Source organism: Nerophis lumbriciformis, linkage group LG03 (genome assembly GCF_033978685.3).
Source record: "Nerophis lumbriciformis linkage group LG03, RoL_Nlum_v2.1, whole genome shotgun sequence".
In the NCBI taxonomy this organism is placed as follows: Eukaryota; Metazoa; Chordata; class Actinopteri; order Syngnathiformes; family Syngnathidae; genus Nerophis; species Nerophis lumbriciformis.
In genome coordinates this window covers 68,087,664-68,151,703 of record NC_084550.2, presented here as the reverse complement: position 1 = coordinate 68,151,703, position 64,040 = coordinate 68,087,664, and the positions used below count along the sequence as shown (strand labels likewise).

Below are 64,040 nucleotides of genomic sequence, written 5' to 3'. Positions count from 1 at the left end.
ATTTGAAAATCCAAGAAAATATTTTAAAGACTTGGTCTTCACTTCTTTAAATAAATTCATTTATTTTTTTTACTTTGCTTCTTATAACTTTCAGAAAGACAATTTTAGAGAAAAAATACAACTTTAAAAATGATTTTAGGATTTTTAAACACATATACCTTTTTTCCTTTTAAATTCCTTCCTCTTCTTTCCTGACAATTTAAATCAATGTTCAAGTAAATTATTTGTTTTCATTGTAAAGAATAATAAATACATTTTAATTTAATTCTTCATTTTAGTTTCTGTTTTTTCCACAAGGAATATTTATGAAATATTTCTTCAAACTTATTATGATTAAAATTAAAAAAATATATTCTGGCAAATCTAGAAAATCTGTAGAATCAAATGTAAATCTTATTTCAAAGTCTTTTGAATTTCTTTTAAAATTTTTGTTCTGGAAAATCTAGAAGAAATAATGATTTGTCTTTGTTAGAAATATAGCTTGGTCCAATTTGTTATATATTCTGACAAAGTGCAGATTGGATTTTAACATATTTAAAACATGTCATCAAAATTCTAAAATTAATCTTAATCAGGAAAAATTACTAATGATGTTCCATAAATTATTTTTTTAATGTGCACTTAGAGAAAATATAAAAATAAAGTGTTGCATATTGATATTTATCTGTTTCTATATATATTTATTGTGAGAAATCATTAAGATGATCAGTGTTTCCACAAAGATGAATATCATTAATTATTAATAATAACATAGAGTTAAAGGTAAATTGAGCAAATTGGCTATTTCTGGCAATTTATTTAATAGTGTATCAAACTGGTAGCCCTTCGCATTAATCAGTACCCAAGAAGTAGCTTTTGGTTTCAAAAAGGTTGGTGACCCCTGGTCTAGATAGTGTGTCATGAGATATAAATTGAATTAAGAGGACTTAAAGGAAACTAAATGAGCTCAAATATAGCTACAAATGAGGCATAATGATGCAATATGTACATATAGCTAGCCTAAATAGCATGTTAGCATCGATTAGCTGGCAGTCACGCAGTGACCAAATATGTCTGATTAGCACTCCACACAAGTCAATAACATCAACAAAACTCACCTTTGTGCATTCATGCACAATGTTAAGTTTGGTGGACAAAATGAGACAGAAAAATAAGTGGCATAAAACACGTCCTAGAAAGTCGGAGAAAGTTGTACATGTAAACAAACTAGGGTGAGTTCAAGGACCGCCAAAATGAGTAGGACAAAACGGCGCTCGCCAAATACTCGAATCAGTGAAGCATGTTTAATATAAACATTGTACTTTATAACAATTAGAGACGTTCGTGTCATGTTTGTCCTCCTACAGAAACCATATTAACACAAAAAATATATTTCCCCCTCATCTTTTTCCATTTTCCATACATTTTTGAAAAAGCTCCAGAGAGCCACGAGGGCGGCGCTAAAGTGCCACGGGTTGCCGACCCCCGAACTAGGTGAATAATAGATAGACTTAATAAAACACCATTTTATTACGTGGGGTTTGGCAGGTTGCGAGCACGCGCATCAGCTGACGACATTCATTTTTAAGGAAACCTATCCCCCCATTTTTACAATTAGCCCATTGAGTCAGGCTGCCGAGAAATACGACGAACATCAAGTCTTTATATCAGCTAAAACCACCAATCTGTTTCACTGGATTCAGAATAAAACCAAATTCTGTTTTACCCAACAATGTTAGTATTCGAATATTGTTACTTGAAGACTTATCCCTGGTTACAATTATACTGTTAAGAAAGTATTGTCTTATACTTTGCCTAAAATGAGAATGCATCATAATCAGTGGCGGTTGGTGAAGTTTGTTTTAGGTGGGGCTGGAAGTTTGTAAACCAAACCCCTGCAGGGGGGTCGTCCTCCCCAATAAGTTTTCTTTATGATTTTCACATACAATAATTGAAGATCTTTGCTCCTTCTCAACTCTGTGGTAATATTAATTTCACAAAATACAACCAATAGTACGTTAATGTTAAATCTTACTTGTGAAAAGTAATTGAGCAGGAAAACGCTGAACACCATCTTTGTTTTCTAACTGTCAACTGTCAGTTTAGGCTGCTCGCCGGCTCATCACCACTTCAAGATGGCGGCCCAATTTCTCGTGTCACAGCAGCCCATGCTGCATCAACTTATAAGATGTCTATGATGCTGCCCCCTACTGCCTTGGCGCGTGTACTACAACTGTATGTGTGGAAAAGACACCAAAATTGAACTCTGATTGAAACGTAATTGAAATATTATTTATAAAAATTAATAAAAATGTATTAGACTTTAGTTCAGTGGTCCCCAACCACCGGGCCGCACAAGAGGGAATTTTTTTTGTTTTTTTGTTGTTGATTTAATTAAAAAATTAAAAAATATATTTTTTTTTATGTTGATTTAATTAAAAAAATAATAATAATAATTTTTAATTTAAATTAAATCAACATAAAAACACAATATATACACTATATATCAATGTATATCAATACAGTCTGCAGGGATACAGTCCGTAAGCACACCGCGGGACACATTTTCAAGCGTTGACCGGTCCGCAGCTACAAAAAGTTTGGGGACCACTGCTTTAGTTCACTTGTTGCACTCTATTGGGGTTTTGGGGGCCATTCAGGAGTGTAGTTGTCTGTGGATTTATGTTAATAATGTACAGTATCGCCCGCCATTCGAACCCCTCGCAAAAAGAGGTCAAAAAGTCGAGACAATTTACTTTATTGACGCTGTCGTTTATTAAAAAAGTATAATTTACTTGTTACTAAAACTTTCCTCTTATTGCCCATTTTCATAGTTTAACTCCACATATTGGAATACAAAAGCTTCTTCGTGTTGTGCATTCTGAATTTTAGGATTAACATTCTTAATCTTTAACCCCCTTCTCCTTTTTTATTATTACTTATCTTCAGAGGTGGGTAGAGTAGCCAGAAATTGTACTCAAGTAAGAGTACTGTTACTTTAGAGATTTATTACTCAAGTAAAAGTAAGGAGTAGTCACCCAAATATTTACTTGAGTAAAAGTAAAAAGTATGTTGTGAAAAAACTACTCAAGTACTGAGTAACTGATGAGTAACATATACACACACACACACATATATATATATATATACACACACACACACACACACATATATATATACATACATTGATATATACAGTGTATAAGTTATATTTATTTATTTTGCCGTTTTTGTTTACATGTTAAAGGTGTTTTAATGAATATACATGCATGTTTAACATATAGATTCCTTTCTTTCATGAAAACAAGAATATAAGTTGGTGTATTACCTGATTCTGATGACTTGCATTGATTGTAATCAGACAGTAGTGATGATAACGTCCACGTTTTCAAATGGAGGAGAAAAAAAGTTCCTCCTTTCTGTCTAATACCACATAAAAGTGGTTGGTTTTTGGCTTCTTATTCGTCCAGCTTCCATATTCGTTTTTATACACTTTACAAGAAATACATTGGCGGCAAACTCCGTAGCTTTCTAGCTTGCTAGCTTGTTTGCGCTGGCTTTCGGAGACTCTTATTTTGAAAGCGCAGGCGCGATGGAGCGGCACTTTTACTGTGAAGACAGGAACTGTGCAGTCAGTCTTTAGGCTTTTGACTGGATGTACGGTTGAAATAAAAAAGGGTATTTTTTCCTTCACACTTTTGATTGATTGATTGGAACTTTTATTAGTAGATTGCACAGTACAGTACATATCCCGTACAATTGACCACTAAATGGTAACACCCCAATAAGTTTTTCAACTTGTTTAAGTCAGGTCATGTGACCACCTGGCTCTGTTTGATTGGTCCAACGTCACCAGTGACTGCATCTGATTGGTGGAACGGAGTGAACGTCACCAGTGACTGTATTTGTTGAAACGCAGGCACTATGAAGGTCTGTCTGACAGACCAAAACAAACAAAGCGTGCATTAACAGATCGATAAAAATTAGTAGCGAGCTGAATGTAGATAAAAGTAGCGTTTCTTCTCTATAAATATACTCAAGTAAAAGTAAAAGTATGTTGCATTAAAACTACTCTTGGAAGTACAATTTATCCCAAAAGTTACTCAAGTAGATGTAACGGAGTAAATGTAGCGCGTTACTACCCACCTCTGCTTATCTTGAAGTCTGTCTTTTGAATGAGGACACAAAATAAGAGATAACAGTTTGAATATTATGCAGACATGCTCGGTCACATTTAATCATTAAGTCGATTGCACAATCAGTATTCTATCCCTGAGATTTCAATTACTGTTTTTTTTTTTTTTGCGGTGCAAAAGTCGCAAAAGTGAATCAAACGTGTCTAAAAGTCATTGAAACACCATAACAAATAAACAGTTTGGCTGGAATGATGGTGCTAGAATGCAAATAGAGTAGTTCTACAAACTTGATGTTTTTGTCCACTGGGTTCCTGATGGGTGCTGGTTAGCGCCTTGCATGGCAGCTCCCTCCATCAGTGTGTGAATGTGTGTGTGAATGGGTAAATGTGGAAGTAGTGTCAAAGCGCTTTGAGTACCTTGAAGGTAGAAAAGCGCTATACAAGTACAACCCATTTATCATTTATCATTTATGTTAGTGTCTATGGATGTTCTCATTCATCCAGGTCATTGTAGTCTCAGGGCATTCGATCATCACAACTACCGTATTTTCCGCACTATTACCCGCACCTAAAAACCACAAATTTACTCAAAAGCTGACAGTGCGGCTTATAACCCGGTGCGCTTTATATATGGATTAATATTAAGATTCATTTTCATAAAGTTTCGGTCTCGCAACTACGGTAAACAGCCGCCATCTTTTTTCCCCGTAGAAGAGGAAGTGCTTCTTCTTCTACGCAAGCAACCGCCAAGGTAAGCACCCGCCCCCATAGAACAGGAAGCGCTTCTTCTTCTACTGTAAGCAACCACCCGCCCGCGTAGAAGAAGAAGAAGCGCGCGGATATTGCGTTTCATTTCCTTTGTGTGTTTACATCTGTAAAGACCACAAAATGGCTCCTACTAAGCGACAGGTTTCCGGTTCGTGAAAAGACGCAATCTCTCCATCCGCACACGGACTACTATTTCACAGCAACTGCCTAAAGACTTTCAAGAAAAGCTGGCTACTTTCCGTGCATATTGTAAAAACAAGATAGCTGAAAAAAAGATCCGGCCAGAGAACATTATCAACATGGACGAGGTTCTACTGACTTTTGATATTCCTGTGAACCGCACTGTGGATACAACGGGAGCACGTACGGTGAATATTCGCACCACAGGGAATGAGAAGTCATCCTTCACTGTGGTTCTAGCTTGCCATGCTAATGGCCAGAAACTTCCACCCATGGTGATATTCAAAAGGAAGACCTTGCCAAAAGAGACCTTTCCAGCCGGCGTCATCATAAAAGCTAACTCGAAGGGATGGATGGATGAAGAAAAGATGAGCGAGTGGTTAAGGTAAGTTTACGCGAAGAGGCCGGGTGGCTTTTTTCACGCAGCTCCGTCCATGTTGATATACGACTCCATGCGCGCCCACATCACGCTGGTTTTTAATATATTATTAAAGTTTGACTGACCTATCCGACTGTTTTTTTGACATTCCTTTAGCGCAGTTAGATGCGGCTTATAACACGGGGCGGCTTATAGGTGGACAAAGTTTTGAAATATGCCGTTCATTGAAGGCACGGCTTATAACCCAGGGCGGCTTATGGTGCGGAAAATACGGTAGACTGTTTGGTTTGTCTTAGAAGATGTTTAGGAATGACCAGGATTTGTCTCAGGGTGCTTCCTGGTTTGAAATGTACTGGGATGTTGTGTCGGTTCAAGTTCTTCTGAGTTTCTCACATAGACCTGATACATAAAGAAAAACTATACTTTTGTGTCTCCTCATCCACTCTGTTCTTGTTATTTCTGGAACTGGATGCACTTTTCATAAACTACCAGCTGGGGTGACCACAGGTTTTGAGGGCTTCCCTCAAATGCCTATGCTTTCTCTTTGGCCTGTGGGCTGGTAGGAACATTATCAGCTCTGTGTTGTAGGGTTCTAATAACGCCCAGTCTGTGTTCCAGTGGGTGGTGTGAGTCAAAAAGTAAGTATTGATAAGTATGTCTGGGTTTTCAGTAAATCCCGACATGGAGGCCCCTGTTCTCTCCAATATGGACGTCACAGTCCAAAAAAGACGTGTGAACTTGATGTTTTTGTCCACTGGGTTAATGTGCTGGGTGAAGGCTTCTGATTTCCACCCAAGACTAGATCTGACCAATCTAAGTTTAAGGCTAGATCTGACCAATCTAAGTCTAAGACCAGATCTGACCAATCTAAATTTAAAGCTAGATCTGACCAATCTAAGTCTAAGACGAGATCTGACCATTCTAAGACTAGATATGAGCAATCTAAATTTAAAGCTAGATCTGACCAATCTAAGTCTAAGGTAGTTCTGACCAATCTAAGTCATCCACATATTTGTACCAATGACTCGGTGCTGTTCCCTTAAAGGAGCTCAGAGGTTGCTTTGCCATGTCCTCCATGTAAATGTTTGCTACTATTGGGGATCCAGGTGATCCCAAGGCACAACCGTGTTTTTGTCAGTAAAACATTCTCATGAATTGAAAGTATGTTGTATTAAGACAAAGTTACAGCAAAAGGCAAATCTCTTCTGGTTCTTTGTCTTGCCAGATCTGATCAATCTAAGTCTAAGACGAGATCTGACCAATCTAAGTCCAAGACGAGATCTGACCATTCTAAGACTAGATCTGACCATTCTAAGACTAGATCTGACCAATCTAAGTTTAAGGCTAGATCTGACCAATCTATGTCTATGACTAGATCTGACCAATCTAAGTCTAAGACTAGATTTGACCGATCTAAGTCTAAGACTAGATCTGACCAATCTGAGTCTAAGACTAGATCTGACCAAATCTGAGTCGAAAACTAGATCTGACCAATCCAAGCCTAAGACTAGATCTGACCAGTCTAAGACTAGATTTGACCAATCTAAGTCTAAAACTAGATCTGACCAATCTAAGTCTAAGACTAGATCTGACCAATCTAAGTCTAAGACCAGATCTGACCAATCTAAATTTAAAGCTAGATCTGACCAATCTAAGTCTAAGACTAGATCTAACCAATCTAAGTCTAAGACTAGATCTGACCAATCTAAGTTTAAGACTAGATCTGACCAATCTAAGTCTAAGACTAGATCTGACCAATCTAAATTTAAAGCTAGATCTGACCAATCTGAGTCGAAGACTCGATCTGACCAATCTAAGTTTAAGACTAGATCTCACCAATCTAAGTCTAAGACTAGATCTGACCAATCTAAGTTTAAGGCTAGATTTGACCAATCTGAGTCGAAGACTAGATCTGACCAATCTAAGTTTAAGACTAGATCTGACCAATCTAAGTTTAAGACTAGATCTGACCAATCTAAGTTTAAGACTAGATCTGACCAATCTAAATCTAAGGCTAGATTTGACCAATCTAAGTCTAAGACTAGATTTGACCAATCTAAGTCTAAGACTAGATCTGACCAATCTAAGTCTAAGAATAGATTTGACCAATCTAAGTCTAAGACTAGATTTGACCAATCTAAGTCTAAAACTAGATTTGACCAATCTAAGTCTAAAACTAGATTTGACCAATCTAAGTCTAAGACTAGATTTGACCAATCTAAATCTAGGACTAGATTTGACCAATCCAAGCCTAAGACTAGATCTGACCAATCTAAGTCTAAGACTAGATTTGACCAATCTAAGTCTAAAACTAGATCTGACCAATCTAAGTCTAAGACTAGATATGACCAATCTAAGTCTAAGACCAGATCTGACCAATTTAAATTTAAAGCTAGATCTGACCAATCTAAGTTTAAGAGTAGATCTGACCAATCTAAGTCTAAGACTAGTTCTGACCAATCTAAGTCTAAGACTAGATCTGACCAATCTAAGTCGAAAACTAGATCTGACCAATCTAAATTTCAAGCTAGATCTGACCAATCTGAGTCTAAGACTAGATCTGACCAATCTGAGTCGAAGACTAGATCTGACCAATCTAAGTCTAAGACTAGATCTGACCAATCTAAGTTTAAGACTAGATCTGACCAATCTAAGTCTAAGACTAGATCTGACCAATCTAAATTTCAAGCTAGATCTGACCAATCTGAGTCTAAGACTAGATCTGACCAATCTGAGTCGAAGACTAGATCTGACCAATCTGAGTCGAAGACTAGATCTGACCAATCTAAGTCTAAGACTAGATCTGACCAATCTAAGTCTCAGACTATATCTGACCAATCTAAGTCTAAGGCTAGATCTGACCAATCTAAGTCTAAGACTAGATTTGACCAATCTAAGTCTAAGACTAGATCTGACCAATCTGAGTCTAAGACTAGATCTGACCAAATCTGAGTCGAAAACTAGATCTGACCAATCCAAGCCTAAGACTAGATCTGACCAGTCTAAGACTAGATTTGACCAATCTAAGTCTAAAACTAGATCTGACCAATCTAAGTCTAAGACTAGATCTGACCAATCTAAGTCTAAGACCAGATCTGACCAATCTAAATTTAAAGCTAGATCTGACCAATCTAAGTCTAAGACTAGATCTAACCAATCTAAGTCTAAGACTAGATCTGACCAATCTAAGTTTAAGACTAGATCTGACCAATCTAAGTCTAAGACTAGATCTGACCAATCTAAATTTAAAGCTAGATCTGACCAATCTGAGTCGAAGACTCGATCTGACCAATCTAAGTTTAAGACTAGATCTGACCAATCTAAGTCTAAGACTAGATCTGACCAATCTAAGTTTAAGGCTAGATCTGACCAATCTGAGTCGAAGACTAGATCTGACCAATCTAAGTTTAAGACTATATCTGACCAATCTAAGTTTAAGACTAGATCTGACCAATCTAAGTTTAAGACTAGATCTGACCAATCTAAATCTAAGGCTAGATTTGACCAATCTAAGTCTAAGACTAGATTTGACCAATCTAAGTCTAAGACTAGATCTGACCAATCTAAGTCTAAGAATAGATTTGACCAATCTAAGTCTAAGACTAGATTTGACCAATCTAAGTCTAAAACTAGATTTGACCAATCTAAGTCTAAGACTAGATTTGACAAATCTAAATCTAGGACTAGATCTGACCAATCCAAGCCTAAGACTAGACCAGACCAATCTAAGTCTAAGACTAGATCTGACCAATCTGAGTCTAAGACTAGTCTGACCAATCTGAATCGAAGACTAGATCTGACCAATCTGAGTCTAAGACTAGTCTGACCAATCTGAGTCGAAAACTAGATCTGACCAATCTAAGTTTAAGGCTAGGTCTGACCAATCTAAGTCTAAGACTAAGATTTAACCAATCTAAGTCTAAGACTAGATTTGACCAATCCAAGTCTAAGACTAGATTTGACCAATCCAAGTCTAAGACTAGATCTGACCAATCTAAGTCTAAGACTAGATTTGACCAATCTAAACCTTGGACTAGATCTGACCAATCCAAGCCTAAAACTAGATCTGACCAATCTAAGTCGAAGACTAAATTTGACCAATACAAGTCTAAGACTAGATCTGACCAATCTAAGTCTAAGACTAGATCTGACCAATCTAAGTCTAAGACTAGATCTGACCAATCTGAGTCTAAAACTAGTCTGACCAATCTGAGTCGAAGACTAGATCTGACCAATCTGAGTCTAAGACTAGTCTGACCAATCTGAGTCGAAGACTAGATCTGACCAATCTAAGTTTAAGGCTAGGTCTGACCAATCTAAGTCTAAGACTAAGATTTAACCAATCTAAGTCTAAGACTAGTGTAGATTCCTAATTAAGCCTTTAGCTTGACGCTCCTCTACTTTCTCCTGCTCCGCTTGCTGCGGCGACAAAAAACAAAACTCCAGACGCTCCTCTTCGTTTTGTATCGTTTACTTAATAATTCAAAAACGTAAAACAATAACGATGTGGGAACAAATGAATGGCAAAATAAAGAGAGTTTGTTACAGTAGGTGTTAGAAAAAGCAAGACTAAGAAAAAGTAAGAGTGAGTTCAAAAAACTGTGTGGCTCAATTCCCCCGCACCTGACTGCCATTACCCATAATGCACTGTGTCCAAAAACCAACCTACCACATAGATCCTTCCGCCATATATGCAATTTACACAGTCACGTCATCAAACTGTTAAGACAAATGTAATAATTATTCTAAGCATGCAAATATATACATTTTCGTATTATGCAAATAAATAGTCCCATTTTGGCTGAATAAACATAAAGCACCTTCCATAAAAATGTAAATTAACTTAAACAGCCTTTAGGCTCCTACAACTAGATTTGACCAATCCAAGTCTAAGACTAGATTTGACCAATCCAAGTCTAAGACTAGATCTGACCAATCTAAGTTTAAGACTAGATTTGACCAATCTAAGTCTAAGACTAGATTTGACCAATCTAAGTCTAAAACTAGATTTGACCAATCTAAGTCTAAGACTAGATTTGACAAATCTAAATCTAGGACTAGATCTGACCAATCCAAGCCTAAGACTAGATCTGACCAATCTAAGTCCAAGACTAGATTTGACAATCCAAGTCTAAGACTAGATCTGACCAATCTAAGTCTAAGACTAGATTTGACCAAACTAAGTCTAAGACTAGACCAGACCAATCTAAGTCTAAGACTAGATCTGACCAATCTGAGTCTAAGACTAGTCTGACCAATCTGAATCGAAGACTAGATCTGACCAATCTGAGTCTAAGACTAGTCTGACCAATCTGAGTCGAAAACTAGATCTGACCAATCCAAGCCTAAAACTAGATCTGACCAATATAAGTCGAAGACTAAATTTGACCAATTTTACAAGTCTAAGACTAGATCTGACCAATCTAAGTCGAAGACTAGATGTGACCAATCCAAGTCTAAGACTAGATCTGACCAATCTAAGTCTAAGACTAGATTTGACCAATCTAAACCTTGGACTAGATCTGACCAATCCAAGCCTAAAACTAGATCTGACCAATCTAAGTCGAAGACTAAATTTGACCAATACAAGTCTAAGACGAGATCTGACCAATCTAAGTCTAAGACTAGATCTGACCAATCTAAGTTTAAGGCTCGGTCTGACCAATCTAAGTCTAAGACTTAACCAATCTAAGTCTAAGACTAGGTTTGACCAATCCAAGTCTAAGACTAGATTTAACCAATCTAAGTCTAAGACTAGATTTGACCAATCCAAGTCTAAGACTAGATTTGACCAATCCAAGTCTAAGACTAGATCTGACCAATCTAAGTCTAAGACTAGATTTGACCAATCTAAACCTTGGACTAGATCTGACCAATCCAAGCCTAAAACTAGATCTGACCAATCTAAGTCGAAGACTAAATTTGACCAATACAAGTCTAAGACCAGATCTGACCAATCTAAGTCGAAGACTAAATTTGACCAATACAAGTCTAAGACTAGATCTGACCAATCTAAGTCTATGAGCATGAACTAAAGTCGCCTACTCGGATGAGAGGCAAAAAGTCTTCTAAGACAAACCAAACAGTCCAGTTGCGATGGATTGAATTCCCTGAGTATACACGATGCTGTACTATCAATAACATTAACAAATGTTACTTCTTTTTTTTTAAATAGACACCATGACTTCCGGTCTGTGCCAGTGCATTGGAATTAACTTGCCCAGTTTGGTACAAAATATGACACACAAACCAGAATCCACGCTTGATATCATCCCTATCGCAGCACTCAAAGATCAGTTAGAATTAGTACCCTAACATAATTGGATATTAGGACCATAACCGACGTTAATCTCATTCAAGTCTAAAATCATGACGCTATTAATAATTACCCAGGAATAAAGCGAGTACAGTGGTGGAGTTGGTCAGTGTGGATGTGTGTGTGTGCAATGCTGCTCCTCTGTGTGGTCAACCACCTCCAGGAGCGTCAGCATCTCCTGCACCACAGCTTGAAGTGCTCTGCCCAGCTCCTGGCTGCTGTAGGGTTTCCCCAGTGGAGGCACGTGGATGAAGGCAGAGCGTCCATTACTCAGGAACAGAGAGGAGTAGTAGGTGTAGTCGCACAGATATCTGTCAGAGGGGCAATATGTTTACTTTCTCACGTACAAAACATCGATATTTGCCAATAAACCTGTGCGAGCTACAGCAAGAGTCCTGGTATTATGCAGATGAATTCAATACCATACCTGCCAACTTTTGAAATCAGAAAAACCTAGTAGCCAGGGTCCAGGGGCCGCAGGCCCCGGTAGGTCCAGGACAAAGTCCTGGTGGGGGGTTCAGGCTTCGCCCCCCGACGCAAAATGATTGATTGCATTCAGACAGGTTAAAATGTTGCTAAAACCATCACTTTTCTATCAGTCACAGTGACTTTTCAAAACAAAAATATTACAGCAAAAATCATATGGGTTGATTGACATGTTTATTCTGTAAGCTAACTTCAATAGTTTGAAATTATTTTGACAGTTAATGCCAGTTATCCTGTCAACCTTTCACAAGACTTCAATTTGTTAATTGAAAGTATAAACAGTATAAACACTTTTTACAGTAAACAAATGGTAAAACAGTACTAAACAATTCCATTAAAAAAAATTGGTGTCATTATTAACTTTCTGTCCAAGCTTGTATAATCTACTGCCTTGTTCAATTGTAAAAAATATTCTGTGCCTAAAATTCACATTTCTATCACAATTATCATACTGTAAACATGGTAAGCTAACTTCATTAAAATTAATAGTCCTGTCAATAGCATGGAATTACAATTCAAATGTAGTTTTTTTGTAAGCCTTTCAAAAGAATTCAAAATATGAAAAATTAATGAAAATTAATTGAAGCCATCAGACACTTGAAAAGTGGCACATCTCATCTCTAATGTAATCATTTGAACTTTTCAACAGAAATAGCACTGCAAAAATATTAAGGACATACTTCTGTATTTTGGTAGTTATGCTGTCAACATTTAACAAGATTTCTTCAACTTGGACTTGAAAGCATAAATAGTATCAACACTTTTAACAGTATAACAGTACTAAACAATTCCAATAGATAACATTGGTGTCATTACCTTTTTGTGGCTAAAATCCGAAAAACGTTGAAAGTTTTCCACTTGTATCGCTAGCAACGACATTAGACTTGTGTTTTTTTGTCCCAACGTGGTCTTTTACATCGCTAATTCCTCCGTGTCCGATCGAAAAATCTTGTCTGCACAAGGTGCAATTCGCGTAGTTTTCACCCTTTTTGGAACGGATAATTATTCCTGGATAGGCTTTTGAATATTCTTCACGGAATGACTGCAGTTTTCTTTTCGGTTTAAGACTCGTTTGCGATTTTTCTCCGCTGATTCGATGATCGTTCGCTCGTTTGGAAACAATGGGCAACAGGTGCCTCGTGCTTGGCAGCGGTGCTATAAATAGCCTCGCGCATTTAAAAAAAATTTTTTTTTTTTAATTAATGAAAAACCGTATTTTTTATCACTGCAACCGTAACCCGGAATAGGTTGATGAAAACCGTACTAATTACGGGAAAACCGGAGTAGTTGGCAGGTATGTAATACTGTATAAGCCGTGTTTGGCAAAGTAATTATAGTGTATTGTAGGGCTGGGCAATGTCTGAAAACTGTATCACAATAGTAGTTTTTTTTAAATTGGTCAATATCGATAATTGACTTTTTTGACAAATACAAAAAAATGGACCGGTAGAAAAATAAATGAAATGTTAACATTAGGGATGTCCCGATCCAGGTTTTTGCACTTCCGATCCGATACCGATATTGTTTTTGCATTTCCGATCCGATACCGATACTGACCGATAGTGGCCTATCCGAGCATGTATTAAAGTTTAAAGTTATTTAGCCTACTTAGTTGTCAGAATCATGTTGAAAAGGGTTTTAGTACTCTTGATAACAACTAGCCAGCTGAATTAGGGGAGTTTGAATAATACACAATGGTTGGTAACAAGAAACTGACCTGTTTATTCAAGGATAAACACAAAATAGACAAAATTATACATGACAAACAGAAATGGCATCATTGAACTAGGGCTGGGCGATATGGCCTTTTTTTAATATTGCGATATTTTAAGGCCATATTGCGATACACGATATATATCTCGATATTTTGCCTTAGCCTTGAATGAACACTTGATGCATATAATCACAGCAGTATGATGATTCTATGTGTTTTGATTGATTGATTGAGACTTTTATTAGTAGGTTGCACAGTGAAGTACATATTCCGTACAATTGACCACTAAATGGTAACACCCCAATAAGTTTTTCAACTTGTTTAAGTCGGGGTCCACTTAAATTGATTCATGATACAGATATATACTATCAGATATATACTATCATCATAATACAGTCATCACACAAGATAATCACATTGAATTATTTACATTATTCATAATCCAGGGTGTGGAGGGGTGCGCCGGATGTAAGTGTCAAAAAGACAGCCAGAAGAGTTTGATATGAGAATAAATCTAAAGTTAAAATATAGGGTAGAAATGCACCCATTTGCAGGAAATGTAGTATTGATTTTCAAAATTTTCTTTCAAGGCTTGCATGTCTACATTAAAACATTCTTCTTCATACTGCATTAATATATGCTACTTTTAAACTTTCATGCAGAGAAGGAAATCACAACTAAAAAAAATCACAAATTTTTTCATACGGTGTTGATGTGGACATTTTTGCCTCAGCATTTTGATGGTGTGGATGTGTGGCACCGAATGGAGATAAGCGTCTCGACAGACGTCACAATATTTGAACAATGATGACGAAAACTGTTTTCTCTGTCGTGTCGGTGTGTTGAAAATTGTTATGCGCTTATTTTTTTATTAGATTTTGTGCGTGGCATAGATTTGCTATGCGCAGAGGACGCTTAAACAGTGCGCAATTGCACAGGCGAGCACCTTAGAGGGAGCGTTGCTCGCACGGCTGCGCTAGCATCACAGCTAACGTTAGCCATGCTGCTACCTCTCTGCTCGGGGAGGACGTATACGTATGTGACGTATGACGTGACAGTATGTGACGTGTGTCGTAACAGTATGTGACGTGTGTAAGAAGGTGCGCTTGCTGTCTGTGAGAGGGAGACACAGAAAAGAATGTAGTGCAATGCCAGCAGCTAAAAGCAACGGCGTGAGACTCCACAGACCAGTGGATGTGTTGAAGGTGTGCTGGAAAATGCGGAACGGAAATTACGGAGCAGCAGAAAAGTGGAATGTATTATTTAAATCGGTGCGTTGGAAAACACGGACCGGAGTTTTTTTTTAAACTGGATCTGGATCGGCATTTTCCCATGCCTTGCCGATACGCAATTTTTGGCAAATATCGGCAGCCGATCCGATCCAAATATCGGATCGGGACATCCCTAGTTGACAGTAAAAAAATAACTGAAGTGAACTTGAATTGTTTGCACTTTAAAACGTTTTTTTGTTTTTTTAATTGGATTTATTTAGGTTATTTTTCAGGGTCTTCTAATTTATTTTTAATTTATTCTATTCAATTGTATAATTATGTTGGTATTAGTGGTTATTTTGCACTTTAAATATAACATTTTGTTTTTATTGGATTTGTTGAGGTAATACTCTTATGTTGAAGGTTAAAATGTATGCAACCAATTGGTTAATAATAAATGGGTCAGTTTTTCCTATACCTACTCTTGCTGACTATTGTTTCCTGTTTTAACACTACAACATCAGTAACAGTAACATCACTTTATCAAGCCTTTTCTAACATTCCGCACAACAAAATAAGGAATAAATATATGTATGATTCGTGCCTATATCGTATCGTATTGATATCGGCCAATACTCAAGGCTACAATATCGGTATCGTATCGGAAGTGAAAAAGTTGTATCGGGACTTCCCTATTAATAACCGCTTTAAATGAAGGCACAAAATAAGGAATATGTAATAAATGCTTAATAAAGTGTGACAGAATAGTGCATACCTGCCAACTTTTGAAATCAGAAAAACCTAGTGGCCAGGGTCCAAGGGCCGCAGGCCCCGGTAGATCCAGGACAAAGTCCTGGTGGAGGGTTCAGGGCTTCGTCCCCCGACGCAAAATGATTATTAGCATTCAGACAGGTTAAAATGTTGCTAAAACCATCACTTTTCTATCAGTCACAGTGACTTTTCAAAACAAAAATATTACAGCAAAAATCATATGGGTTGATTGACATGTTTATTCTGTAAGCTAACTTCAATAGTTTGAAATTATTTTGACAGTTAATGCCAGTTATCCTGTCAACCTTTCACAAGACTTCAATTTGTTAATTGAAAGTATAAACAGTATAAACACTTTTTACAGTAAACAAATGGTAAAACAGTACTAAACAATTCCATTAAAAAAAAAATTGGTGTCATTATTAACTTTCTGTCCAAGCTTGTATAATCTACTGCCTTGTTCAATTGTAAAAAATATTCTGTGCCTAAAATTCACATTTCTATCACAATTATCATACTGTAAACATGGTAAGCTAACTTCATTAAAATTAATAGTCCTGTCAATAGCATGGAATTACAATTCAAATGTAGTTTTTTTGTAAGCCTTTCAAAAGAATTCAAAATATGAAAAATTTATGAAAATTAATTTAAGCCATCAGACACTTGAAAAGTGGCACATCACATCTCTAATGTAATCATTTGAACTTTTCAACAGAAATAGCACTGCAAAAATATTAAGGACATACTTCTGTATTTTGGTAGTTATGCTGTCAACATTTAACACGATTTCTTCAACTTGGACTTGAAAGCATAAATAGTATAAACACTTTTAACAGTATAACAGCACTAAACAATTCCAATAGATAACATTGGTGTCATTACCTTTTTGTGGCTAAAATCCAAATTTATTCTATCAGATTGATCATACTTCAAAAACGATATGGTAACTTTATGATAAGTTTACTTGAAGTGGCATAAAACACTGAAAGTGATTGTTCCTATAACCCCTTTGTTTCAAATGTTTGTTCCACTTGTGGCAGTCGGGCACCAGCATACCGTCTTTGACAACTTGAAGTGGCATAAAACACTGAAAGTGATTGTTCCTATAACCCCTTTGTTTTAAATGTTTTATGCCACTTCAAGTTGTCAAAGACGTGCTGTGAAATACAGCCGACAGGACTGCGCACCAAACACGAAGCAAGGCCAAAGCGCATGCATGGTGCAGGAGAACAAAGGACTTCTTTCATTTAAGGTTTGTGATAAACCATCAAACTCATTCGTTAAAAGGACTCTATAATAATATAAAGCGAGTTTTTCTGGACATTATCATGCAAGAAAAGTTTATTTTTGGGACCGCGATCACCGCGTAATGATTTTTAAAGGTTGCATTACAAACATTTAACTGTCCCATGTGATCAGCCAGTGCGATTGGAAGTCCATGCTCAATTATTGCCTCCGTAAATAAAACTTTGGCATTTATCACATCCAAAGAATCTGTTTGGGCGACGAAAAACGTTGAAAGTTTTCCACTTGTATCGCTAGCAACGGCATTAGACTTGTGTTTTTTTGTCCCAACGTGGTCTTTTACATCGCTAATTCCTCCGTGTCCGATCGAAAAATCTTGTCTGCACAAGGTGCAATTCGCATAGTTTTCACCCTTTTTTTTTTTAATGAATGAAAAACCGTATTTTTTATCACTGCAACCGTAACCCGGAATAGGTTGATGAAAACCATACGAATTACGGGAAAACCGGAGTAGTTGGCAGGTATGATAGTGTGAAAATGTAGACAGAGTCACTTGAGAAGAACTATTTTTTGCAGGTTGGGTGCCAGGAAGTTACGTGGTCTGTGTAACATTTAATTAGGTCTGTCATTCTTATCTATGTATAGAAATTAATTATAGTTTTTTAATATATAAATCGCCCGCTTGAATATTCCCTCTCCTCGGCTGTTGCGATTTCCCTTCCTGGTTCCATGACCCGCCCTATCTTGCCTCTGATCAGAATCAGAATCAAAAATACTTTATTAATCCCAAAGGGGAAATTTAAATTTTCAGCACAATCCCATTTAAGATCAGACAAACATTACAGCAGTGGTTCTCAAATGGGGGTACTTGAAGGTATGCCAAGGGGTACGTGAGATTTTTTTTAAATATTCTAAAAATAGCAACAATTCAAAAATCCTTTATAAATATATTTATTGAATAATACTTCAACAAAATATGAATGTAAGTTCATAAACTGAACATCAAATCAAGTAGGCTATTCCATTCATTACCATAAACCCAGAGTTTCCCCCAGGCCATCCATGATGGTTTGACCCTCTGTCAAAAAGAACTGTGAAAATAAATGCAACAATGCAATATTCAGTGTTGACAGCTAGATTTTTTGTGGACATGTTCCATAAATATTGATGTAAAGATTTCTTTTTTTGTGAAGAAATGTTTAGAATTAAGTTCATGAATCCAGATTAGGGATGTCCCGATCCGATATTTGGATCGGATCGGCTGCTGATATTTGCCAAAAATTGCGTATCGGCAAGGCATGGGAAAATGCCGATCCAGATCCAGTTTAAAAAAAAACTCTGGTCCGTGTTTTCCAAGGCACCGATTTAAATAATACATTCCACTTTTCTGCTGCTCCGTAATTTCCGTTCCGCATTTTCCAGCACACCTTCAACACATCCACAATTCTCACGCAGTTGCTTTTAGCTGCTGGCATTACACGACAGGCTCTTCTCACTCTTTCCTGTGTCTCCCTCTCACAGACAGCGAGCGCACCTTCTTACACACGTCACATACTGTCACGTCACACGTCACATACTGTCACGTCATACGTCACATACTGTCACGTCATACGTCACATACGTATACGCCCTCTCCCAGCAGAGAGCGAGGTAGCGGCATGGCTAACGTTAGCTGTGATGCTAGCGCAGCTGCTAAGGTGCGCGCCTGCTCAAGCGTCCTCTGCGCACGGCAAATCTATGCCACGCACAAAATCAAATAAAAAAATAAGCGCATAACAATTTTCGACACACGGACACGACAGAGACAACAATTTTCGTCATCATTGTTCAAATATTGTGACGTCTGTCGAGACGCTTATCTCCATTCGGTGCCACACGTCCACACCATCAAAATGGCAAAAATTTCCACATCAACACCGTATGAAAACATTTGTGATTTTTTTTAGTTGTGATTTCCTTCTCTGCATGAAAGTTTAAAAGTAGCATATATTAATGCAGTATGAAGAAGAATGTTTTAATGTAGACATGCAAGCCTTGAAAGAACATTTTGAAAATCAAGACTACATTTCCTGCAAATGGGTGCATTTCTACCCTATATTTTAACTTTAGATTTATTCTCATATCAAACTCTTTTGGCTGTCTTTTTGACACTTACATCCAGCGCCCCCCTCCACACCCTGGATTATAAATAATGTAAATAATTCAATGTGATTATCTTGTGTGATGACTGTATTATGATGATAGTATATATCTGATAGTATATATCTGTATCATGAATCAATTTAAGTGGACCCCGTCCGTCTTAAACAAGTTGAAAAACTTATTGGGGTGTTACCATTTAGTGGTCAATTGTACGGAATATGTACTTCACTGTGCAACCTACTAATAAAAGTCTCAATCAATCAATCAAAACACATAGAATCATCATACTGCTGTGATTATATGCATCAAGTGTTCATTCAAGGCTAAGGCAAAATATCGAGATATATATTGTGTATCGCAATATGGCCTTAAAATATCGCAATATTAAAAAAAGGCCATATCGCCCAGCCCTAGTTCAATGATGCCATTTCTGTTTGTCGTGTATAATTTTGTCTATTTTGTGTTTATCCTTGAATAAACAGGTCAGTTTCTTGTTACCAACCATTGTGTATTATTCAAACTCCCCTAATTCAGCTGGCTAGTTGTTATCAAGAGTCCTAAAACCCTTTTCAACATGATTCTGACAACTAAGTAGGCTAAATAACTTTAAACTTTAATACATGCTCGGATAGGCCAGTATCGGTCAGTATCGGTATCGGATCGGAAATGCAAAAACAATATTGGTATCGGATCGGAAGTGCAAAAACCTGGATCGGGACATCCCTAATCCAGATGGATCTCTATTACAGGGGTCACCAACCTTTTTTAAACCAAGAGCTACTTCTTGGGTACTGATTAATGCGAAGGGCTACCAGTTTGATACACACTTAAATAAATTGCCAGAAATAGCCAATTTGCTCAATTCACCTTTAACTCTGTGTTATTATTAATAATTAATGATATTTATCTTTGTGGAAACACTGATCATCTTAATGATTTCTCAGAAACAGATAAATATCAATATGCAACACTTTATTTTTATATTTTCTCTAAGTGCACATTTTTCAAATTGAACATTTTCAAATGATCACTTCTAAGACAGTCTTGTGAAATCACAATATCCCATTTTAACTAACATTTTTTTAACAAATCATGAATTACTTTGCACCATGTTTGTACAAATAACTCATGTAAAATACAAAAGTCAACTCTCAAATTTTTAAATAAATGATGTCACACTTTGTGTCACACCGCGGTGAGGGAAGTCTTGTCTTGGTTTTTTCTGTCTTGTGATCTACATGTTTTATTTTGAAAAGCAACTCCTCTTGTTTCAGATCACGGGTCCTTCCTCTTGTGTCACCAGTCTGACGTCATTCCTGACCCTTGATTGTTTCCACCTTTTTCCCATTACCCTTATGTTCTTTATAAGCTCAAGCCTCCCCTTGTTCTGTGCCAGATTGTCTCGAGCTTTCGTGCCTGTCTTGCGTTCCATGTCCCTGTTCATGTCCATGCCTTGCCTTGTCTCACGTCTACGTCCTTGCTCCCAGAATATCCCACGCTGTAATTTTGAATTGACTTTTTTCCTCCCTCAGAGCGACTTTTGTTATCCTACCTTTTTCTACCGCAGTGGTGAGTTATTATTTTTCCTTAAAGATTTTTTCCTCTAAGTTTGTTGAGTGATTTTTTGTTTACATTGATTAGAGTAGTTAAGTTTTATAGTCTTTATTTTCTTCCTCCTGTTTGGAGCGTTTTTTGTTAAAGTTTTTGATAACAGATACGGTGCTAATTATATCGTCCTTATTTTTGTATTCCTCCTTTTTTTTGGAGTGATTTTCGGTTTTTCCCTTTTGGAACATTTTGTCGATAGTATTTTGTATTTCATAGTAATTGAATTTACTCGGCTCTGGAGGCTTAAAGAGTATTTCAAAATAAAAGCTTTATTTGGAATCACCTCTCTGCATCTGAGTCCCTTCCTCCGTCCAAGCCTGACACTTTGAACTGGACACCAAATCTGTTATCTGTTTCTTTGTCAGTTAGTGAAGACCAAGTCTTTAAGATATTTTCTTGGATTTTCAAATTCTATTTGAGTTTTGTCTCTCTTAGAATTAAAAATGTCGAGCAAAGCGAGATCAGTTAACTAGTACATAAATAAAATTTAAAAAATAGTGGCAGCTCACTGGTAAGTGCTGCTCTTTGTGCTATTTCTAGAACAGGCCAGCGGGCGACTCATCTGGTCCTTACGGGCTACCTGGCGTTGGTGACCCCTGCTCTATTACAATCCCCAAAGAGGGCACTTTAAGTTGATGATTACTTCTATGTGTAGAAATCTTTATTTATAATTGAATGACTTGTTTATTTTTCAACAAGTTTTTAGTTATTTTTATATCTTTTTTTTCCAAATAGTTCAAGAAAGACCACTACAAATGAGCAATATTTTTTCACTGTTATACAATTTAATAAATCAGAAACTGATGACATAGTGCTGTATTTAACTCCTTTATCTATTTTTTTCAACCAAAAATGCTTTGCTCTGATTAGGGGGTACTTGAATTAAAAAAAATATTTACAGGGGGTACATCATTGAAAAAAGTTTGAGAACCACTGCATTACAGGGAGACAGAACAGGATCGCTGACGGGTCTGCCAACTTCTGGCGCCCCTTACAAAAAAGATGAGATACAGGTAAACAATTGGAAGGGGGGGGGAGAAAAAAATCGGTCTAAGCCTGGGCCCCTGGAGAGGGGGTCCAGACTGAGGCCAAGGGAAAAAACAACTGATTGGCCTGTCCCTAATGTTTTGCCCTAATCTTAACCAATTGTGACTCATCATAGTAAACAACCAGCCAATCATGGATGTTCTTATACGTAAACCAACCAATCATCATTGATGTTTCCCGTATATTTTGTCCCCTGCCTGTGGAGTTGCTTCGCTACTTAGCTTTGATTTCTCAGTTAATAATTTTTAATGGAAAACCCTAGTTTTTACCACTGGATTATTAACAACCGTACTCATTACGGGAAAACCGTAGTTGTTGGTAGGTATGGCAAAGAGACGGGATCAAGATTTTAGCACACATTGTAGGTCGGAAAAAATGAAGAAAAACTGAAAATTAGAGATGCCGATAAATGCTTTAAAATGTAATATCGTAAATTATCGGTATCCAGTGTTTCCCACAGGACAGGCATCTATTTGTGGTGGTGTGGTCGGGGGGCGGGGGGTGGCGGCAGCGGCGATGACCAAGAAGAACGCGGAGTTGGAATATAAGTACAACACTTTATGTACATATTTAGCTCATTAAAATTACCGACAGGAAGGCGAGAAACACTTTATTTCAACAGACTCTGGCGCCGTACCTGTGGTCAAAACTCCAAAGACCGACTGCACAGTTGCGCTAACAAAATAAGAGTCTCAGAAAGCTGGCGTGCACAAGCTAGCAAGCTACGGAGTTTGCCGACAATGTATTTCTTGTAAAGTGTATACAAAGGAGTACAGAAGCTGGACAAATAAGATGCCAAAAACCAACCACTTTCATGTGGTATTAGACAGCAAGGAGGACTTTTTTTCTCCTCCATTCGAAAATGCGGACGTTATCAGCACCACTGTCTGATTCCTATCAATGCAAGTCATCAGAATCAGGTAATACACCAACTTATATTGTATTCTTGTCTTCATGAAAGAAAGGAATCTATATGTGTTAAACATGCTTGTATTATCTTTAAAAACCTTTAACTTGTTAACAATATTAACTATATGTGTTAAACATGCTTGTATTATCTTTAAACACCTTTAACTTGTTAACAATATTAACTATATATGTTAAACATGCTTGTATTATCTTTAAACACCTTTAACTTGTTAACAATATTAACTATATGTATTAAACATACTTGTATTATCATTAAACACCTTTAATTTATTAACAATATTAACTATATGTGTTAAACATGCTTGCATTATCATTAAACACCTTTAACTTGTTAACAAAAACATATATTTCATAAATAAGTAAATATAAATTATATATATGAATGATCAATTGAAAAGTAGCTCGCCTGCAGAAAAAGTGTGAGCACACCTGAGTTACACCCATCTGAACAGGTCAGCCACCTGTTTAAAGCCCGATCACAGTTGAAATCTTGAAATGAAGGGCCTTTAATGGCCAAAACATTAACCTGGACAACATTTTAACAGCTGATTGGCTCATATTTTATTCTTTTCATTGCATGCACATGCTGCAGTGGACAGTGGACAATTTATCTTCAGTATTAATGTAGTATCTGAAGCACCGTCTCCACGTGTGTTTATTGACAACAGGGTTATAACCTGGACACGTTAGCTCGTCGGTATGAAAAAAGGAGACTGTTACTACTTAATGAAGCAGCGTCAGGCTGCTCATCGTCAGTGAAACGCTCGGTGAAATCGCAGATTAACGTTAAATATATGACGAGCCGCGAGCGATGCAGCTATAACCAATATTACCCTCATATTTTGATCCGGCCGGTCCGTTCTTTTACTACTTCTTCTTCTTCTTCTTAGTGCTATTGGCGGAGTTACAATGCATAGTAGGCTACCGCCACCTACTGCACCGGAGTTGTAACTACAAGGTACATTCACAGACAGAGTCCCATTGCTTTTATGAGCGGTCGAGCGAGTCAAAAGCCGAAAAATCCATTTGTGGCGGACGTAATTATTTCGTGGCGGGCCGCCACAAATAAATGAATGTGTGGGAAACACTGGTATCGGTTTCAAAAAGTAAAATGTATGACTTTTTAAAACGCCGCCGTGTACACGGACGTAGGGAGAAGTACAGAGCGCCAATAAACCTAAAAGGCACTGCCTTGGCGTGCCGGCCCAATCACATAATATCTACGGCTTTTCACACACACAAGTGAATGCAAGCATACTTGGTCTACAGCCATACAGGTCACACTGAGGGTGGCCGCATAAACAACTTTAACACTGTTACAAATATGCGCCACACTGTGAACTCACACCAAACAAGAACACATTTCGGGAGAACATCCGCACCGTAACACAACATAAACACAACAGAACAAATACCCAGAACCCCTTGCAGAACTAACTCTTCCAGGACGCTACAATATACACCCCCCTGACCCCCACAACCTCCTCATGCTCTCTCAGGAAGAGCATGTCCCAAATTCTAAGATGCTGTTTTGAGGCATGTTAAAAAAAATAATGCACTTTGTGACTTCAATAATAAATATGGCAGTGCCATGTTGGCATTTTTTTTCCATAACTTGAGTTGATTTATTTTGGAAAACCTTGTTACATTGTTTAATGCATCCAGCGGGGCATCACAACAAAATTAGGCATAATAATGTGTTCATTCCACCACTGTATATATCGGTATCGGTTGATATCGGAATCGGTAATTAAGAGTTGGACAATATCGGACAGCGGCAAAAAAAGCCATTATCGGACATCTCCACTGAAAATATTTTGTTGTATTTTTACAGAGATAGAAAAGACGGATTTCCGACTATAGACGGACAAATCACATGCTTGTGGCCCTTCAGCGCCACATATAATTCTGATATCGGCGAAGATAAGTTTAGGTTGTTCAACCTAAAGATGTGACTGATGTCTGAATCACAAACCTTCCGGCATCCTTGGACACCGACACAGCCACCCCGAGGCCCGAGTGGCCGACCCTCCTGCAGACGGTGTCCATGTCCAGCACCGAGCTGATGCAGTCGGGCCCTTCCTCCATGCAGCACTGAGAAGCAGGACAGAAGCTGCAGTTGTCCAAACGTCTGTAGCCCTTGTTGTGTCCACATTGCTCCAGGGTGACCGTGCTCGCCAGGCCGGAGACGCCCACATGGACCACTAACTGCACGCCAAATACAGGAAGTAGACAAAAGTTAAAGGGGAACATTATCACCAGACCTATGTAAGTGTCAATATATACCTTGATGTTGCAGAAAAAAGACCATACCGTATTTTCCGCACTATTAGCCGCACCTAAAAACCACAAATTTACTCAAAAGCTGACAGTGCGGCTTATAACCCGGTGCGCTTCATATATGGATTAATATTAAGATTCATTTTCATAAAGTTTCGGTCTCGCAACTACGGTAAACAGCCGCCATCTTTTTTCCCCGTAGAAGAGGAAGTGCTTCTTCTTCTACGCAAGCAACCGCCAAGGTAAGCACCCGCCCCCATAGAACAGGAAGCGCTTCTTCTTCTACTGTAAGCAACCACCCGCCCCCATAGAAGAAGAAGAAGCGCGCGGATATTACGTTTCATTTCCTTTGTGTGTTTACATCTGTAAAGACCACAAAATGGCTCCTACTAAGCGACAGGTTTCCGGTTCATGAAAAGACGCAATCTCTCCATCCGCACATGGACTACTATTTCACAGCAACTGCCTAAAGACTTTCAAGAAAAGCTGGCTACTTTCCGTGCATATTGTAAAAACAAGATAGCTGAAAAAAAGATCCGGCCAGAGAACATTATCAACATGGACGAGGTTCCACTGACTTTTGATATTCCTGTGAACCGCACTGTGGATACAACGGGAGCACGTACGGTGAATATTCGCACCACAGGGAATGAGAAGTCATCCTTCACTGTGGTTCTAGCTTGCCATGCTAATGGCCAGAAACTTCCACCCATGGTGATATTCAAAAGGAAGACCTTGCCAAAAGAGACCTTTCCAGCCGGCGTCATCATAAAAGCTAACTCGAAGGGATAGATGAAGAAAAGATGAGCGAGTGGTTAAGGTAAGTTTACGCGAAGAGGCCGGGTGGCTTTTTTCACGCAGCTCCGTCCATGTTGATATACGACTCCATGCGCGCCCACATCACGCTGGTTTTTAATATATTATTAAAGTTTGACTGACCTATCTGACTGTTTTTTTGACATTCCTTTAGCGCAGTTAGATGCGGCTTACAACACGGGGCGGCTTATAGGTGGACAAAGTTTTGAAATATGCCGTTCATTGAAGGCGCGGCTTATAACCCAGGGCGCCTTATGGTGCGGAAAATACGGTATATCTTTTTAACCGATTTCCGAACTCTAAATGGGTGAATTTTGGCGAATTAAACGCCTTTCTAATATTCGCTCATCGGGAAGCAATCCGCCATTTTCTCAAACACCGAGTCAAATCAGCTCTGTTATTTTCCGTTTTTTCGACTGTTTTCCGTACCTTGGAGACATCATGCCTCGTCGGTGTGTTGTCGGAGGGTGTAACAACACCAACAGGGACGGATTCAAGTTGCACCAGTGGCCCAAAGATGCGAAAGTGGCAAGAAATTGGACGTTTGTTCCGCACACTTTACCGACGAAAGCTACGCTACGACAGAGATGGCAAGAATGTGTGGATATCCTGCGACACTCAAAGCAGATGCATTTCCAACGATAAAGTCAAAGAAATCTGCCGCCAGACCCCCATTGAATCTGCCGGAGGGTGTGAGCAATTCAGGGACAAATTTGGTAAATAAATAACCAAAAATGTATATTTTGATGTTTTTTTACTGTACCGAAAATGAACCAAACCGTGACCTCTGAACCGAGGTACGTACCGAACCGAAATTTTTGTGTACCGTTACACCCCTAAAACACACACACACACACACACATATATATATATATATATATATACACATATACAGAGAATCAGCACCTCCAAGTCCGAGTCCATGGTTCTCGCCCGGAAAAGGGTGGAGTGCCATCTCCGGGTTGGGGAGGAGATCTTGCCCTAAGTGGAGGAGTTCAAGTACCTCGGAGTCTTGTTCACGAGTGAGGGAAGAGTGGATCGTGAGATCGACAGGCGGATCGGTGCGGCGTCTTCAGTAATGCGGACGCTGTATCAATCCGTTGTGGTGAAGAAGGAGCTGAGCCGGAAGGCAAAGCTCTCGATATACCGGTCGATCTACGTTCCCTTCCTCACCTATGGTCATGAGCTTTGGGTTGTGACCGAAAGGACAAGATCACGGGTACAAGCGGCCGAAATGAGTTTCCTCCGCCGGGTGGCGGGGATCTCCCTTAGAGATAGGGTGAGAAGCTCTGTCATCCGGGGGGAGCTCAAAGTAAAGCCGCTGCTCCTCCACATCGAGAGGAGCCAGATGAGGTGGTTCGGGCATGTGGTCAGGATGCCACCCGAACGCCTCCCTCGGGAGGTGTTTAGGGCACATCCGACCGGTAGGAGGCCACGGGGAAGACCCAGGACACGTTGGGAAGACTATGTCTCCCGGCTGGCCTGGGAACGCCTCGGGATCCCCCTGGAGGAGCTGGACGAAGTGGCTGGGGAGAGGGAAGTCTGGGCTTCCCTGCTTAGGCTGCTGCCCCCGCGACCCGACCTCGGATAAGAGGAAGAAGATGGATGGATGGATGGATGGATGGATATACAGACACAGCCCGGCCCCCGGTCAAATTGTTTTAACCCAATGCGGCCCCCGAGTCAAAACGTTTGGGGACCCCTGACTTAGAGCAAGGTTTGTATATATATATATATATATATATATATATATATATATATATATAAATATATATATATATAGTTGGTCTGCGTTAGCGTTTATAATACCAATATCACTAATACTTGTTAAAGGGGAACATTATCACCAGACCTATGTAAGCGTCAATATATACCTTGATGTTGCAGAAAAAAGACCATATATTTTTTTAACCGATTTCCGAACTCTAAATGGGTGAATTTTGGCGAATTAAACGCCTTTCTAATATTCGTTGTGACGTCACATCGGGAAGCAATCCGCCATTTTCTCAAACACCGAGTCAAATCAGCTCTGTTATTTTCCGTTTTTTTCAACTGTTTTCCGTACCTTGGAGACATCATGCCTCGTCGGTGTGTTGTCGGAGGGTGTAACAACACGAACAGGGACGGATTCAAGTTGCACCAGTGGCCCAAAGATGCGAAAGTGGCAATAAATTGGACGTTTGTTCCGCACACTTTACCGACGAAAGCTATGCTACGCCAACGATAAAGTCAAAGAAATCTGCCGCCAGACCCCCATTGAATCTGCCGGAGTGTGTGAGCAATTCAGGGACAAAGGACCTCGGTAGCACGGCAAGCAATGGCGGCAATTTGTTCCCGCAGACGAGCGAGTCAAACCCCCTGGATGTCTTGGCTCACACCGTCCCGAAGATGATCAAGAGAAGAATATCGACCCTAGCTTCCCTGGCCTGCTGACATGAGGGTATGTCTACAGAATATATTAATTGATGAAAATTGGGCTGTCTGCACTCTCAAAGTGCATGTTGTTGCCAAATGTATTTCATATGCTGTAAACCTAGTTCATAGTTGTTAGTTTCCTTTAATGCCAAACAAACACATACCAATCGTTGGTTAGAAGGCGATCGCCGAATTCGTCCTCGCTTTCTCCCGTGTCGCTGGCTGTCGTGTCGGTTTCGCTTGCATATGGTTCAAACCCATATGGCTCAATAGCTTCAGTTTCTTCTTCAATTTCGTTTTTGCTACCTGCCTCCACACTACAATCATGCGTAATCTGTTGAATCGCTTAAGCCGCTGAAATCCGAGTCTGAATCCTAGCTAATGTCGCTATAGCTTGCTGTTCTTTCCGCCATTTTTGTTTGTGTTGGCTTCACTATGTGACGTCACAGGAAAATGGACGGGTGGTTAAAATCAGGCACTTTGAAGCTTTTTTTAGGGATATTGCGTGATGGGTAAAATTTTTAAAAAAACTTCGAAAAATATAATAAGCCACTGGGAACTGATTTTTAATGGTTTTAACCCATTCTGAAATTGTGATAATGTTCCCCTTTAAGAAGGTGGGAGTTAAAGAGCGTGGGATTGGTCAGTCACCTGTGGCGTGTGCTGTTTCCATAGCGACGGAAGGAGACTCTGAACGGCCTGGTACTCCACAGGCACCTCACACACGTGGAGGTCTACAGCGTCACCCAGTCCAAGGCGCTCCAGTTCCTGTGAGAGCAGCAAACACACACGTCAACCATGCATTAATGCAAGGGTGTCAAACTCAAGGCCCCGGGGGTCAAATGTGGTCCGCCACTTCATTTTTATGTGGCCCGTCAAAGGCTGGAAATGATCTGCGTATTTTCTGGCTATAAGTATTTATGTTCATTTTGACATAAAAAAAAAAAAATCACTGCATATTAGAGCTGGGAATCTTTGGCTACCTCACGATTTGGAGTGACGATTTCATTCAGAATTTATTCTTGATTTATTAGAAAAAATGTATTTAAATGTTATTCCCCAAAAATCACAGAATTTTAATATGACAAATAAAATAGAGCTGTTAGGTTCTGTTGGTCTTGAATCCCAAGATGTCAGGCGTTTCTACATGACTTAAATAATAGTGCAACTGGGAAGTGCACATGCAATGGAAACAAACAATGATTGTGCAGGGCAGGCTGGCTTATACAGAAGCCTGTTTGGCAACCAGGGACAGGTGTGCTCAGATTGCCAGTCAGGCACAGGTGTGGGAGGCAGAGCTGGGGCCAAAGTAATGAGGCAAACTGAAAATAAGAGCACTGGAAAGGAAACGATACTAAACACAGTAAATAAAATAAACAAAGTCCAAACCTGTCATGACATTTACGACAAGAGCAACTCTAACCCAACACTTGGGGTGGAACTTTACAAAGCAATTAAGAAAAACTAAACACAAACTTCGGAAATACAACACTGAAATAAAGGAAAACCAAAAATGCACACAAGTAACAGTATCAATATTAATAATTAAAAATAATATAAACTCTCGTTTAATGTTTATAATCCAAAAATGTAGATATTATAAGATAAGACTTTTATTCATCCCACAATGGAGAATTATGTTGCAGGTTTATACATATAGTAACAGAAGCGTAATGAAAAACGGTAATGAATACTACATATTGCTCATTAATAGGTTATATATATAGAAATGTATAATTTTTTTTATTGATTCATAAACATCATACAACTATATATATATATATATATATATATATATATATATATATATATATATATATATATATATATGATTTTTACATCCATTCTTAAAAATCATGACTCAATTTAGAATCGAATAAATAAAAATAGCAATGCGGATGTGAATCGTTTTTTTTTACCATCCCTAATACATATTGTAAAACGTTTAGTATTATCTGTGTGTCATGTCTTGGTGATCATGTTTAGTTTGGCTATGTTATGTTTGGTTTGTGCACTCTGTCAGTTTCTGTTTCTTTGTTTGTTCTTTGTTTCCATGACTACCAATCAGTTCACCTGTCCTCACGACTCACGCACCTGTTTTCAATCACCACATGACTATTTAAGCCTGTCATTTTCTGTTGGTCGGCCTGGCGACATCACATTCATGCTCTGCACTCTTGACACTCTGCTTACTCTGTCCAGGTCATAGTTCATGCTGCTCTTTTCTTGTCACGTAAGTTTTTTGTTTATTCAAGCCACTGTTTTGTACCTCCGCTGTGAGCGCCTTTTGTTTGTTCCTTTTTTTTCCCATAGTTCTGCCTTTGTGCGAGTTTTGTTTTATTAGCCAAGTTTGTTCCCCGCCTTGTGCGCACCTTTTGTTTATACTTTTTATAATCTTTTATTAAATCATGTATTTAACTTCACTCCAATTCCTTTGCACCATGGGAAAACAAACCACGTCATAGTCCAAGCCTTGACACTGTGCATGCAACAAGCATTTTTTGGTTATAAAAAATATATTCTGTAACATAAATATCTGCTCGTCACCTGGACTTACCACTTCAAAGCAAGTTAGCCATCAATCTTTTGGTAAAAATGACAATAATCAAACACAATTGCCTATCCAAATTGTGTAAGGAGGCTAACATACATTTAAATTCATCAATATTTACAGTTGGAAGTGGCCCTCTAAGGGCCCCCATACTTGCGATGTGGCCCTCACCAAAGACGAGTTTGACCCCCCTGCACTAATGTATTGTGTGGTGAGGGACACACTTGAATATTAAGAAGTTAGTCATTACCTGCACTGCCACCCAGCTGGAGTTCACAGCATGTTCTCCGAAGGGCTCGAACCCTGCAGAGCAATGCAACAAATCCAAAATAAAACTTAAAGGTCTCCTTGTACGGAACATTTGACCTTTGAATGACCTTCCAACAGTATGTGTCCTTGTGTATGAGCGCCAAATGTCAGACAAATCTATCATCTCCTTTACTTATTTGTTCCAGAGATTACAGGACCTTTACACATGAACACAAGAAGAAAAAAACAGGCTTCACTACACATCTTTAAAATAATGCACGGGCTTCTATGCCCAACTATTCAGTGTGCTACAGACTTGGGAGCTTCGGCAGATTTACCCGTGTTGTTTTTCTTCAGCAAACCCAGCATGCCTTGCTGTTAAAATGTGAGTGTAGGGCAGACCTGGGCATTAACATTTTCAATCCGGCCCGCCGGACCTTCTAAATATAGTTAAAGTACCACTGATAGTCACACACACACTCGGTGTGGTGAAATTACTCTCTGCGTTTGACCCATACCCTTGTTCTCCCCCTGGGAGGTGAGGGGAGCGGTGAACAGCAAATAATTTTGGTAATTTACTCTCTGTAAAGCACCAGTTCCATTGGCAGCAAAACAGGCTCAGAGCATAATACTACCACCACCATGCTTGACGGTAGGTGTGGTGTTCCTGGGATTAAAGGCCTCTCCTTTTCTCCTCCAAACATATTGCTGGGCTTTGTGGCCAAACAGCTCAATTTTTGCTTCATCTGACCACAGAACTTTCCTCCAGAAGGTCTTATCTTTGTCCATGTGATCAGCAGCAAACTTTAGACGAGCCTTAAGGTGTCGCTTCTGGAGCAAGTGCTTCCTTCTTGCATGGTACCCTCTCAGTCCATGGCGATGCAAAACACGCTTGACTGTGGACACTGACACATGTGTTCCAGCAGCTCTTGATCATCCTGACCAATTTTCTCTCAGCAGCAGGTGATAGCTTGCGTTTTTTTCCTGATCGTGGCAGTGACAAAACTGTGCCATGCACTTTATACTTACCAACAATTGTCTGCACAGTTGCTCTTGGGATCTTAATGTGACGTCACATCGGGAAGCAATCCGCCATTTTCTCAAACACCGAGTCAAATCAGCTCTGTTATTTTCCGTTTTTTCGACTGTTTTCCGTACCTTGGAGACATCATGCCTCGTCGGTGTGTTGTCGGAGGGTGTAACAACACGAACAGGGACGGATTCAAGTTGCACCAGTGGCCCAAAGATGCGAAAGTGGCAAGAAATTGGACGTTTGTTCCGCACACTTTACCGACGAAAGCTATGCTACGACAGAGATGGCAAGAATGTGTGGATATCCTGCGACACTCAAAGCAGATGCATTTCCAACGATAAAGTCAAAGAAATCTGCCGCCAGACCCCCATTGAATCTGCCGGAGTGTGTGAGCAATTCAGGGACAAAGGACCTCGGGAGCACGGCAAGCAATGGTGGCAGTTTGTTCCCGCAGACGAGCGAGCTAAACCCCCTATCGACCCTAGCTTCCCTGGCCTGCTGACATCAACTCCAAAACTGGACAGATCAGCTTTCAGGAAAAGAGAGCGGATGAGGGTATGTCTACAGAATATATTAATTGATGAAAATTGGGCTGTCTGCACTCTCAAAGTGCATGTTGTTGCCAAATATATTTCATATGCTGTAAACCTAGTTCATAGTTGTTAGTTTCCTTTAATGCCAAACAAACACATACCAATCGTTGGTTAGAAGGCGATCGCCGAATTCGTCCTCGCTTTCTCCCGTGTCGCTGGCTGTCGTGTCGTTTTCGTCGGTTTCGCTTGCATACGGTTCAAACCGATATGGCTCAATAGCTTCAGTTTCTTCTTCAATTTCGTTTTCGCTACCTGCCTCCACTCTACAACCATCCGTTTCAATACATGCGTAATCTGTTGAATCGCTTAAGCCGCTGAAATCCGAGTCTGAATCCGAGCTAATGTCGCTATATCTTGCTGTTCTTTCCGCCATGTTTGTTTGTGTTGGCTTCACTATGTGACGTCACAGGAAAATGGACGTGTGTATATAACGATGGTTAAAATCAGGCACTTTGAAGCTTTTTTAGGGATATTGCGTGGTGGGTAAAAATTTGAAAAAAACTTCGAAAAATATAATAAGCCACTGGGAACTGATTTTCAATGGTTTTAACCATTCTGAAATTGTGATAATGTTCCCCTTTAAGCGGCTTTGAAATGGCTCCAAGTGACTTTCCTGACTTGTTCAAGTCAATGGTTAGTTTTTTCAGATCTGTGTTGAGTTCCTTTGACTCTCCCCATTGTCGTGTTTGTAACCGAGTCTAATGACTGCATCACATGAGCCCTATTTGAATGGGCTCAGAGAAGTCAACAGGTGTCGTCAATCATGAAGCTAAATTGACTTGATTGTAACTTTTCTACATCACCCAAATTGATAATGTATGTTGCTGTATGTATACTTTTGACCCAGCACATTTGCTCACATTTTCAGTAGACCCATAATAAATTCATAAAAGAAGCAAACTTCATGAATGTTTTTTGTGACCAACAAGTATGTGCTCCAATCACTCAAAATAAGAGTTGTAGAAATGATTGCAAACTCAAGACAGCCATGACATGATGTTCTTTACAAGTGTATGTAAACTTTTGACCACGACTGTACATATACACATGTCTACACATTCCACATACGATTGTTCAAATGCACATACACTTTTCCCCTCCTTCATGTATTTCTATTACGTCTATTATGCTGAACAAGCCTTACAGTACACTTTATCCAGCAAAAGATGGATAAAGTGCACAAAAGCGCTTCTTGCAGGCATGAACAAGGTACAGTAAGAAAACAACAAAATATAATCTTTTGGGTTATTTATTTACCAAATTTGTAAACAATGGCTTTATCCTTTTAACATTGGGAACACTATAATAATTCTGCCCACGTTAATCAACATTAAACTGCCTCAAGTTGTTGCTCAGATTAAATACAATGACAAAACTTTTCTTCTACATATAAAAAGTGCAGCATTAAACAGTTTCAAGTCAACTCATCATGCTTAATTTATTACAGCATTTGGGAAGACTGTAGTTGATTTTTATTGAGAGCAGGGACCCTGCCATTCAAAACTACCGTATTTTCCGCACTATAAGGCGCACCTAAAAACCACAAATTTTCTCAAAAGCTGACAGTGCGCCTTATAACCCGGTGCGCTTTATATATGGATAAATATTAAGATTCATTTTCATAAAGTTTCGGTCTCGCAACTACGGTAAACAGCCGCCATCTTTTTTCCCCGTAGAAGAGGAAGTGCTTCTTCTTCTACGCAAGCAACCGCCAAGGTAAGCACCCGCCCCCATAGAACAGGAAGCGCTTCTTCTTCTACTGTAAGCAACCACCCGCCCGCGTAGAAGAAGAAAAAGCGCGTGGATATTACCGTACGTTTCATTTCCTTTGCGTGTTTACATCTGTAAAGACCACAAAATGGCTCCTACTAAGCGACAGGGATCCGGTTCATGAAAAGACGCAATCTCTCCATCCGCACACGGATTACTATTTCACAGCAACTGCCTAAAGACTTTCAAGAAAAGCTGGCTACTTTCCGCGCATATTGTAAAAGCAAGATAGCTGAAAAAAAAGATCCGGCCAGAGAACATTATCAACATGGACGGACGAGGTTCCACTGACTTTTGATATTCCTGTGAACCGCACTGTGGATACAACGAGAGCACGTACGGTGAATATTCGCACCACAGGGAATGAGAAGTCATCCTTCACTGTGGTTCTAGCTTGCCATGCTAATGGCCAGAAACTTCCACCCATGGTGATATTCAAAAGGAAGACCTTGCCAAAAGAGACCTTTCCAGCCGGCGTCATCATAAAAGCTAACTCGAAGGGATGGATGAAGAAAAGATGAGCGAGTGGTTAAGGTAAGTTTAAGTTTACGCGAAGAGGCCGGGTGGCTTTTTTCACGCAGCTCCGTCCATGTTGATATACGACTCCATGCGCGCCCACATCACGCTGGTTTTTAATATATTATTAAAGTTTGACTGACCTATCTGACTGTTTTTTTGACATTCCTTTAGCGCAGTTAGATGCGGCTTATAACACGGGACGTCTTATAGGTGGACAAAGTTTTGAAATATGCCGTTCATTGAAGGCGCGGCTTATAACCCAGGGCGCCTTATGGTGCGGAAAATACGGTAGGCTGCTGCATTTCTAATAATTAATGTAACTATAGCTGAAAAAAATGGTACAATAGCAACAGGAGAGACTATTCATCCCTGAACACCATGGAGTTCATGTAGGCTTAATGATGCACTTACATTATTATATCAACTATCAGAGACAGAAACTCTTCATTTAACGTAATGTCCTTTTTTGCTGCTTCAACACAGCTCAATCAACACAGAAAAAGGTAAAGTGAAATAACAGACAAACAGGGCTTTGCTGTCCATAACACACACACACACCGCAAAATTAGCTAACGTTACACTAAAAGCAAATTAGCCTTCACCTCAAGCCAGGACTGCGAGCGAGCTGAGCTACAGTTTGTTTCTAGAAGGTCAACGGGCTCATAGTGATGTTACTAGTAGTTGACTGGGAGGTGTTTATTTTAATTTGGGGTGAGTCCGCTGCCTGATGCTTACCTGCTAAACGCTAAGCACTGACTACATGCGCTCTGAATACGCACTGCTGATTGGCTGTTACCGCTCTGAATACGCACTGCTGATTGGCTGTTACCGCTCTGAATACGCACTGCTGATTGGCTGTTACCGCTCTGAATACGCACTGCTGATTGGCTGTTACCGCTCTGAATACGCACTGCTGATTGGATGTTACCGCTATGGTTGTAACCAATCAGATGGTTGTGTGGGTGGGACAATGCTGGGTGCTGTGTAGAGTACTGACAGAGACATAGGCAGAAGGAAGCGGAGGCGGCTACTTATTATGTTCATGTGGAAACTCGTTCGGTACACCTCCGAACCGAACCGAAACCCCCGTACCGAAACGGTTCAATACAAATACACGTACCGTTACGCCCCTAGCTTATTAGCATTAAAGCTTAAGACACACAAAACAACATGTTTCCAGTAAATTGTCTAAAATGCGAGGATGTCGTTGTGGCTTGTGCAGCCCTTTGAGACACTCGTGATTTAGGGCTATATAAGTAAACATTGATTGATTGATAAAATCCAGCATAAAGGCTCGATTTTGACGAACGCACTCTTCCAAAACTTCTGAGACATTCAAAATTGCTTTAAAAATAAAATAGGGGACTTTTAAAACATTAAATATGCACATTGCCCATTATGTCGATCCAGTACAAGAGCTGCCATAATAATACAAACCCCATTTCCATATGAGTTGGGAAATTGTGTTAGATGTAAATATAAACGGAATACAATGATTTGCAAATCCTTTTCAACCCATATTCAGTTGAATATGCTACAAAGACAACATATTTGATGTTCAAACTCATAAACTTTTTTTTTTTTTGCAAATAATCATTAACTTTAGAATTTGATGCCAGCAACACGTGACAAAGAAGTTGGGAAAGGTGGCAATAAATACTGATAAAGTTGAGGAATGCTCATCAAACACTTATTTGGAACATCCCACAGGTGAACAGGCTAATTGGGAACAGGTGGGTGCCATGATTGGGTATAAAAGTAGATTCCATGAAATGCTCAGTCATTCACAAACAAGGATGGGGCGAGGGTCACCACTTTGTCAACAAATGCGTGAGCAAATTGTTGAACAGTTTAAGAAAAACCCTTCTCAACCAGCTATTGCAAGGAATTTAGGGATTTCACCATCTACGGTCCGTAATATCATCAAAGGGTTCAGAGAATCTGGAGAAATCACTGCACGTAAGCAGCTAAGCCCGTGACCTTCGATCCCTCAGGCTGTACTGCATCAACAAGCGACATCAGTGTGTAAAGGATATCACCACATGGACTCGGGAACACTTCAGAAACCCAATGTCAGTAACTACAGTTGGTCGCTGCATCTGTAAGTGCAAGTTAAAACTCTCCTATGCAAGGCGAAAACCGTTTATCAACAACACCCAGAAACGCCGCCGGCTTCGCTGGGCCTGAGCTCATCTAAGATGGACTGATACAAAGTGGAAAAGTATTCTGTGGTCTGACGAGTCCACATTTCAAATTGTTTTTGGAAACTGTGGACGCCGTGTCCTCCGGACCAAAGAGGAAAAGAACCATCCGGATTGTTATAGGCGCAAAGTGGAAAAGCCAGCATGTGTGATGGTATGGGGGTGTATTAGTGCCCAAGACATGGGTAACTTACACATCTGTGAAGGCGCCATTAATGCTGAAAGGTACATACAGGTTTTGGAGCAACATATGTTGCCATCCAAGCAACGTTACCATGGACGCCCCTGCTTATTTCAGCAAGACAATGCCAAGCCACGTGTTACATCAACGTGGCTTCATAGTAAAAGAGTGCGGGTACTAGACTGGCCTGCCTGCCTGTATTGAAAATGTGTGTCGCATTATGAAGCCTAAAATAGCACAACGGAGACCCCCGGACTGTTGAACAACTTAAGCTGTACATCAAGCAAGAATGGGAAAGAATTCCACCTGAGAAGCTTCAAAAATGTGTCTCCTCAGTTCCCAAACGTTTACTGAGTGTTGTTAAAAGGAAAGGCCATGTAACACAGTGGTGAACATGCCCTTTCCCAACTACTTTGGCACGTGTTGCAGCCATGAAATTCTAAGTTAATTATTTGCAAAAAAAATAATAAAGTTTATGAGTTTGAAAATCAAATATCTTGTCTTTGTAGTGCATTCAACTGAATATGGGTTGAAAAAAAATTGCAAATCATTGTATTCCGTTTATATTTACATCTAACACAATTTCCCAACTCATATGGAAACGGGGTTTGAACAATCTTTATGAATAATGCTAACTGGCGCCCCTGACGGTGTCCCTGTGCGGCGTTTAGGAGGCGAGCGTGCAACAAATTTTGTTTGGCTCTTATTTCTTTAGATAGTTCATTAAAAAACTTGGTAGTGACATTTTGACGCAAGAAAGAATGTTTAAAAACGATGTAATACTTAAATGGCAGGACTTTTTTTTTTTTTTTTTACAAAAGTTTGAAAACCTGCTTGAGGCCTCGGTATTGAACCGTAGTTGCTTATTGAAGCGGACTAAGCACGCAAGTATGTCCAGTATGTGTCACATTGCAGTCGTGAGTGAAGATGCATATCTCTGTGTGAAGAAACAGGCGATAAGAGTAAAATAAGTCTCGTAAATCAAAGTCTAAAAGACCCAAGTTAAACATTAATAACACTCAAATGTTTATTCTCCAGTGTGGTTGAACAAAAGAAGAGTTTAGAACCATTATGGTTTCTGCTCATGGACCTGTCAATACCCAGTATTAATAGCCAATAAGGGTGGGCAGAGCGATGCAAATATCGATAGTGTCGAGGGTAGTATCAGCATCTCTGTTCAGTCTCACAATTATCATTTTTTGATAAACATAATACTGTTCAAAAATAATAACAGTCTACGTTCAGGGGGGGTTAGTCGTTTTTGATATTGTATATTTATTTGACTTATTTTGCTCAAAATATTGTATGTAATAAAAAGGGAAAAAGGTGAGAATTGTAGCCGAATAATTTGTTGATATATTATTACTTTGGCTATCGTGTATTTTATTAACGACAAGTTAAAAGCAAAACTCCCGTAATCAGTCAATGATTTGGGAAGCAATTTAAGTAAAAATATCGATATTAACATCGGCAATACTGGACATGAACAGCATTAATTGGTATTACATCGACAACAAAATATACGGTATCGGCCACCATTCAACCCCCTCGCAAAAAGTCGAGACAATTTACTTTATTGACGCCGTCGTTTATTAAGAAAATATCGCTTACCTGTTACTAAAACTTTCCTCTTATTGCCCATTTTAGTTTGTTGTTGTTGTTGTTGTTGCGACTTCGTAAGAGTTAACTCCCACCAAACATTAGAGGTGCCTTCTTCTTCTGTCACGTGGTGAAGCGGAAGTGACGCAATTTTGCTCGGGTGTGTCATGCTGCCCCCTACTGCCCCGGCACGTATACTACAACTATTCATATATATATATATATATATATATATATATATATATATATATATATATACATACATACATACATACATACATACATACAGGTAAAAGCCAGTAAATTAGAATATTTTGAAAAACTTGATTTATTTCAGTAATTGCATTCAAAAGGTGTAACTTGTACATTATATTTATTCATTGCACACAGACTGATGCATTCAAATGTTTATTTCATTTAATATTGATGATTTGAAGTGGCAACAAATGAAAATCCAAAATTCCGTGTGTCACAAAATTAGAATATTACTTAAGGCTAATACAAAAAAGGGATTTTTAGAAATGTTGGCCAACTGAAAAGTATGAAAATGAAAAATATGAGCATGTACAATATTCAATACTTGGTTGGAGCTCCTTTTGCCTCAATTACTGCGTTAATGCGGCGTGGCATGGAGTCGATGAGTTTCTGGCACTGCTCAGGTGTTATGAGAGCCCAGGTTGCTCTGATAGTGGCCTTCAACTCTTCTGCGTTTTTGGGTCTGGCATTCTGCATCTTCCTTTTCACAATACCCCACAGATTTTCTATGGGGCTAAGGTCAGGGGAGTTGGCGGGCCAATTTAGAACAGAAATACCATGGTCCGTAAACCAGGCACGGGTAGATTTTGCACTGTGTGCAGGCGCCAAGTCCTGTTGGAACTTGAAATCTCCATCTCCATCTCCATAGAGCAGGTCAGCAGCAGGAAGCATGAAGTGCTCTAAAACTTGCTGGTAGACGGCTGCGTTGACCCTGGATCTCAGGAAACAGAGTGGACCGACACCAGCAGATGACATGGCACCCCAAACCATCACTGATGGTGGAAACTTTACACTAGACTTCAGGCAACATGGATCCTGTGCCTCTCCTGTCTTCCTCCAGACTCTGGGACCTCGATTTCCAAAGGAAATGCAACATTTGCTTTCGTCAGAAAACATGACTTTGGACCACTCAGCAGCAGTCCAGCTGGTGTCGGTCCACTCTGTTTCCTGAGATCCAGGGTCAACGCAGCCGTCTACCAGCAAGTTTTAGAGCACTTCATGCTTCCTGCTGCTGACCTGCTCTATGGAGATGGAGATTTCAAGTTCCAACAGGACTTGGCGCCTGCACACAGCGCAAAATCTACCCGTGCCTGGTTTACGGACCATGGTATTTCTGTTCTAAATTGGCCCGCCAACTCCCCTGACCTTAGCCCCATAGAAAATCTGTGGGGTATTGTGAAAAGGAAGATGCAGAATGCCAGACCCAAAAACGCAGAAGAGTTGAAGGCCACTATCAGAGCAACCTGGGCTCTCATAACACCTGAGCAGTGCCAGAAACTCATCGACTCCATGCCACGCCGCATTAACGCAGTAATTGAGGCAAAAGGAGCTCCAACCAAGTATTGAGTATTGTACATGCTCATATTTTTCATTTTCATACTTTTCAGTTGGCCAACATTTCTAAAAATCCCTTTTTTGTATTAGCCTTAAGTAATATTCTAATTTTGTGACACACGGAATTCTGGATTTTCATTTGTTGCCACTTCAAATCATCAAAATTAAATGAAATAAACATTTGAATGCATCAGTCTGTGTGCAATGAATAAATATAATGTACAAGTTACACCTTTTGAATGCAATTACTGAAATAAATCAAGTTTTTCAAAATATTCTAATTTACTGGCTTTTACCTGTATATATATATATATATATATATATATATATATATATATATATATATATATATATATATACATACACACAAGTGGTAGGAAAATGGATATATATATATATATATATATATATATATATATATATATATATATATATATATATATTGCATTCTATTTTAGTTACTTTATGAATAAATTAATGAATGAATGAAGTTTAACAGCACAGATTATACATATTTAACGATCATACACATTTACACACAAAAAGAAAAGAAAAAGAATGACCGAAAAAGGAATAGGCTGAAGCCAAAGCTTATATTTGCCTATCCTATACATTCACTGAAAATTAGATTGCCTGGAACATCAATGTTAAAAAAAATCAATGGGCTGAAAGTAACCGTTGCTATATTTTATAATTTTCAATTATTTCACCTTTCAAGGTTTTCTTGAACCTTAACAAAGAACTACATGTCTGTTTATTGAGTTTACGACCCCCTGGCGCTGTTTTGTACTGTTTCTGTACTTGTTTTGATTGTTATTATTTCCCTGCTTGTATGTAAATTCTGCATATTATAAAAAAAGGTTTATAAAAAAAATTCTATAAAAACGTGTACTACAATTATACGTGTGGAAAAGGAACCAAAATGTAACTCCAATTGAAACGTAGTTGAAATATAATAATTAATGACACTTTTGTTCACTTTATTGGGGGGCCATTCAGGAGTGCAGTTGTCTGTGGATTTATGTTAATAATGTACAGAATCGCCCGCCATTCAACCCCCTGGCAAAAAGAGGTAAAAAAGTTGAGACAATTTACTTTATTGACGCCGTCGTTTATTAAGAAAGTATTGTTTACCTGTTACTAAAACTTTCCTCTCAAATGCAGAGGATACTTTCACCACACCTAGTGTATGTGTGACAATAATTGGTACTTTTTTTATTGCCCATTTTCATTTGTTGTTGTTGTTACTCTGCAGGAGTTAACTCCCCAAACATTTTTTATTTTTATTTTTATAAACCTTTATTTATAATATGCAACATTTACATACAAGCACATAAATAATTAAAGCTGCAAGCAGCATTGGTCGGGCCCGCGTATTTGGCAGGTGCTAGTCCTAAGTGTCCCAATACTTTTGTCTATTTTTAGTCTGAAGTGTCCCAAGACTTTTGTCTAGTGTACCTACCTTGTCTGCATTGTGTGGGCACGTTGGTGCTTCCTGCTTTTAAGCAGCCATCTTAAAAAAACAGCAGCGCAGCAGCATCAGCGCAGCGGGTCTTTGAAGGGTCATAAAATCAAAACCGGAGCAGTTAGAAAAAAAGCGCTTCTGTCATTGTTCAATCTCTCTCCTGTGTTAGTTTGAAGGCGAAACGACAAACGCGCTCAGAGGAGTTCGTTTTTGAAGGAAGGTGACCGGTTTTTACAAAAAAAATTTTTTGAAGGGGGAATAGCAAACTTCCTGTTGATTTTTGTTGGGGGTTGTCAGTTTATGAAATGTAGGTCTAAGTGAGACCTACGGAGAGGTTTTTGTTTCATGTCTCTCCGACCTTCCCAGTGGGAGTTACAGGCAGTTTTGTCATTTTTTTCTTCCGAGGAGCAGTTTTTTCTCCGTTTTATTCAAAAATTGCTCTAGAGCGCAATTTTTTAATTTGGGGTTAGGTTTTTTTATTAGATCGCAATTTTTGCCAGTCCTGATGTGTGTGTTCAGTTTGGTGAGTTTTGTTAAGGGGGTCAAATTACAGCTCAAAGAGGCAAAAGTGACTGTTTTTAGTACTTTTTTGTCTTGAAGGGGGAATTGCCAACTTCCTGTTGATTTTAGCCCGAGGATATACAATTATGAAAACTAGGTCTAAGTCAGACCTACATAGAGGTTTTTGTTTTATGTCTCTCCGACCTTCCTAGTGGGAGTTACAGGCAGTCTAGTTTTTTTTTTTCCTAGGGGGCGCTAGAGCGCAATTTTGATTTTTGGGGTTTGGTTTCTTTATTAAAAGACAATTTTCGCAGGTCCTGATGTGTGGGTCAAATATGGTGAGTTTTGAAGCATGTTAAGTGGGTCAAATTAGTGCTCAAAGAGGCGGCGGAAGAATAATAATAATAAAGAATAATAAAACCTTACAAATACAATAGGTCCTTATGTCCCATTGCATAAGGACTCCCTGTGGGAGTCCTTATGCAATGGGCCATGCGGGCCCTAATAATAATCAAAACAAGTACATAAACAGTACAAAATAACGCCAGGCGGTTGTAAACTCAATAAAGCAACTAAAATAAAATGCAATATATATATATATATATATATATATATATATATATATATATATATATATATATATATATATATATATATATATATATATAACAAAGTGTAAATAATAATCCAAATTTGGAGCACAGCATCATAGTTTTCACAGCTTTTTGGTTGTTAAGAGGCAGAAAGCGTTGTGAAGTAAAGTTATAATTCTTTTTTTAAAGGCATCAAAAAAAATTAACTCCCCCAAACAGTGGACGTTATTCATGACACATTTGTGCTTTGTTTTAAAGATGTGCTATATGGATTTACACTGTAGGGAAAAAACATTTGAAAGGGAATTTTACCTTTGCAACCTCATTATATTATTGGCTAAGTTTTATATTCATAAATGTAAGTTTCTCAATACCCGACCTGTTTTTTGTGCCTTTAAAAAAGAATTAGAACTCTACGTTAAAACACTCTCTACCTCTAACAACCAAAAATCTGTGAAAACTATGATGCTGTGTTCCAAATTTTAATTATTTACTGAACTTGTGTGAGCCTATGGCTTTGCACTTTGTTATATATATATATATATATATATATATATATATATATGTCTGTGTGGGGGAAAAAATCACAAGACTATTTCATCTCTACAGGCCTGTTTCATGAGGGGGTTCCCTCAATCATCAGGAGATTTTAATGGGAGCATTCACATACCATGGTTTATATAGGGCACAGAGTGGGTGGGTACAGGCTGGCGTAGGGGCGTGGTGATTGGCTCATGTGTTACCTAGGAGGTGTTTCCGTCTGTGGCGGCATGCTGTTACAATTTCGCTGCGCTTGTTGAGGGATGACAGGTCTGGACGGTAAATAATAAACAGTTTCTCTTTCAAGCATAGGTTGCATCTTTTATTACCACTATTGTAAGGTGTGCTGGATGCAAGAATTTGCCATGTTATTGAATATTCAACATTATTGTCTTTGAGGTCCCAAATGTGTTTGCTGAGTTCTGTGGTATTTCGCAGGTTTTTGTTCCTGAAAGAAGCCTTGTGGTTGTTCCATCTGGTTTTGAATTCGCCCTCGGTTAATCCTACATATGTGTCGGATGTGTTAATGTCCTTGCGTATTACCTTAGATTGGTAGACAACTGATGTTTGTAAGCACCCCCCGTTGAGAGGGCAATCAGGTTTCTTTCGGCAGTTGCAGCCTTTGTTGGTTTTGGAGTCGCTCTGTCCGGGGGCCGACGGCTCATTTGCAATTGTTTTGTTGTGGTTTGAGATGATTTGTCGTATATTGTTCATACAGCTGTAGCTCAATTTAATGTTGTTCTTGTTGAATACTTTTCTTAGGGTGTTGCCTTTGGGGAAGTGTTTGTCAATCAGATTGAGGAATTTGTGTCCAATGTTAGTTGAGACGTTTTTGCTGTATGGGGGGTTGTACCAGATGATGTCGTTTCGTTTTCTGTTCTTTTTTGGTTGGTTTCCTGGCGTGGGTTCATAGGTGAGGGTGAAATTGTATCCGCTTTCATCAAGGGCTTTTTGGTACGGGGGGGTTGCTTGGTCAAATTCAGCTTTGCTAGATGACAGCATCGATAGCCTTTTATTAATTCCGGTAGGTATTCTTTTCGTGGTGGTGGGTGGGTGGTTGCTGTCATGGTGCACGTATTGGAGTGTTGTGTTGGGTTTCGTGAATGGTTGGTAGCTGTTATTTCTCAGGTTGAAAGTGACGTCAAGGAAGTTGACGGTTTGCTTGTTGGCTTCAATCGTGATCCGTAGGTCGTTCTCTTTGAAAATTTGGCATATGCGCTTCTTGGTATTCTCGCTGTTCCTTGGCGAGGCGCGACACACTGCCAGTCCGTCATCACGGTAAATACCATATATATATATATATATATATTGCATGCTATTGTAGATACTTTATTAAGTTAACAACCCCGTAGGGCTGATTTGTACTGTTTTTGTACTTATTTTTTATTATTATGCCCCCTACTGCCTCGGCACGTGTACTACAACTGTACGTGTGGAAAATAAATACCAAATTTAACTGATCGAAAAGTAATTGAAATATTAAATATTAATGTAACCGAGGGTTTATATATGTCGCCTATACTGTATAAAACTACAAAATAACAAACACGAAGGCTCCAGTTTTACACGAGGACCACTTTATTTCGTATGTTTTTTATTTTTTATTTATTTCGTTAGTTTTCAAAACTCCCCTGTACCACAACGTATCACCACTTCCGCTCTTAGCGCCTTCAAAATAAGAGCTCAAGGCATATACTGTATAATAGCTTTTAACAGGAACTTAACGTCACAAAGAGGCAAGTCCATAAAAATGGGTTACATAATTATTATTTCTCGATTGTTGGTAAATGTTGCAGTTTATAAATAAAGGTTTATAAAATAAAATAAAACAAAACATTGGACGTGTCTTCTTCTGGCGCGTGGGGAAGCGGAAGTGACGCTCTTTAGCTCGGGTGTGTAATGCTGCTCCCTACTGCCTCGGCACGTGTACTACAACTGTACGTGTGGAAAATAAATACCAAATTTAACTGATCGAAACGTAATTGAAATATTAAATATTAATATTAATGTAAGCGAGGGTTTATATATGTCACCTATACTGTATAAAACTACAAAATAACACGCAGGCTCCAGTTTTACACGAGGACCACTTTATTTCGTTTGTTGTCAAAACTCCGCTCCACCACAACGCGCTCTTAGCGCCTTCAAAATAAGAGCTCAAAGCTTATACTGTACAGCTTATAACAGGAACAAAGAGGCAAGTCCGTAAAAATAGGTTACATTAACAATAAGAAAATATCGCTTACCTGTTACTTAAACGTTCCTCTTATTGCCCATTTTCGTTTGTTGTTGTTGCGACTCGGCAGGAGTTAACTCCCCCCAAACATCGGCGGTGTCTTCTTCTTCTGGCGCGTGGTGAAGCGGAAGTGACGCACTTTTGCTCGGGTGTGTAATGCTGCTCCCTACTGCCCCAGCACGTACACTACAACTATACTGTGGAAAAGAAACGTCATTAAAATATAATTTTTAAATATTAATAATAGTATTTAATGAGCCGTTTGTTTACTTGTTGCACTTTATTGTCTGTGGATTTATGTTAATAATTTATTTGACTCATGTTTTACTTATTATTTTGTATTTATTGTAGGTTAGTTGTTTGGGGAAACGCATTTGATTTGTATTTGGTTTTATTTCTGGCAACTGTATATGAAAAAAAAAAAAAAAAAAGAAACAGGGAGTGGGTGAAGCTAATTATTGAAAGACACACAACTAGACACACAGGTCCTTCTGCTTTAGGAGGGACATTGAATAGTGAGACACATTTTTTCACTAATCCACCCCCAGTTATGTGTAGTGAACACAACGATATGCTTCCCTCAATAAGAACTAGAAGTGGGTGAACGTTGGACTTCAGTCCAGTGGTTCCAGTGGTGCAGTTCAGCCAGGAGCGTGCACGAATGTGACACGGGGGCGTGGGCGAGAACACGCACCGCCACTTAGCTGCTCCCGAGGGAGTGTATGGAAGTGAAAGGGCACTTTATAGGCAGTAGGAGTGTTTCTCAACCACTGTGATTATGCAGTTTCACCTATTTGGGTTACAAATATTTTTTGCAAACCAGTAATTAAAATCTGCAAATTAATGTGCCGTTGTCAAGTGTCGGTGCTGTCTAGAGCTCGGCAGAGTAGGTGGAAAACGGTAGCTAATTGCTTTGTAGATGTTGGGAACTGGAGAGGAGGCTACAACCGGATAGTCGAACCGTGGATTCAGGAGAAACCGTGCGGTTTTCGTCCTGGTCGTGGAGCTGTGGACCAGCTCTATACTCTCGGCAGGGTCCTTGAGGGTGCATGGGAGTTTGCCCAACTAGTCTACATGTGCTTTGTGGACTTGGAGAAGGCATTCGATCTGTGGAGAGTGCTCAGAGACTTTGGGGTATCAGACTGTCTGATTGTGGCAGTCCGCTCCCTGTACGATCAGTGTCAGAGCTTGGTCCGCATTGCCGGCAGTAAGTCGGACCTGTTTCCAGTGAGGGTTGGACTCCAAGGCTGCCCTTTGTCACCAAGTCTGTTCTTATGGACAGAATTTCTAGGCACAGTCAGGGCGTTGAGGGGGTCTTGTTTGGTGGCTGCGGGATTAGGTCTCTGCTTTTTGCAGATGATGTGGTCCTGATGGCTTCATCTGGCCAGGATCTTCAGCTCTCACTGGATCGGTTCGCAGCAGAGTGTGAAACGACTCAAATAGGAATCAGCACCTCCAAGTCAGAGTCCATGGTTCTCGCCCGGAAAAGGGTGGAGTGCCATCTCCGGGTTGGGGAGGAGATCTTGCCCCAAGTGGAGGAGTTCAAGTACCTCGGAGTCTTGTTCACGAGTGAGGGAAGAGTGGATGGTGAGATCGACAGGCGGATCGGTGCGGCGTCTTCAGTAATGCAGACCTGTATCGATCCGTTGTGGTTAAGAAGGAGCTGAGCCGGAAGGCAAAGCTCTCAATTTACCGGTCGATCTACGTTCCCATCCTCACCTATGGTCATGAGCTTTGGGATAGTCGAACCTCGGATTCAGGAGGACCCGTGCGGTTTTCGTCCTGGTCGTGGAGCTGTGGACCAGCTCTATACTCTCGGCAGGATCCTTGAGGGTGCATGGGAGTTTGCCCAACCAGTCTACATGTGTTTTGTGGACTTGGAGAAGGCATTCGACCGTGTCCCTCGGGAAGTCCTGTGGGGAGTGCTCAGAGAGTATGGGGTATCGGACTGTCTGATTGTGGCGGTCCGCTCCCTGTAGGATAAGTGTCAGAGCTTGGTCCGCATTGCCGGCAGTAAGTCGGACACGTTTCCAGTGAGGGTTGGACTCCGCCAAGGCTGCCCTATGTCACCCATTCTGTTCTTATGGACAGAATTTCTAGGCACAGTCAAGGCGTTAAGGGGGTCTGGTTTGGTGGCTGCGGGATTAGGTCTCTGCTTTTTGCAGATGATGTGGTCCTGATGGCTTCATCTGGCCAGGATCTTCAGCTCTCACTGGATCGGTTTGCAGCCGAGTGTGAAGCGACTGGGATGATAATCAGCACCTCCAAGTCCGAGTCCATGGTTCTCGCCCGGAAAAGGGTGGAGTGCCATCACCGGGTTGGGGAGGGATCTTGCCCCAAGTGGAGGAGTTCAAGTACCTCGGAGTCTTGTTCACGAGTGAGGGAAGAGTGGATGGTGAGATCGACAGGCGGATCGGTGCGGCGTCTTCAGTAATGCAGACCTGTATCGATCCGTTGTGGTTAAGAAGGAGCTGAGCCGGAAGGCAAAGCTCTCAATTTACCGGTCGATCTACATTCCCATCCTCACCTATGGTCATGAGCTTTGGGTTATGACCGAAAGGACAAGATCACGGGTACAAGCGGCCGAAATGAGTTTCCTCCGCCGGGTGGCGGGTCTCTCCCTTAGAGATAGGGTGAGAAGCTCTGTCATCCGGGAGGAGCTCAAAGTAAAGCCGCTGCTCCTCCACATCGAGAGGAGCCAGATGAGGTGGTTCGGGCATCTGGTCAGGATGCCACCCGAACGCCTCCCTAGGAAGGTGTTTCGGGCACGTCCGACCGGTAAGAGGCCACGGGGAAGACCCAGGACACGTTGGGAAGACTATGTCTCCCGGCTGGCCTGGAAATGCCTCGGGATCCCACAGGAAGAGCTGGACGAAGTGGCTGGGGAGAGGGAAGTCTGGGCTTCCCTGCTTAGGCTGCTGCCCCCGCGACCCCACCTCCGATAAGCGGAATAAGATGGATGGATGTCGGGAACACGTCGTGTGAGACGACGATGGTTTGTTGTGATCACAATACGCAGACGACAGCGGGTAAAAAGGTATCGAATGCTTAAACCAAAAATAAACAAAGGGTGAGTGCCCCTAAGACATACTTGCCAACCCTCCCGAATTTTCCGGGAGACTCACGAAATTCAGCGCCTCCCCCGAAAACCTCCCGGGACAAATATTCTCCCGAAAATCTCCCGATTTTCAGCCGGAGCTGGAGGCCACGCCCCCTCCAGCTCCATGCGGACCTGAGTGAGGACAGCCTTTTTTTTATGACGGGAGGACAACTGGATGACAAGAACTAAATCATCCAGACTAGAGATAAATTGTATTATTATGTTTATATTACCTAAAAATAAATATATTTATTAATGAAAAAAACAAAAAACAAAATACATTTTTACTATATTTTGCTAAAAACATCAAAATTAATTGTATTTTTATTTGTATTTTTTCTGACTCCTTATTACATCCAGCCATAGAATTATACATTAAAATAAACATATCGGAAATAATTAATTTTAAATTATCATAATAATTAATTTAAAATGACCATATTTAATTTTTAAAATAATTGCTTGTTTATCAACAACTTTAGCATTTTATTCATTACATTTTGAAACTCTCAGAAGCCAAGTTATGTTATATTCCTTAATATTTATTTATGCAAGTTTGAAGTATCAATTATCTAAACACAGTTTTGTTTGCATATTTTCAGGATGTAAAAAAAAAAAAAAAAAAAAAAAAAATAAATATATATATATATATATATATATATATATATATATATATATATATATATATATGACTTGGTGAATTCTAGCTGTCAATATACTCCTCCCCTCTTAACCAAGCCCCCGTCCCACCCCCAACCACGCCCCCCCCCCACCTCCCGAAATCGGAGGTCTCAAGGTTGGCAAGTATGCCCTAAGAAAAGGCATTGAAGCTTAGGGAAGGCTACGTAGAACGAAACTAAAACTTAACTGGCTGCAAATTAAACAAAAACAGAATGCTGGACGACAGCAAAAACTTACAGCGTGTGGAGCAGCAGACGGCGTCCACAAAGCACATCCGTACATGACATGACAACAATGTCCACACCAAAAAAAGATAGCAACGACTGAAATAGTCTCGATTGCTAAAACAAAGCAGGTGCGGGGAATAGCGCTCAAAGGAAGACATGAAACTGTTACAGGAAAATACCGACAAAACAGGAAAAGCCACCAAAATAGGAGCGCAAGACAAGAACTAAAACACTACACACGGGAGCCCAAAACAGAAAACTCCAAATAAGTCAGGGTGTGATGAGACAAGAGCTATAGTGATGCATGGTTGGTTATGCTTTAAAGTCATATCCAACAATTGCGACAACGACTTTTTATTGTCTATCGAGTTTCATTTCTTAATGATTTCTGCCAGTGGTGTGCCTCCGCATTTTTTCAATGAATAAAATGCGCCCTGGCTGAAAAAAGGTTGAAAAACACTGGTCTGTAGGACACAAGGTGACATAGTCATTACGTCACTCAACCTTTCTCAGCTTCTTTCTGTCAACAACAAACTAGCAAGAGATGTTATTTCACGCAATAAAACCATATTGAACAAGCAAGGCTTATATAACTTTATAGTGACATGCAAAATCGAGTTTCAAATAATAATAATAACAACTAAAAAATATCAATGGCATATCAAATACAATTTAAATAAAAATGTAATGCCTCTTTTCTATTTGCAGCCTTCTGAGGTAAATATCAACATTCACTTTTTCCACAGGCTAATAAATTAGAAAATAAAATAACAATGAATAAACCAACCATTCAGGACTTTAAACTGCTCAGTTTGCAACACACTGATCTAATCTGATGTGCCCAAGCCAGATACCTGCCATCTTTTCTTGGACGCTAGTTCATTAATGTCGGGGCTCAGACTTTGAGCTGAGGCAACCCTCATTATCGAACAAAGTTGTTCATCAGTCATTATATCTCGTAGTCCACCCGGACCACAGTCTTAGGGGCGTGCTTTAAAGGCACTGCGTTTCTCGTCCTCCACGAGCTGTGGTCACGTCTGCTTTTCATCCATTCCAAACAACGTGCCAGCCCGATCACAAAATATGTGCGACTTCAGCACGCACACACTCGTAAATGCAAAGCATACTTGGTCAACAGTGATACAGGTTACACTGACGGTGCTCGTATAAATACCTTAAACACTGTTACCACCGTCGGTTGAGGTGGGCGGTGTTGGGGAGGGGCGGGGTTTGGTGGTAGCGGGGTGTGTATATTGCAGCCCGGAAGAATTAAGGCTGCATGGGATTCTGGGTATTTGTTCTGTTGTGTTTATGTTGTGTTGCGGTGCGGATGTTCTCCCGAAATGTGTTTGTCATTCTTGTTTGGTGTGGGTTCACAGTGTGGCGTATATTTCTAACAGTGTTAAAGTTGTTTATACAGGCACTGTATCGTGTAAAAGCCGCACATATTATGTGACTGGGCCAGCACTCGTTGGACTGGGTGAAAAGCGGACGTGACGATTTTTGGGAGGGGCACTGAAAATTGAGTCTTCTGGGAGGGTTGGCAAGTATGAGAATTAGCGGTGAATGCGGTGTTACCGCGGCACCGCCGCTGAATATAATAATCGGCGGGCCAGCTCTAGTGTTAATTTGATATCGCCTCAAGGGCCAAGTGAAATTACACGGCGGGCCAGAGTTTGACATCCATGTTCTCCCGGGTTCAGGTCAGGACTCTGTGCAGGCCAGTCAAGTTCATCCACACCAGACTGTGTCATCCATGTCTTTATGGACCTTGCTTACAGTCATGTTGGAAGAGGAAGGGAGCATGGAATTGTCCAAAATGTTTGGGTATCCTGGAGCATTCAAAGTTCCTTGCACTGGAACTAAGGGGCCAAGCCCAACTCATGAAAAGCAACCCCCACACCATAATTCCTCCTCCACCAAATTTCACACTCGGCACAATGCAGTCCGGAATGTAGCGTTCTCCTGGCAACCTCCAAACCCAGACTGGTCCATCAGATTGCCAGATGGAAAAGCGTGATTCACCACTCCACTTTGATTTTACACACCTGTGGCCGGGCCAAGTGATTAGGACACCTGGTTCTCATCATTTGGATGGGTGGCCAAATACTTTTGGCTATATAGGAATATATGATACATAAAATATGAATACCTGACGTTTATTACTCAATACAATAACTTCACATTTAATTAAAAAAACATATAAAAAAGGTGTGTGTCTATAGACGTTGGTGTTTGGCAGTGCGGGGCCACACCCCGCTTGTTGTGGCCCCTTCCAGGGGTCACTTTCTTGTCACTGATGCACAGAAAATCTCAGTTTGTTTTAACAGGGAAAGAAACCCCTCCTTTTTCAATGGTGGCGCAATCCACACCCTTTCGGTTGCGAAATGACTCACGCACACACACACATACACACACACACACACACACTCACACACTCACACACACACAGGCTGTTAAAGCGTCACTGTGGACAAAATATGGCGGGCATAGGGTGGAGGCGTTTTTTCGTATTAGACAGATTGAGAGTGTGGAACACACACTTCTAATGTCACTAAAGTCAACACTGATTCATTCTTATGAATGACAATCCTCACACACACACACACACACACATACATACATACTCTCACACACACACACACGGAGAAAATCACAGCAGTCGTTACAGGCAGCCTCACCGCCTACACGCGCTGCACTGCAACAGAACCCATTCACCTTCCTGCGTATCTCCTGCGTCACTGGCGATGTCACTGTTGCCATGGAAACTAACGATGCCCTTTCTGCTCGGTGGCGGTGCTGATGCAGGCCGCTGACGTACTCCTCGCCCAGAACAACAACACTCCGAGAATACCGTGGAGGGACCCTGCGCTGTACCCTGAGATGTGTGTGTGTGTGTGTGTGTGTGTGTGTGTGTGTGTGTGTGTGTTGACGTGGAAGTGTTGACCAAGGACTGGGATAGGCTCCAGCTCACCAGCCGCCCTCACAGAAAATGTAGCAGCAATGTTTCTCTATTAAACTTTCCCGTATTTCCTCAATCAGAAAACACTTGGCTCTCCAAGTACCACCATAGTGACATCATTAAAATACAGTAGCGTAGTAGGCCCAAGTATTCATTAAGTACCACCATAGTGACATCATTAAAATACAGTAGTGTAGTAAACCTAAGTATTCATTAAGTACCACCATAGTGACATCATTAAAATACAGTAGTGTAGTAGACCTAAGTATTCATTAAGTACCACCATAATGACAACATTAAATACAGTAGTGTAGTAGGCCTAAGTATTCATTAAGTACCACCACAATGACCAACATTAAAAATGCAGTAGCATAGTAGGCCTAAGTATTCATTAAGTACCACCATAGTGACATCATTACAATACAGTAGTGTAGTAGACCTAAGTATTCATTAAGTACCACCATAGTGACATCATTAAAATACAGTAGCGTAGTAGGCCCAAGTATTCATTAAGTACCACCATAGTGACATCATTAAAATACAGTAGTGTAGTAAACCTAAGTATTCATTAAGTACCACCATAGTGACATCATTAAAATACAGTAGTGTAGTAGACCTAAGTATTCATTAAGTACCACCATAGTGACCAACATTAAAAAACAGTAGTGTAGTAGACCTAAGTATTCATTAAGTACCACCCTAGTGACATTATTACAATACAGTAGTGTAGTAGACCTAAGTATTCATTAAGTACCACCATAGTGACATCATTACAATACAGTAGTGTAGTAGACCTAAGTATTCATTAAGTACCACCATAGTGACAACATTAAATACAGTAGTGTAGCAGACCTAAGTATTCATTAAGTACCACCATAGTGACATCATTACAATACAGTAGTGTAGTAGACCTAAGTATTCATTAAGTACCACTATAATGACAACATTAAAATACAGTAGTGTAGTAGACCTAAGTATTCATTAAGTACCACCATAATGACAACATTAAAATACAGTAGTGTAGTAGACCTAAGTATTCATTAAGTACCACCATAATGACAACATTAAAATACAGTAGTGTAGTAGACCTAAGTATTCATTAAGTACCACCATAGTGACAACACTAAAATACAGTAGTGGAGTAGACCTAAGTATTCATTAAGTACCACCAGAGTGACATTAAATACAGTAGTGTAGTAGACCCAAGTATTCATTAAGTACCACCATAGTGACAACATTAAAATACAGTAGTGTAGTAGACCTAAGTATTCATTAAGTACCACCATAGTGACATCATTACAATACAGTAGTGTAGTAGACCTAAGTATTCATTAAGTACCACCATAGTGACATCATTACAATACAGTAGTGTAGTAGACCTAAGTATTCATTAAGTACCACCATAGTGACAACATTAAATACAGTAGTGTAGTAGACCTAAGTATTCATTAAGTACCACCATGACAACATTAAATACAGTAGTGTAGTAGACCTAAGTATTCATTAAGTACCACCATAGTGACAACATTAAAATACAGTAGTGTAGTAGACCCAAGTATTCATTAAGTACCACCATAGTGACAACATTAAAATACAGTAGTGTAGTAGACCTAAGTATTCATTAAGTACCACCATAGTGACAACATTAAATACAGGAGTGTAGTAGGCCCAAGTATTCATTAAGTACCACCATAGTGACAACATTAAAATACAGTAGTGTAGTAGACCTAAGTATTCATTAAGTACCACCATAGTGACAACATTAAATACAGGAGTGTAGTAGGCCCAAGTATTCATTAAGTACCACCATAGTGAACAACATTAAAATACAGTAGTGTAGTAGACCTAAGTATTCATTAAGTACCACCATAGTGACAACATTAAATACAGTAGTGTAGTAGGCCCAAGTATTCATTAAGTACCACCATAATGACAACATTAAAATACAGTAGTGTAGTAGACCTAAGTATTCATTAAGTACCACCATGACAACATTAAAAAACAGTAGTGTAGTAGACCCAATTATTCATTAAGTACCACCATAATGACAACATTAAATACAGTAGTGTAGTAGACCTAAGTATTCATTAAGTACCACCACAATGACCAACATTAAAAATGCAGTAGCATAGTAGGCCTAAGTATTCATTAAGTACCACCATAATGACCAACATTAAAATACAGTAGTGTAGTAGACCTAAGTATTCATTAAGTACCACCATAATGACAACATTAAATACAGTAGTGTAGTAGACCTAAGTATTCATTAAGTACCGCCATAACGACAACATTAAAATACAGTAGCGTAGCAGACCTAAGTATTCATTAAGTACCACCATAATGACAACATTAAAATACAGTAGTGTAGTAGACCTAAGTATTCATTAAGTACCGCCATAATGACAACATTAAAATACAGTAGCGTAGCAGACCTAAGTATTCATTAAGTACCACCATAATGACAACATTAAAATACAGTAGTGTAGTAGACCTAAGTATTCATTAAGTACCACCATAATGACAACATTAAATACAGTAGTGTAGTAGACCTAAGTATTCATTAAGTACCGCCATAACGACAACATTAAAATACAGTAGCGTAGCAGACCTAAGTATTCATTAAGTACCACCATAATGACAACATTAAAATACAGTAGTGTAGTAGACCTAAGTATTCATTAAGTACCGCCATAATGACAACATTAAAATACAGTAGCGTAGCAGACCTAAGTATTCATTAAGTACCACCATAATGACAACATTAAAATACAGTAGTGTAGTAGACCTAAGTATTCATTAAGTACCGCCATAATGACAACTTTAAAATACAGTAGTGTAGTAGACCTAAGTATTCATTAAGTACCACCATAATGACAACTTTAAAATACAGTAGTGTAGTAGACCTAAGTATTCATTAAGTACCACCATAGTGAACAACATTAAAATACAGTAGTGTAGTAGACCTAAGTATTCATTAAGTACCACCATAATACCAACATTAAAAATGCAGTAGCATAGTAGGCCTAAGTATTCATTAAAAAACAAGGCAGAGGTTCTATTGAACAAGTATAGTCAATATTATGGCCACTGTAATGTTACACACAGTTTGAACGGCAACACTGTTTGAATATAGGAAAATAAAACACTGTACTTTAATCCAGTCATTCTTGTAGTGGTACGAGTACTACAGTTTGAGGATTGCTGGTGTAAAGAACGAGTTCTTCCTCTTTCACTTTCCCCCATTAGACGAGTTAGAAGTGAGGGACAAGCGGTAGAAAATGGATGGATCAATGTGAAAGTGATTGTGTTATTGAAGGTCTCACACCTTCCCCGCCCAGCTTCTCTGGAGCTTCTTTTTTTTTTTTTCCTCTCCGCCATGACATCAACCCACAATGCATTGCACTGTTTGCAGTTTACCTCGAGTCTCCGTGGCAACAGGCGCCGGCCTCGCCCCCTTATTCAAATGAGAACCGGAAACGCACGTCATCTCGGGCCAATCTGCGCGCGGGTGGGTGACATAATGGAATTTTTTCAGGGCTAGGAGGCGACCATTGCCCGGCAGCGGAGCCAGAAGGAAGGAGGACGACGCCGAGGAGAGTTTCATATGGGAGACATATCCGCTCCGTGTAGGCGCCCTCCGGTGAGGGTGTAGAATGGAAAGGAGCTTCTATTCGTCCGCCAGCTTCTCCCCGCGCAGCGCCATGATGAAGAAGGACGTCCACCTCAGCCTGGACGAACACGCACCCGAGCTCAAGACCGCCGCCGACGGCCTGCTCAACTCGCCGGACTTGGGGCTTCTCAAGCTGGCCTCCCCGGACTTGGAGCGCCTGATCATCCAGTCCCACAGCAACGGCGGCCACCACGCCGCGTCCCAGTTCCTCTACCCGAAGTCCGCCAGCGACGAGCAGGAGTTCGCGGAAGGCTTCGTGAAGGCTCTGGAGGACCTCCACAAGCAGAACCAGCTGAGCGAGGCGGGCTGCGACAGGCTGGAGCTCCTGGGAGGCGCCGGCGCCGGCGCGGTGGGCTCCTCCGGGCTGCACGATCTGCCGGTCTACACCACCCTGAACGGCTACGCGGGCGCCACCGCGATCAACTACGCCACGGACACCATCCCCTTCCCGCCGCCGCCGCCCGCGCACCTCAGCCCGCAGCAGCAGCAGGCCTTGTCGCGGCTCCAGTCCGGCGTGAAGGACGAGCCGCAGACCGTCCCGGACATGCAGAGCCTGGGCGACAGCCCGCCCCTGTCGCCCATAGACATGGACAACCAGGAGCGCATTAAGGCGGAGAGGAAGAAGCTGCGCAACCGGATAGCCGCCTCCAAGTGCCGCAAGCGGAAACTGGAGAGGATCTCCCGGCTGGAGGACAAGGTGAAGACGCTGAAGACGCAGAACACCGAGCTGGCGTCCACGGCCTCCGTCCTCCGCGAGCAGGTCGCCCAGCTCAAGCAGAAGGTGATGAACCACGTCAGCAGCGGCTGCCAACTTTTGCCCAACCAAGTCCAAGCTTACTAAGGCCACGCTTGGTTGAACTCCAGTTTTTTTTTTTTTTTTTTTTTTTTAAAAAGGCCTGACATGAAGTTCCTGGCGTGGACGCACCCTGCACGTGGGTGTGTCCGGAGGTGAAAGGTCAAACGTTCTGGCCAAATACTGGGTATATAAATATGTATATACTGCCTTACTTGTTTACATGCACTTACCAATGACAAATATATATATTTTTTATTTACTGAAACATGTATTGTATACCTCTGGTCATATTTACATTTTTTTTTTTTTTTTTTTGTATTGGACACACCTTATGTAGCTGTAGAATAAAATGTATTTGTCTCCATGAATGTATACTTGTGTATTCATGTATGATGGATTCTCATAGCTGACATGTATTAAATTCACTACATTATTACAGTGTTTTCTCAGCTTTTAGTCAACATAATGTACTGATAACCATAGATCAGTCTTTTCCAGACGCATTTTAATTGATGCAAAAACTACAACTACCGTATTTTCCGCACTATAAGGCGCACCTAAAAACCACACATTTTCTCAAAAGCTGACAGTGTGCCTTATAACCCGGTGCGCTTTATATATGGATTAATATTAAGATTCATTTTCATAAAGTTTAGGTCTCGCAACTACGGTAAACAGCCGCCATCTTTTTTCCCCGTAGAAGAGGAAGTGCTTCTTCTTCTACGCAAGCAACCGCCAAGGTAAGCACCCGCCCCCATAGAACAGGAAGCGCTTCTTCTTCTACTGTAAGCAACCACCCGCCCGCGTAGAAGAAGAAGAAGCGCGCGGATATTACCGTACGTTTCATTTCCTTTGTGTGTTTACATCTGTAAAGACCACAAAATGGCTCCTACTAAGCGACAGGGATCCGGTTCATGAAAAGACGCAATCTCTCCATCCGCACACGGATTACTATTTCACAGCAACTGCCTAAAGACTTTCAAGAAAAGCTGGCTACTTTCCGTGCATATTGTAAAAACAAGATAGCTGAAAAAAAGATCCGGCCAGAGAACATTATCAACATGGACGAGGTTCCACTGACTTTTGATATTCCTGTGAACCGCACTGTGGATACAACGGGAGCACGTACGGTGAATATTCGCACCACAGGGAATGAGAAGTCATCCTTCACTGTGGTTCTAGCTTGCCATGCTAATGGCCAGAAACTTCCACCCATGGTGATATTCAAAAGGAAGACCTTGCCAAAAGAGACCTTTCCAGCCGGCGTCATCATAAAAGCTAACTCGAAGGGATGGATGAAGAAAAGATGAGCGAGTGGTTAAGGTAAGTTTACGCGAAGAGGCCGGGTGGCTTTTTTCACGCAGCTCCGTCCATGTTGATATACGACTCCATGCGCGCCCACATCACGCTGGTTTTTAATATATTATTAAAGTTTGACTGACCTGACTGTTTTTTTGACATTCCTTTAGCGCAGTTAGATGCGGCTTATAACACGGGGCGTCTTATAGGTGGACAAAGTTTTGAAATATGCCGTTCATTGAAGGCGCGGCTTATAACCCAGGGCGCCTTATGGTGCGGAAAATACGGTAATATATATATATATATATTTGTTAATCTTCACGTTAGCAATGTATAGTGCACATGCAGGACAGGGGGGATGATGTACTTTTGTAAAGTTTAAATATTTTTTTCTGTCATATAAAAAATTGTTTTTTGGAATTTTGCCTATCATTCACCATCCTTATGTACAAACCCCGTTTCCATATGAGTTGGGAAATTGTGTTAGATGTAAATATAAACGGAATACAATGATTTGCAAATCATTTTCAACCCATATTCAGTTGAATGCACTACAAAGACAACATATTTGATGTTCAAACTGATCAACATTTTTTTTCTGCAAATAATCATTAACTTTAGAATTTGATGCCAGCAACACGTGACAAAGAAGTTGGGAAAGGTGGCAATAAATACTGATAAAGTTGAGGAATGCTCATCAAACACTTATTTGGAACATCCCACAGGTGAACAGGCAAATTGGGAACAGGTGGGTGCCATGATTGGGTATAAAAGTAGATTCCATGAAATGCTCAGTCATTCACAAACAAGGATGGGGCGAGGGTCACCACTTTGTCAACAAATGCGTGAGCAAATTGTTGAACAGTTTAAGAAAAACCTTTCTTTACCAGCAATTGCAAGGAATTTAGGGATTTCACCATCTACGGTCCGTAATATCATCAAAGGGTTCAGAGAATCTGGAGAAATCACTGCACGTAAGCAGCTGAGCCCGTGACCTTCGATCCCTCAGGCTGTACTGCATCAACAAGCGACATCAGTGTGTAAAGGATATCACCACATGGGCTCAGGAACACTTCAGAAACCCACTGTCAGTAACTACAGTTGGTCGCTACATCTGTAAGTGCAAGTTAAAACTCTCCTATGCAAGGCGAAAACCGTTTATCAACAACACCCAGAAACGCCGTCGGCTTCGCTGGGCCTGAGCTCATCTAAGATGGACTGATACAAAGTGGAAAAGTATTCTGTGGTCTGACGAGTCCACATTTCAAATTGTTTTTGGAAACTGTGGATGTCGTGTGCTCCGAACCAAAGAGGAAAAGAACCATCCGGAATGTTATAGGCGCAAAGTGGAAAAGCCAGCATCAGTGATGGTATGGGGGTGTATTAGTGTCCAAGACATGGGTAACTTACACATCTGTGAAGGCGCCATTAATACTGAAAGGTACATACAGGTTTTGGAGCAACATATGTTGCCATCCAAGCAACGTTACCATGGACGCCCCTGCTTATTTCAGCAAGACAATGCCAAGCCACGTGTTACATCAACGTGGCTTCATAGTAAAAGAGTGCGGGTACTAGACAGGCCTGCCTGTAGTCTAGACCTGTCTCCCACTGAAAATGTGTGGCACATTATGAAGCCTAAAATAGCACAACGGAGACCCCCGGACTGTTGAACAACTTAAGCTGTACATCAAGCAAGAATGGGAAAGAATTCCACTTCAAAAATGTGTCTCCTCAGTTCCCAAACGCTTACAGAGTGTTGTTAAAAGGAAAGGCCATGTAACACAGTGGTGAACATGCCCTTTCCCAACTACTTTGTCACGTGTTGCAGCCATGAAATTCTAAGTTAATTATTATTTGCAAAAAAATAAATAAAGTTTATGAGTTTGAACATCAAATATGTTGTCTTTGTAGCATATTCAACTGAATATGGGTTGAAAAGGATTTGCAAATCATTGTATTCCGTTTATATTTACATCTAACACAATTTCCCAACTCATATGGAAATGGGGTTTGTAAGACAAGAACACGTGTTAAAAAAATAAGTTATTAAAGTACCACTGATAGTCTCACAGACACACTAGGTGTGGTGAAATTACTCTCCGCATTTGACCCATCCCCTTGTTCCACTCCCTGGGAGGTGAGGGGAGCAGTGAGCAGCAGCGGTGGCCGAATTGGGGGTGATTTAACCCCCAATTCCAAGCCTTGATGCTGAGTGCCAAGCAGGGAGGTAGAGGCTCCCATTTTTATAGTCTTTGGCATGACTCGGCCGGGGTTTGAACTCGCAACCTACCGATGTCAGGGCGGACACTCTTAACCACTAATCCACTGAGCAGGCCTTTTTTTTTCAAAAGTCCGCTTACAATAGAGCCAATGATAGTCGATCTATCCATCCATCAATTTTCTACTGTTTGTCCCTTTCGGGATCAATTTAGCCTAAAAAGCGCTAAAAAATATTCTAACACTTAATGAAGGTTTTATATACACACTAAGTCAGGGGTCGGCAACCCACGGCTTTAGAGCCGCATTAGCGCCGCCCTAGTGGCTCTCTGGAGCTTTTTCAAAAATGTATGAAAAATGGAAAAAGATGAGGGGGTAAAAATATATTTTTTGTTTTAATATGGTTTCTGTAGGAGGACAAACATTACACAAACCTCCCTAATTGTTATAAAGCACACTGTTTGTATTAAACATGCTTCACTGATTCGAGTATTTGGCGAGCGCCGTTTTGTCCTACTAATTTTGGCGGTCCTTGAACTCACCGTAGTTTGTTTACATGCATAACTTCCTCTGACTTTATAGGGCGTATTTTATGCCACTTCTTTTTCTGTCTCATTTTGTCCACCAAACTTTTAACGTTGTGCATGAATGCACAAAGGTGAGTTTTGTTGATGTCATTGACTTGACTGCAAGCTTATCGATGCTAACATGCTATTCAGGCTAGCTATATGTACATATTTAGGGATGTCCAATAATGGCTTTTTGCCGATATCCGATATTGTCCAACTCTTAATTACTGATACCGATATCAACCGATACCGATATATACAGTCGTGGAATTAACACATTATTATGTCTAATTTGGACAACCAGGTATGGTGAAGATAAGGTCCTTTAAAAAAAATAAAAAATAAAATAAGATAAATAAATGAAGAACATTTTCTTGAATAAAAAAGAAAGTAAAACAATATAAAAACAGTTACATAGAAACTAGTAATGAATGAAAATGAGTAAAATTAAGTGTTAAAGGTTAGTACTATTAGTGGAGCAGCAGCACGCACAATCATGTGGGCTTACAGACTGTATCCCTTGCAGACTGTATTGATATATATTGATATATAATGTAGGAACCACAATATTAATAACAGAAAGAAACAACCCTTTTGTGTGAATAAGTGTAAATGGGGGAGGGAGTTTTTTTTGGGTTGGTGCACTAATTGTAAGTGTATCTTGTGTTTTTTATGTTGATTTAATTAAAAAAAAAAAAAAATAGGATACCGATAATAAAAAAAACGATACCGATAATTTTCGATATTACATTTTAAAGAATTTATCGGCCGATATTATCGGACATCTCAAATGAGGCATAATGATGCAATATGTAACATATTGCATCATTATGCCTCATTTGTAGCTATATTTGAGGTCATTTAGTTTCCTTTAAGTCCTCTTAATTCAGTTTATATCTCATGACACACTATATGTATGTAATATGGCTTTTAATTTTTGCGGCTCCAGACATATTTGTTTTTGTATTTTTGGTCCAATATGGCTCCTTCAACATTTTGGGTTGCCGACCCCTGAACTAAGTGGTAACGGGGACATTCACTATAACATGTCATGTTTACGTATTTTGATCATTTTAAACATTCGGCATTACATTAGTGATTATTACTCGCTGCAGACTTCATGAGAGCAACAAGCGTAATAAATCACTTACTGTACAATGTCGGCTGTCATTATGATGCCATGATGGACGCCCATGAAAGTATACTTGTGTATTCCAGGCATGTGATTTGACCACAATGAAAAAGACTGAAAAAATTTCCGGGGGTCTGGTCCAGGTCCTGGTGGGGGGACAAGGGGGGAGACGCACCCCGAAGCTCCTGGTTTTTCACCAATTTAACATGCTAAAATTAACAAAGACAGCACCATTTGAAGAAAATATTTTAGTGTTTAAAGACATGAAAACATCATTAATAGAACATACCTTGCTTCAAGTTGTTTCATTTGTTTTTGGCGTTTCGCATGTACTTCCAAAGCCTTGAAACCTCGTGATCCATAGTCAATATTATCATGACACCACGTGCACAAAACCTTTCCGAATAAAATCACCGAACAAAGTCGTAACTTCCTTCTTCCCAACAGTATCAGTGATTTCCCTTTCCATCCAGTCCCATCGAAACTTAATTTTGACATGTTATCAATTTCTTTTACTCGTAAAGCGTCCTTTCTCTCGAGAACCGACATCGTTTACATATGGAAAATGGCGGTAATAACCATTATGAATGATGACGTTATTAACGTCATCATTCATAACAGACGTCCTGATTGGTCACAAGGAACATATCGACCAATCAACTACGGCGTAATATAAACTACGTCTCGAATCTTGATTTAGGGTAGGAAAAAAAACCGGGAGATAATTATTTTTTTTCTCCCCGAGATTAAAAAAGACGGAATTCCGACTTTAGACGGAAAAATCACATGCCTGGTATTCATGTATGATGGATTCTCACAGCTGACATGTCATATTTCCCCAAATTCACTAAATTATTAGTGTTTTCTCAGCTATTAGTCAACATAATGTACTGATAACCATAGCTCAGTCTTTTCCAGATGCATTGGGAATTAGCCAATTTTTAATTAATTGATGTCCAGGGTGTACCCCGCCTTCCGCCCGATTGTAGCTGAGATAGGCTCCAGCGCCCCCCGCGACCCCAAAGGGAATAAGCGGTAGAAAATGGATGGATGGATGATGCAAAAGCAATTTATTTACTACAACTAATATATATTTGTTAATCTAGACCAGGGGTGCTCACACTTTTTCTGCAGGCGAGCTACTTTTCAATTGATCAAGTCGTGGGGATCTACCTCATTCATATATATAATTTATATTTACTTATTTACAGAGGTGGGTAGTAACGCGCTACATTTACTCCGTTCATCTACTTGAGTAACTTTTGGGATAAATTGTACTTCTAAGAGTAGTTTTAATGCAACATACTTTTACTTTTACTTAAGTATATTTATAGAGAAGGA

The 64,040-nt window shown here is 40.0% G+C and overlaps 2 protein-coding genes across 2 annotated transcripts; one reads left to right on the top strand and one right to left on the bottom strand.

Annotated features, from left to right (window-relative positions):
- Positions 1 to 9,896: 9,896 nt before the first annotated feature.
- Positions 9,897 to 39,243, bottom strand: LOC133589026 (pyroglutamyl-peptidase 1-like). The gene is made up of 5 exons (XM_061941696.1): positions 39,131 to 39,243; positions 31,224 to 31,276; positions 29,074 to 29,190; positions 24,887 to 25,119; positions 9,897 to 12,068 (listed from the first exon to the last, which is right to left on the bottom strand). Exons 1-5 carry the CDS (start codon positions 39,159 to 39,161, stop codon positions 11,864 to 11,866), a joined length of 639 nt encoding a protein of 212 aa, XP_061797680.1. The 5' UTR covers positions 39,162 to 39,243; the 3' UTR covers positions 9,897 to 11,863.
- A 17,269-nt stretch (positions 39,244 to 56,512) lies between these two features.
- Positions 56,513 to 57,847, top strand: jund (JunD proto-oncogene, AP-1 transcription factor subunit). The gene has a single exon (XM_061941685.1). It carries the CDS (start codon positions 56,667 to 56,669, stop codon positions 57,522 to 57,524), a length of 858 nt encoding a protein of 285 aa, XP_061797669.1. The 5' UTR covers positions 56,513 to 56,666; the 3' UTR covers positions 57,525 to 57,847.
- Positions 57,848 to 64,040: the final 6,193 nt, after the last annotated feature.

Bases quoted from the DNA above. Each gene is read 5' to 3' on its own strand.
- jund (XM_061941685.1), top strand. From the start codon at position 56,667: ATGGAAAGGAGCTTCTATTCGTCCGCCAGCTTCTCCCCGCGCAGCGCC.
- LOC133589026 (XM_061941696.1), bottom strand. From the start codon at position 39,161: ATGGGCAATAAGAGGAAAGTTTTAGTAACAG. The intron at 29,191-31,223 runs GTAATGACTAAC...CTGCTCTCACAG, and splicing joins CCAGCTGGGTGGCAGTGCAG to GAACTGGAGCGCCTTGGACT. The intron at 12,069-24,886 runs GTTTGTGATTCA...CCCCTCTGACAG, and splicing joins GTGTCCAAGGATGCCGGAAG to ATATCTGTGCGACTACACCT.